Genomic DNA, 72,089 nt, shown 5'->3' with positions numbered 1-72,089 from the left:
GGATTAGTGTTAAAAGTAAATTTTATGAAGCAAACAAACTTACTTTATGCCACAAGGCAACATTAAGTGTTGGAAGAATAAACTTGACTGAAGATATAACTCCATCCACGGGTCTGAGATGAGAATCAGCAACCAGAGACCACAGTAGAGAACAGTGCTCCAAGACCAGGAAGAAGAGTAAAAACACTTTGATATAACAGTTTCAACACAACATTCGAAAACATTTCTGCAAAATACCAACTTCTTGAAAAACACAGGCAACACATTAGGTATATGCTTCTCGAAAGTCAATTTCTTACCAAAAGTAACACATAAAATCTTATGACTGTCACTGACATTTAAAACCATACTACTTAAATGTATGTCATGACGCAAAGGCAAAAGTGTTCTGGGGATCGATTAACTATCAAACTTTGAGTTTTAGAATTCTTCATGCCCTAAAGCCTACTCCATTCATGAATACATGCCAGATATCTATTCAAGGATTCTGCAACCACAGACCTAAGGTAAGGAAATGGAACAACAGCTCAAAGAGTAGCATTATTGGCATATGCAATCAGTTTGTCCTTCAGACCTAGCCATATGTTACCAGTATCGATAAAAAAAGGCAAAGGTCCAAGAACACTTTGAGGAATTCCCAATAATCTTAGCTTGTAGGTAAGTGCTTCGTGGTTCACATGGCCAAAGGCTACAAAAATCTAAACCAACCATGCATGCCTCTGTACCCTCATTGAGAGCATTCTGTACCCCACAGGTGGGTAGTGCCATCAGTACACCTCATGCAGTGCACTGTAGGCATTACTTAAGGTTCTTTGCAGTGTGCCTTCAGCCCCCAGCTGCAACCCCTTTCGTTCGTTTCACTCTACCTCCTTTCACATTCTCTTTCTTCCATCTTACTTTCCACCCTCTCCTAACAATTGTTTCATGGTACAACTGTGAGGTTTTCCTCCTGTTACACCTACCAAACCTTACTGTCAATTTCCATTTCGGTGCTGAATAACCTCATAGGTCCCAGTGCTTGGTCTTTGGCCTAAATTCTATATTCAATTCAAGAGCATTCTGCAAGACAGTAGGCAACGACAAGAGTGCATCCAAGTACCAAGGCCTTTACAAAACCCAAACTATAATACTTGTATCAGGTGACTACCTTCAACAAACCAACAAAGGCGCTTACATAGCAGCTTCCAAAAAGCCTCAGATAAAACAGGAACAAGAGAAACCAGCCTATATTCTGAGGGGTATGAAGATGGACTAGTCCCTTTATGGAATGCAGCAATGTTTCCTCCACCCTCCCCCCCCCGGAGAGAAAGAAAACTTGCAAGTACAACTAACCTTCTGAAAATTTAGGAGCAATGAAATCAGCAGTCTTTTCAAAAAAGATGGAAAGATCCTGTTAGGGTCTGTGTTGCAGTAACTGTCAAGCCCCAGAAGAAAAGTTTTGATTTCTCCAGATCTGAAATACCACTGAAAACAACTCAGGCTCTGCAAAGCATGAAGGAAGCAACACCAATGACTGAACACTCTTTGCTTATTAAGATTTGAACCAAAAGTTCTGCCTTCTGTTAATGGCAATATACAGCAGTTCCATCAGCTGCCCTAAGGGGAGGCCTGTTAGAATCAACTCCAAAGGGTGATGACTTAAGATGAAACTTGAGGATTTTAGATGGAATTCTCCTCTCAATAATAGTGCCAAGATGAGCATTTAAATACTCAAGAATGATTAAACTTTTATAAATAAAATGCTTTACCTGAGCTCACAAAGATCATGGTGAATACATCCCAACTGTCCTTGAATTTCAAGTTTACCCTTCCTGAAAAGCTAACATCAACAACTTGATCCATCTCCACATTAACCTTAATGAGATGAGTCCAAGACAAACTACTCCAAAAGATACAGTCCCTGTAACATCTGTGAATACAAGGTCAAGATGGCTGCCAGAACAATGTGTGGGATCATTTATTAACTGCTCATAACCAGAAACTGTGGAGTAATTCATTTACCCAAGATGATGATGAGCAATGATTAAACAGACACCTCTAAATTCCCTTTCAGCACTTAACCCAGAATACAATAAGGTCACTACTTGGAGACAATATGTCCCCGGTAGCCCTAAAGGTACCTCTCCTTAGCAGACATGGCACAAATACTGGAAAATTAATGAAGATTTGTCTGATGTGCCTGGACATACTCTTCTACAAGATAAATTTAGAATTCACAATACCTATGAAATCATTAACATTTTTGGAAAACATTTTAAAACTCTTTTCTGACATATTAGCTTAGCAATGAAAAACACTGAATATATCTCAGAATGATTAAAGACATAGTATCCCTAGCAATCATGAAGTTGCTTAACTCTTAGAAGTTGCCAGAGGTGATGGACTCTTTAGTTAAGCTTTGGAAAGACCCGATCACAATAAATGACTTCTTATCGAATTGCTGGTGTAGTCATGAATACTGGTCAGTGTCAGACAAATGATGTATATGTCATAACAGTTTGGGTCTCATGAGATCAATAATAAAAGTGCTGAATGTAAACAGATAAATACTTTTTTTTTTTCTATTTAAGTAATATATACATCATAATTTTGTGGAAACCTGACAATAATCATAAAAGCTTCTTAATCAATTGCACTTTCCAAGTACAGTACATTCAGTAGGACTCCAGTTTTTCTGCTGATAAAATAAAAACTATGGTCTACCTAGCGTACTTGGTCAAAAGGGGGCCCCCCCAAATCGCTTTACAGTGCTGACATATCTCCGTTTCTGAGATAAATCTGAAATAAATCTGATGCTACTTTGAATGAAAATGCTCTTGGTAGTGACACAGTCAGTAAGAAGCCATTGTAACAAACTCTGAGAATCAACAGCAATTGCAACATTTTGAAATCTGTGAAGAAAAAGTCTAGAACTATGGGCAAGAATTTTACTGCTAAATACACCCCCCACACTTCTGGCATAAGTATCATTTCAGACTTGATGGGAACAACTTGCAATTTTGCAGACATTTTGCAGAAATTATAAATGGCAAAACCATATCCTGATTTGGAAGAATCACATCTTTACTGACACATGATCAAGGCAATGGTAGGAAGATAATTGTTAGAAGTTGGAACACTGTGTAATACATTCTGTTACAATTTCATCCCAAGAGAGCTCTAAACCCGACAATTCTCTCATTAGTAGTTTCCCCTTAAAGGTAGGATCAAACTTGTCTGAAAGCACAAGTAGTTGTTTGAAACTTTCATAAATAATGTGATGAATATCAAGAAATTTATCTCTAAGCAAGGTCAGAGCTACAGCGTGGTTATCATCAGAAATGGAAAGGTGAGAAATTACCCTGAAAGCAAAACCTGATAAAAAAAGAAATAAGCATATATGTAAGTTTATTTGAATCAGAATATTTTCTTCAGGCATCAAAACAGTTGCTAAACTGCAACAAAAATTCCTGAAATCGAATCTATCAATACAGTGTATTCTCCATTAAACCCCTTACAAATCAATTTAGGCAGTCTAACAGTTATTACAGGCTCACTTCCATCATTGCTGAGTTGAGATTTGGAATCTAGCCTTTGTTCAATCTCAGCTTATTTGTCAAAAATCTAATTATTATAATCTACTTGTTGTGTAATTTCCTTTACTTTGCTTCTTCTTCATTAACATCCTTAGCTATGCATATGTCTAAAATTTCTTCATTCACAATTTGAATCTCTCGTAGATACTCTCTAACATAGCAAAAGATATGGCTGATAATTGTGAAGGCACTATATAAGCCTATTGGAAAAATGAAAAATGCAAAATTTCAGTAAAAAAAAAAAAATACAAACAGGAAAACTTCATCCTTTTGAAAATAATGATTTAACAACAGCTGCAGCAAAAATTTTCATTATTCTTAATGGCCTTGGCTACTAGGCTTATCTAACTTGATTCTTGAAGAAAAACTAGCAATTCAGTTCACAACTAACAAAGAACTTGAATTGCTCACAGTGAGGCCAGGAGGTCAATATAATTTATTTGAAAAAAAATAATTTATTTGAGAAAATCTAACATAACTAGATTGCAAGAAATAAGAGATGAAATAAAAGTGGAATGGAATATTAACGTTCCCAAAAGATCATTCATATTACAGCCTACACTACAATTTGGCAACATCTGTTGAAAAAGATCACTGAAAGCCCAGAATAACTGACCTAGCCTACGGTACATCTGAAATGATCTACTTAACAAAGAAAATAACAAGTTCACACAGAGTTCAATAAAAAAAGGGTATTTCTAAGTAAGAACTCTGCACGAACTATTACCTAGGAAATTGAATTTTCCAATAAGGCTACTTTTTTTAGAGTTGCTGATGAAAGAACTGGTATTGTTTATTGTCAGTCAATTATTATTAACCTCATATCTACCCAACATGATTGGGAACCCTTTGGAAACCCTGGGTTTTGGAACTGTTGGGAGGTATATTGGACCACCCCATTGTTGTTAAGGAAAGGTTCCGCGCATGTGCAAGTCATCAGGGAGCCATATGTTTAAGAAGGGATTGGCTAAGGAAACCTATTTTAAAAGGAACTATACTAACTTAATGTACCCTAACCTTACCTAACCTAGCAGGCTGTGTTACCTAGCCAGGGGGGCAGAGCCCCAGTGAAGTAAACTCCACTTTTTACCAAAACTCCCCTATAACACTGTGCATGCATGATAGCATTCCAGGATGGCCAGCGTACAACTTCTGAGGTTAATTACAGGTTAATTATAGTTGAATGACAAAAAATAACAGTAAATTCTTGATAAGCAACCAAAATACTATATAGGAAAAATAAATTTCTAAAGTAATACCCTATGCAAAGCTACTGCTTAGTTCTACCAAAAAAAAACCCATATTCATTCTAACAAAACAAAAAAGCACATTATCTAAAACAAATATTAGCTCAAATAAAAACAATAAGAAACTAAGACTGCATTCAATGAGGCAACGCCAATCATGGGAAAGTGTTTATATAATAGGCTAGTGTATTAACAACTTTACATTTACATGTCCTAACATTTTAAACAATAAAATGACCCCGAAAGGAAAAATATATACATTGTGACTTTTTTGACAGCTCTACGATTGTTTAAAAACTTTTAAAATGTAAGCCTGCAAGTATTCTGAAAAGGGAAAGTAATGTTACCTAAAAATTACACCTGAAGCCGACAATAAACATGCAAGGTTAGTACGCGTTCTTAATGTAGAAATGAGTCGTATCTCAACTGACCTTACAGGCACCGATCTACGTACGCAGGACCTAAATTGCTTTCGAGGTTTACTTGCGTCTCAAGGTTCATTTTATTACACTAGCCTATGATATCTGGTTGAATTGATGGGGTACCGTAAGACAAGGTTCGTGCTCTTGCTGTTTTACTGACAAACATCTTTGTTGAATAGACGATCTTGAATTTGGTGAATCTGAATATCATTCACTTCTTGAAAATGGTATATGAATTGGATCACCTGGACCTAATTATGGAAACGCTTCGGGGAGAGGTGCAGGAATGTTAACAGATCGGCGGAACGGATCCGCATTCAGCGACAGGTTTCTTCAAGTCTTTGTTTTGCGACGTTACATTATGAACTGAAGCGACTCGTGAAAAATCGTCATCTAAAAATGCAGGAATCAAAAGAATTTGCATAAGACAAACATGACATTAAAACAAAACAAATAAATAAATCATAGAAAAAACAAGAAAGAGGAAGAAATTCTAATCAGAAGCATTGTAAGAAGCACTCGATACCAAGGAATGCAATGAACGTACCCAGTGGCCTAGAACAAACTGAAGAGAAAACACAATCATTGTTATTACTATTCAGGATGAACTCTATTCATATGGAACAAGCCCACAAGGGTCATTGACTCAAGCTTTCAAAGGATATGGTGTTCATTTGAAAGAAGTAACAAAAGGCAACAGGGAATACAAAAAGAAGAGATCTGTTACTGGAAGAGAAAGAATAAATTAACAAATTAATGAATAAATAGGTAAAAATGTAAGTAAATTATTAAAATACAAACAAGAGTAACAGCAAAACATCAATATACAATGGACAGTGCTTCGCTACCAAAATAATATAGAAGAAACTAAACCATCAACAAGGCAAACATGTCAAGGAGTGTATGAACAACAACTAAAACGTGCTGAAAAAACATAAAACCAGCCTCAGATAAAATACGAATTTATCCTCAACACGGAACTGAAGAACAACCTCTTTAACACTAAAACAAATCAGCTGGCGAAGAAAGTGAAACAGGCGAACGAAAATCTAATGGTTTTCTCAACTCTCATTGCTAAATGGATGTTCCTGCATCAATGAACAATTTACAGATAATGTAATTACAAACCTGTCAGGACGAGGACATCGGAAATCAACGATAAACCAGGACTCCAAAAATCAAATTACTTATGTGCAATACATCTGAAACAAAAATATAAAGGAGTTTAGACTGCAATTATCCAAAAACAGTTAACGAATATTTGATTTCTGGGGTTTTAGTTTATCCTTTATTTGCAATGTTCTCTAATTAGATGAATACTAAGGCAAATAGTAAAAAATACACATACCTAAAAGTGAAGAACCCAAAACTTCAGTAAAAAGTATCAAGAAGATTGAAATAAATTCATGCAGAAATAATAAAAAGCTATTTCCCAGGCAGCGCCTTCTGCTGAAACTTTGCAAACAGAAGTCCCGGCTCCTATGAGTAGGGGAATCCTAAAGGATCATTTGTCTTCTAACTGCGCTCGTGTTAGGAATTTTATGTTACAGGTTGTTAGTACTGAAAAGCGAATAAACATATCGGTGCTACTATGGCATGATATCCACCGAGCTATTCGCGACCTACCAAAACTTAGGATGCTATCTACCAAACAACCCAATTAAGGCCTATGCAATTACTTCCTCAAACTATGTACAAAACTATTTGATCCCCAGTCAGTGAAACACCTATAGGAGAATTGAAAAAATCAAGTACTGATAATGCAGTAAGGCTCCAGCCACACAATTGCAAGGCTAATAATTTAACATCAGACAAGAAACTTGAGAACAGACCTTTCAAACAAAACTGCGGAGTAGAAAATGAAGATATGTTAGAATAATATAGGCGTATGCATAAAAAAGAGACATTTCTCGCCTTGAGAATCATCATGAAAATTGTAAATACCATAAATGTTTGGTCAAGATATAGCAAAATTCAAACTTTTATAGATCCACAATGAGCAATTTAACAATAAATTTTGCCCATAATTGCCACCTAAAAATTCGAGTATTCCTCATTAAGAATTTGACAGGGAAGGAAATAAATTCCGCAATTAAAAACGTAAAAATAATAAAAAAAAACCGACAATAATAGCTGCATTAAAAGTACAGAATTTTTTAAGGTAATAAACTCAGGGAATTTACAGAAAATTGACTCCTCAACCTAAAAGACTTAAAAACTAAATAAAACGTGATTTCCCCTAGGTCTAACACAACGATTTCTAAAGGACCACGATCACGATCCTCTAGCTGTGTGCTTGCAACATGGAAAATACACATATCCCATCCAACAGGAATTAAATCTTGCCTTTAATATCGACCCCTGAACTGTGAGCATTCAGGACTGACGCAAATGTGATCCTACAAAGTTCATCTGTAACACGGCATTTTTTTTTTTTTTTTTTAAAGAAGTAGCAACTTATCCTTTACAACAAATATTCAGCAAAGTCATTTATTACCTAGACAATCTCTCTGACACATCTTTCAGTGACAGAATCTCTTATGTAATTGCAATTGCACAATCCAATATGGGGGACACATTATCTGGAGAGTAATCGTTTTGAAATAGATCAAATCACGAGATATAAACCGCTTTTCAGTCGGTCCAATTCCCGTCTTGTTTTACTAATATAATCAACCGCCTCGAGTGGAACGTAGATAGATCTATGGTATAGTGGCCGCACTCCGATAACATCGTTTATAAAATAACCCCAAGCTCCCTTACCACTCTTTAACATACGTACGAACCAGATTTGCTGAACAGCAGTACCGATATGAGGTAAATGTGCCTCGCTGTCGAACTTCTCAGTTCAAGAGGTCCTTTATTCCTCACACTGTTGGACTGTGGATGTTGTGCAATTAGAACAACAAAAGTTCAAGCGAAGATGCAACGCATTACTACCCAACAACAATTATTCTCCTTTTACGAGCATTCTAGTAACTTACAGCTTTATCCATTCATTTATTAATTTGTCAATTTATTTTTGCTTTTCTAATAACTGATCTCGTCTTTCTGTACTTCCTGTTACCCTCTGTTTACTTCTTTCAAATGAACACCATATTCTTTGGAAGCTTGACTTTCAAGTCATCGGCCCTTTTGGGCTTGTTCCATATGAATAGGGTGCGTGTTTTGAATAATAATAATAATAATAATAATAATAATAATAATAATAATAATAATAATAATAATAATAATAATAATAATAGTAGTAATAAGTAACAACATAGTAGTAGTAGTAGTAGTAGTAGTAGTAGTAAAGTAAGCAAAGGTGATTGGGACAAACAGCAAATATAGAAAAGAGAAAGCTCATCACTTGAAAGATGACAAGAGCACAGTGATATTACCGATTTTGCGATTAATTCAATCACTATGGCAGCCAGAAAAACTCCTCCATTAATGAAGCCACTAAATAAAGTGATACTTTATCGGAACCCACAAAAAAATACTCGATTGGATGAGGTCTTTACGTCTTACAAAAAAGATTCCACAAGACAGTGAGTCAAAATCAGTGCGAGAAAATGGACTTTCAAAACTGAATATCTATTACAACACAGATAAACTAGAATCTTTATGCATTAACTTTTTTGAAAAATTTAAAATTAAGAACTCAGTCAAGCGTTTCAAATAGTGAGGAAATTCTAAATAAATTAAGACTGAAACTAAGCAAAATGATTTGACTTTCGCTATTTTCACCGGAAAGCCTGGATAAATGCTCATGAAAAAAAACTGAAGCAAAAACAAACAATCTAAAAAGTAAACAATGATCTTTTCGTAGATCCTTTGCGTTGCATGTCACGTACATCTTGTTCCTTTTACTTTCAAACTATTTTTATATCTCTTTCTTAACACTTGATCTACCCACCCTTTTACTCATCTAGATACGGATTGCTCCTGCCTTAGCAGTCTCTCTCTCTCTCTCTCTCTCTCTCTCTCTCTCTCTCTCTCTCTCTCTCTCTCTCTCTCTCTCTATATATATATATATATATATATGTATGAGGATTTGGTGACCCCATTAGGTTTCTGCTCTGGCTGCAACCCACCACACCACAGTTAGCCAACAACCAGGTACATAGTTCACAACTGACATCTCCAGAAGAACAAGGCATTTTGATAGGCTGTGTTTATATATTCAGCCCTCGCTTGGAATTTTAACTAAATCCCTCTTGCTAGGGAGGCAAGCGTCACAGCTACTAGATTGCAGGGGAAATTTATAAGAAAAATCAAATAGAATTTATCCGTACAATACTTATCTTTAACTTAGCACTGCGTTTTCATGCCTTGCCCCTATTGGTAAATGCTTATAGATGCACAGGCAGACAGAGACATATATATAAATATGTGTGAATATATATATATATATATATATATATATATATATATATATATATATATATATAGAGAGAGAGAGAGAGAGAGAGAGAGAGAGAGAGAGAGAGAGAGAGAGAGATGTACATATTTACACACACGATGTACACATATACAGTATATATATATACAGATATATATATATATATATATATATATATATATATATATATATATATATATATATATATATATATATATATGTATATATATACATACATACATACATACATACATACATACATACAATATAGCGAGAACCGAAGAATAAATAGCATAAAGATAGAGTCCTAAACTGTTTTGTTTTATTTACGTATGCATGTTTTTCAGCGAGTGACAAGGCATTTCGAGTGTAATGCAAATTGATTTGGGGAACATTTAAAAGCCAAGCAATACTTTTTTTACAAGCTGTGGTAACTCGCAGTTTTTATCAAGATTATATTTCTGATTCTGAAACAGAATCGTCACAAACCACAAAAACTCGTTAAGCTACAAAAAGAGAAAATATAAAAAAATGGATAAATATATAATCCAAATGAGCAACTAATCTCCTTACCTGAACTTTTTTTTTATCTTTTTTATCTCTTAAAATCTAATTCGAAGGTCGACTACTTACCGCTAAAAGAAGCAGGCTGATAATTATGCAATTATACCCCTTCACAATTACGTGTCCACTTTGCCTAAATAAAGATATCACAGTTTATTCCTTGTAAATAAACTTGATCTTTAAACACGACGTTATGCCACCTCATTTGTAAGAAAGCGGCTTTTCAAGGTGAGACAGGTAATGACTTGGCTTCAGACTCCATGGTAATTAACACCTGTTCCGCCGTGAGCTATGCGGTAAATTCAGGTCCGGTGCTCTTCTTCTTGAACCTGGATCAGGTGCTAATATATATATATATATATATATTATATATATATATATATATATATACAGTAGATATATATGTATATGTGTATACTATGTTTATATATGTATATATATATTATATATGTATATATATATATATATATATATATATATATATATATATATATATATATATATACATACAGGATACTGTATATGTCTTGGCTGCAAATGACTTCGAATACTAAACCCTCGTTAAGCACTCGCTCAATTCAAGGACTACTTTAGGACAGAAACAACTGTGCAACAAGGATTTTTATTTTAAAAATACTCTAATGGATATCGACAACAATTCCAATTAATGCGGTAGTGCATACCGGCATGTCGCAGAATAATTAAAGAGAACTTCCGTCTTGGTAATTAAATCTAGAGCTTAATTGTTGACAAAAGCCCAGTCAAAATTATCCTCAGAAGGTCAGCTAGTTCCTGTTGTCGTTTTATTTAAGTCAGTAAAATGTGTTTACGTTGGGTGGAAAATGGAATGTGGATTTTAGGCCAAAGGCCGAGCGCTGGGACCTATGAGGTCATTCGGCGCTGAAAGGGAAATTGAGAGTAGAAAGGTTTGAAAGGTGTAGTAGGAGGAAAACCTCACAGACACACTATGAAATAATTGTTAGTGGAAATTAAGATGGAAGAAAGGGAATATGAATGGAGGTACAGCAAAATAAATGAAAGGAGTTGCATCTAGGGGCCGAAGGAACGCTGCAAAGAACCTTAAGCAGTGCCTACAGTCCACCGCGTGAGGTGCACTGACGACACTATTCCCTTACCGGGGTGTTTACGTTGACTTTCAATCACGATAAGCTTAATAGTCCAGTGATTATATTGCAATTTACATATCATTCATTCTCATCATAAAAATCATGTGCACTTGGCACCTAGAAGAGAGTTTGTTACTGCGCGAAGGATTCGGAAATATCTAATTTGAAACGTACGACTTATATATATGAGTTGGAACAAAGGAATTTTGTGAAATTACCCGCATATATATTTTGATAATAAATGTTGGGCTGTACGTAGTATTCTAGGCATATAATATCCCTTAAATACACACACATATATACGTATATATATATATATATATATATATATATATATATATATATATATATATATATATATATATATATATATAGGCTTCATATCAGATGCAGCACGAAAGAACGTGCTTGAGAATATCACAAAATCCACGTAAGAAGGTGAGTGAAAACCAGGACTTTGAACAAGTACTTTCGTATTTTACAATTTCAAGTACTTGTTCAAAGTCCTGGTTTTCACTCACCTTAAGTGGGTTTCATGATATATATATATATATATATATATATATATATATATATATATATATATATATATATTTAACTTTCACAATAATGTGCTAATATATATTTTGTATATTTTTTTTACAGAGATAATTAAGTACACTGTACTTTTTATGTTCCGGAAGTTATTGAGCCCGGATACTTAAAAATCATTTACACTTGCACTATTTTGCTTAAATTCAAGGCAAGACATGGTTATACATTAGGCAGACTATTTCATTACTGGTATAATCTGTCGATCATATCAGCAAAATATTTTGAACCGTCTTCTCGTTTTGTTATTATTATTATTATTATTATTATTATTATTATTATTATTATTATTATTATTATTATTATTATTGTAAATCAATAAAAAGTAAATCGGGGTTATATGCAGGTGCAAATATAACTATAATAATAATGTAATGCTTTGTTACAATCCCCCCAATCTATTACAGTCTGTTTTTGAGCAATAAATCATCGGACGTGTTGTACTCAATATGTTCACTTGCGATGGTAGATATTACATAACGATGTGAATGAACTGAAGAACCTTGTAATGCATTAGGACAATCATGCAACCTTTAACACGAGGGACGTGGTGGTCATAATTATATATGCTTGAGTTCGACATTAATGCTGCCAAGTAACTACCCATGAAAACTTTATCACAAAATCAAGTCATAAAAATGTGATGAAATTCAGTGTTGAATGTATCGGCACGAGTGGATCAGAGAGAACTTGCGTCGTGGATAGTAAGGCGCAAGGTGGAATGAGCGAGTAGCCGCGGGATATGATGAATGGAATGGGATGTTGCGAGGATACGGCGATAGTCCTCGTAATGCGGATGGGATAGCCAGCACGGGTTATGGCATAGGTCACATTTACTAAGCTACGAGACTGTTTTCGGCAAGAAACGAATCCCATCACATACCTGCTTCCATGCAAACTTCCACCAGTTGATCGCCGTGCATGCTATTACGTGAATGAACGAAGATGGGTTAGGAAATAGGGATAAAAGGTAAAAAGAGGGCGGGGCTGGTAAGGGAAAAGGCGGGTTTGGGATCGGGGATAACGGGTGGGATGGGGGTTAGTGAGGAAGGCATGGAGGGGGGAGGGGAGGGAGGCGGTAGGAGGCAAGAGGAGGCAGCAGCAGCAGCAGCAGCAAGCTGATGTAGGTGTGTGTGAGTCGTTGGGGAACTTGTGTTTAGTGTACGACAGGGCCCAGCGTCCGCATCATCTCAATCTTCAACAACAAATTTCTACTGTATCTTCACCAACAATACCCTCCAACACACGTGAGTGTCCCTCCAACACGGTCAGGCACGTGTTTCTCCCCCCCTCCAGCCGCAACCACGCTGTTTTCCCTCGGTATCAATACGAATGTTACATATTATAGTGAAAAATAAGTGAAAAGCAAAAGGACATAGTGATCAGCCGTCCCCAGGGGAGTCCAACGGTGCTCTTTTTTATGGTTTTTTTCTTCATTTTGTGTCTCATTACATCGTCTCATCGGTCGCAGACTATCATGGCATGAATGGAGAAACCATAACAAGTGCAAAGCAACTGAAATACAAGGCAGATTCTGTGTAATTTGCGTTTTTTCAGTGTCCGACATTGTCAGTGCCTATCGTCTCAGTGTCTGTGGGCTTCATACGGGCCGAGTGGCCGATTCAATATGGCTGCCGTCCGAAGCCTTGAAAAGATGGCAGTTGTCTGGGTACTTATTCACTCCTCTCCATCGCGTTATGCTTGCCGGAACTGTGCATTTATCGTCCATGGTAGAAACTCCCGTCCGGACGTGCTTGTAGGATGAGATTTACTATTGACAGTTGTAAGGAAGTGAGGTTTATTCATGCGAGTTTTGTCCCCTTTGTTTCGATCTGTACGAAATGAACGGATTGTGAGTGTGTATCGGTGATAACTGAAAACCTTTCCATCCACTCTCGCTCAGTCTTCCCTTAGTTTTCATTCAAACACTCACGCGTCAGCAGTAAGGGAATTGTCAATGATTTTCGTCAGTTTTTAAATAAATGCGAATCGAGAAATTTTACTAAAATCGCAAAATTGGTTGCGCTCGTATTGGTGTGAAGGGGGAGGGCAGGCGAGGAGAATGGTTTTAGGGAGGGATTTTTGGGGGTGATAGGGGTGGACCTTGAGAGGGGTTTATGTGTTTGGGAGAAGGGGGAAGAGGGACACTTTGAGGGACCCTCCCCCAAATATTCGGCGCGAGCTGCAGACGGACACAGTGTTCGTATTTACGTTCTTGGCTTAAGTGTGGTAATTGAGGGTGTGAATTATCGACGGGCGGGATAGTTAATCTGTCACACCGGTGGTATTGGGATACATGAGATTAATGTTGGATTGATATGAAGCCAGTACTGTTTGCGCATTTAGACGCGATATTTACGACAGAATAGGGACTGAAAAAGAGTATTATATTGTCGATCGCAGATTTACTGAATGAGCATCTCTACTCGATGGCAATTGGAGGAGTAATTGACGTAGAGTGGGGAGCATACGTATTGTTTAACTGTATTTTTTTATATGATTGATTATATCTAAAAGGCGCTGTTCATTCAGTTGACAATTGTTGTCAAAATAAAGTTTGTTTGGAGGCAGTTTGTTTTTCGGAATCAACCATTCTCTTTTTTTTTTTCCCTCAAACAATCAGTTCGCCTTTCCTAACCTGTTGGCTTCTGTAGGACTCGTGATGCTTGTTGGGAGCTCGCTTTTGCAGTGCGTGAATGGCGGTTTTGCAACTATCCTGAACTGCTGAAATGTTTGTACTTATGTAGGAGTTGGGAAGAGAGATGGCTAGAGTAATATATTTTATACATAGCATAAACCAACACATGACTCTGTTAGGGTCGAAGGTAAGTCACGAAGTGTGAGGGGTTATCGAAAGTTTATTAACTTTTGTATCCATTTATTTTACGAGAACCTCATTTGCCATGGAAGTCTTCGCTGAGAAGAATGTATAAAACTTGCATTTTGTGATTTGTTAGGGTAATTAAATCTGTAATGGCCGGATTGGTTAACCTAGGTTATAGAAATATATATAAGGAAATCATCTTTTTCATTTGTTAAGGGGGTTCCTGCCGTAGGCTTTTTAAAATTGGTCTTTTGGACTTGTTTCAAGCTGCAAGTTTTGTAAGCAGTTTCATGTATTGTGTGTTAGATTTATGTACTCAAAAATTACCACTGGTTATACATTTCGTACATTTTGAGCGGAAGTCAAAGTCCCCGTCTCTCTCTCTCTCTCTCTCTCTCTCTCTCTCTCTCTCTCTCTCTCTCTCTCTCTCTCTCTCTATATATATATATATATATATATATATATATATATATGTGTGTGTGTGTGTGTGTGTGTGTGTGTGTGTGCGAGCGTGCACGTGTGTGTGGGGAAGGCTCAAATTTAAAATTATCAAGAAAAAAATGTTATTTTATAATGTGTTATTGGGATACTTTTGGCTTAATATTTGAAAATAAATAAAAATAGCATAAATGATGAAAATACGTGCGCACACACACACACATAAATGATGAGTATATATATATATATATATATATATATATATTTAAATTTATATACACACACGTCGGGATCGAACACACACACAGGTGGAAAGCACACACACACACACAAGTCTAAACCCTGAGAGACACGATCCCGACGTGAGTCAGAAATTTACACACACACATTGTGTGTTGATATATATAATATATATATATATATATATATATATATATATATATATATATATGATGGTGGGGGAACATAGGCAAGAACTTTAGGGAGAATAAGATATTATAGTTGTTCAATGGGAAAGTAAGTGCAGAGAGAAAGGTTAATGAGCAAATGGATCTCAGAGTGAAGGATGTCGGTTAAGAGTGATTTGAAGATTTGCAGGATGTGGAGTTGAGGAGAGAGAGAATGCAGCTGAATAATGCAAGAGTGGAAAGGGTTAGTTAAAGGTGGAGAATGCTAACAGAAGTTGAACACATCCGAGTGATTAAGAGGGTAGACATAGGAAAGACCAGAACTTGGGATTATAGGTAAGATGTTGTAGTATGTTGGTAATAGTGTGATTGAGTAGCTGGCTGTGGTTTGTAAGGTATGTATGGATAACGGAAAGGTTCCAGATGTGAGAAGTTTAAAAGTGAAGGGAAAAAGCTGTATGTGGAATACATAGGCCTAGAAAAAGCTTGTGATAGAAATGATAACAGCAATGTGCAGGATGTTGAGTTTGAAATCTTTAGAAGGTGAGTAGTTAAAAGTTGTCCAAGCATTTTTATGATGGAAGTGAAGCATGTGATGGGTGGAAAGATGCGAGATAAAAGAAAAATCAAATTTCAGTGTAAGAAACAATAAACGATTTAACACTTAGCAATGATGGTGATGATGAGTATAATTCCAGCTCTAGTAAATGTATTTGAATTCGACAGATATATGTTTTTATGGGCAGGAATGGACATACCTGTCTTCGCGGTCGAATGGTTAACGTTACCTCATCGTAATATACTGGGCGCATGTTCGAGTACTGCCATTGGCGTCAGAGTTTCTTCACTAGGTTCGTGGTTTGAATCTTAGTCTTTGTAGTGATAAGCTTATCTAAAACAGAGATGAAGAAATCGAGAAATTAATAAATTAGCGTGTTTATACATACACACACATATATATTTATATATGTATATACAGTATTTTGAGGAGAGGAAGACCTAAGAGTCAAAGATATGGGGAATGAATTGTGCACTGTGTTAGCGGTTTGACGCTCACCTAACGAGCCATTGGTGAGTGTGTATGAAGCGTCTAGTGTTGTTAAAGTTTTCTGTACAGGTTACATACATGATTCAGGAGTTTTATATATACAGTATATATAATATAGTATATAATATAGCCTATTGTTTAGTGTTCCTGTATTCGTAACGTCTATTACTTCAAGTCAACACCTCTCTAGCCATATGTCTTCCTTACCCTTAAGGATAAAACTCAGAATGAAAAGAAGAAAATGGTTGCTCAGTTGTGTTTGTATTATCTTCTATTTCCAATGAAACTTAAAAGAATATAAAATCTTTTGGAGCTTAGTAATCAGACAAATGAAAGTTAAAAATAAAAATCCAAATAAAATGTGAAAATGAACAAGGAATGTAGGCTGACTGAGCCAGACGGATTGGGGCGATCTTCCACGAAGCTCTACTAATATTCTCTCATATTCTGACGGTGTGATGTTTTCAATTCAGCCAAATTCTGCTTTTATTGCCTAGTTTGCTCGTATTGATTCTTTGCCTTATGCAGTCGTCTATCACGTGACCCCGTGTGTTCACGTATAGTACAGTTGTGAGGTATGTGTGACAGGTTTATGAATCTTATTAAAGTATTTTTTTTTTACTCTGTTCCACTTTCAGAAAAAAGTCCATGGTTCTTTGTCTATGTAGGCAAATTGTTGTAAAAAAATGTTCAAAATTCTACCTCCCGAGGATAATTCACGGAAGTAAAGGTTTACTATTAATTATAAATTGATATGAAAACGAGTATAAAGTAAAATGATTGAAATAATTAAAAGGTTTAAATAATGAAGGCCCAGCCCTCTTCTGAAAACCCAATATCTTCACACAACGCCGTAAAGGCATTTTATTGATCACCGCTTGCATACGTTCGTGTTAAGTAGGGAGTGATGACAGCGGTCGACTATCTTTTACTTTCTGGTGGTTTATTATCGTTCAGTTATTTGATTTTAATTTACTGTAGTTTTCCTTTAAATTAGCTCTAGATGCCTGTCGTCAAAACAGCGTTCAAGAATTTTGAAAGTCTAGAAAACTATTGATAAGCCTTTTTGCGTGTTACAGAATGTCCTCTTTGGCTTACTTCCATGAACGTTGGGTGTTTTGTATGCGAAGCCGTTTTGCCTGTATGGGTTGAATTAATGGTAGATATTTTATAAAGGAAGAAGATGAATAAATCAATCCGTGAGCAAGTGAACGAAAAGGGGGTTTTGGGGGTGGGGGAGTGGCGCTTCGGATCAGACTGAATTGAAAGGCGCCAACGTGCTGCTGGTAAGGCTTTGGTGTAATATTATGAAGCTAACTAAGAACGGCCTATATTTTTCGATTTTAATATTATTGTTGCTTGTTTATTTATTTTTGCTCAGAAAGGAAGCATGGTACGAATGGCTCTTTTTTTATTTGTTGATTTTTCTGAGATGGTTTGCAGCGGCAATGGTTACGTCGTGTGTGTATATATATATACATATATATATATACACTATATATATACACAATGTATGTATGTATATGTATATCCACGTTGGATGGGGAACCCAGTACTCTTATCTAATGTAGGCCTACATTTAAAAAGCAGAATATTTGAAAGGGAGAAAAATGCGTGGACCGTACCCTTTATCAAAGTGATAGTTCCTCCTGTACAAAGATGACAATGTACAAAATCAGGAAGTACCGAAGCAGCAGAAGAAAAGAAACTGTTATGAAACAGCAATCAAAGGTTACCGATTTCTTTTGATTGAATGTAAGCCACGTTGGTATGATGTTTTACAGGATCCTTTGAGGTGAAAAGGATCTACTGCGTAAATTCTCTAGAACTGTGGGCATATTGACGGTTGTAGACATGGCATGCATCTCACGACAGTTGGAAGGAGATTTTGGTGATTTCAGTAAACCTGGTTACTGATGAGGTATCCTCTAATTCATCCGCAGTGAAAGTTTACTATTATTCAGCAGATGATGTAGCAAGTTGGCGTAAGTAGTCAGTATCTCCAAGACCGGTCTGGTTATTGGTGCAATTGAGGAACTGACCTAGCGCTAACTTAGCGAGTATTGCGTTGTTTTGAAACTGCGGAATTGTTGTGGTTCCTTTTTTTAATTAGTTCCTCAGTCCCCATACTTCAGATTTTCTTTATTTCTCTCCCAAGGTTGTTCATGTGGTCCTGTCTTCAGGTGTTATTGTTGCTTTTACCTTCTTGGGTTTAGAAATAGGCTTAGTCTTAGTTATTCCCACTGATGCCTTATCATATGCCAGGTAATACCATTCAAAATTTGCTGAAATGTGGTTCAATGGCTGTTAATACCCTTTTCCTTGTAAGTTCAAGAATTTGTACCTCACTTTCCTATATACTTTCCAGATTTAAAGGTCAGGTCCTCTGTTCACTTTGGACCGAGCAGTACTCCTGTTGTCTCTTGCCTTATTGTTTGTCAAACACTACTATTTTGACTTAACTTACTTCTGGGTAGACAATATCTTATTCTGCCCTCCGTTATTGTTTACCTCTATGTTAGACAGTACTCCTATTGTCACCTGCCACATTGCTTGCTTTTGGTTTAGACAAAGTCCCTATTTGACTAACTTGTTTAGCCCTGGGTTAGACAATATTTTTATTCTGACCTTCCTTCTTGTTTACATTTAATAGACTGTATTTCTATTGTTGCCTATCCTGTTGCTTACTTTCGGTTAGACATTCTAACTTTAATTCAGGGTTAGAGAAACTCATATTCTCAGCGTGGCATTTACTTTTAATTTAGACTTTACGTAATTATTTTCTTTAAGTTTGTCAGTACAACTTTTCTGACGAACTTTATTATATACCTCTGGGTTCGACAAGATTGTATTGATCTTGTCCCGTAACATACCGTGTATTCCTGTTCTCTCCCATACTATTTTTTATTTCAAGGACAGGTAGCACTCTTAATCTTATTTTATTGTTTCATGATTGTCAGCTCTCTTATTATTCCTTGGCTCTGATGTGATTGTTTACTTGTGTGTTAAACAATACTTGTATTGTCACGTACTTTATTGTTCACTCTTCGGTTAGACAGTTCTGTTGTCTTGTCTTGTACTTAGCTCACATTGTTCCATACCTTATTGTTCACTCATGGGTTAAACAATACTCCTACTGTTCCTTACCTAACTGTTGCTGCTGTGCTTAGAATGACTTCTGGTATCCTTTACTTTAACTCAGTTTTCTGGGTTTTCATTCTTTATTCTTCTTACGTATAATGTTTCATTTTAAGTGTTACTGGCGGAGAAAGAGGAAAATTTATATAAAAAAGAATCGAAAGCCTCTCAAGTTCAGAAATATGCTCTGCTTTTGCTTGTAAGTCTGTGTGAAACAGTTCATCATTTTGATTACAAGGTCTCGAAGTGTCATGAGTTTGTTATACCTCTCCTCTCGATCTTTATTCTTCTATGTTTCATTCAAAACTTTTTTTGTTTTGTTTCAGTAAATTGCTTTGTATGATATTGTTTGGAGTACTGCTGTTGTTTTAGAGAGATCGGATAATGAAGTGTTTTCTTTGGTATTGCAGTCTTATTTTTTAGACCAACAGTCATGGCAGTCAATGTTAATGTATATCTCACGCTGACGATTGAAAATTAACTAAGTGAAATAGATAAATGCATTACCATGATTTCACTGAACCATTAACACGACTAAATGAAAAATAACCAAGTGAAATAGATAAATATAGTACCATGATTTCACTGAACCATTAACATGACTAAATGAAAAATAACCAAGTGAAATAGATAAATATAGTACCAGGATTTCACTGAACCATTAACATGACTAAGTGAAGCCCTTGGAAACAAAACTTTAATTACCAAATTATTTAAATGCTGTATACTTCCTCTACCGCCACAAGCTTACAAGTTTAGCGTGAATGCTTAACGCATTGACTAACTGTGCCAGTTCAGCGAATTATTGTAAATTAAGGAATAAAGGATCCCAGTTCCAGAGGTCCTTTGTTCTTCACACAGTTCGACTGTGGAACAGTCTCCCTGAGGATGTTGTGGAACTGGAACTTCAGAAGTTCAAGCGAATATGCAACGCATCGTTACCCTAAAATTATTCTGCTTGTATTTTAATTTACTTACATTTTTATCTATTTATCTATCCATTTGTTAATTCACTTTTTCATTTCGAATAACTGACCTCTTCTTAACGTATTTCCTATTACCCTCTGTTACTTTCAAATCAACACCATATTCGTTGGAATCTTGAATTTCAAGTCAGTGGCCGCTGTGGGCTTGATCCGTATGAATAAGGGTCATCTTCTGAATAATAATAATAATAATAATAATAATAATAATAATAATAATAACTTTTTTATTTTGATAATATTTATATGCTTTACATCGGTTGTATAGTATTGTTTCGTATGATTACACCCACAATACGAGTGTCCGGGTGTCCAACCATTCAGAGATTGGCTTAGAAATCATTTGTTATTGCTCAGTTTCAGATTGATTCGTTTCTTTTGCTGGTAGTATAGCCAAGTGGGCGAAATTTCTTACAGTCGATGTTTGTGCTTTCGTTTACTATGAGTTTTTTCTCCATACATGCCATGTTTTCCGATCTAAGTAACATGTAAAATGAAAGTCTTCAAATATGGATGATGCAATTCGTAATTGGTCGCAATTTATAGTAAGGCGACCGTTCATGACGGTTTCATGTTGCCTCGAGGACTGTCACTGAACGTCGCTAGAGTCCGGGTAACTTGAAGGAAGGAAGGGAGAAAGATTTTAACTGGAATTGTTGCAGTTAAACGTGAAAATCCTTCGACACAACGTATTACACAACTTCATTTTATATAAAAAAAATAAGAAAACGATAATAATTAGTTGTTCTGAGGACATCTTATTCTTGCTGAGAGAAGAATAGGAGAAACCCATTTTGATCTTTCTACTCCATGTGACTACAATATTTATTGTCATAAACCAGATTTTGCTAGAGTCAAAGAATGATTAACTTCAGAGGCCTTATAAAGCAGCTCTGTTTTGATCTTAGGATGTAAACATTTTCCCATCATCAACAAGAATAAGTTGGATTAAGTATGCGTATATAAATATATATATATATATATATATATATATATATATATATATATATATATATATATATACACACACACACACTGTGTCTGTGTGCGTGTGTGTGTATGTCTACCATGATTTTAGATCCAGATTAGAGATTTTAAACTTAGTCTAACGAAGGTAAGACCGAGTCTTAGTCTAACTATTATTTTAACTTATCTTGACAATTCGTTGTGCACAATGTGCTTCTTGGCGACTTTCATTAGAGTTATAGTGGTTCAAGTGTTTGAGACTCAGTCTTTGTAAATATGACGAACTTGTATCACCTTCGTGTTATGCCTATCTATGTGAATCATCAAGGAAAGGTTGATTGATAATCCCGGATTTGAAAGATTTCTGAACGAGGGGATTTTGGTGCCTCATTTGTCTGTTTGCACACACACACACACACACACACACACACACACACACACACACACACACACACACACACACACACACACACACACACTTATGGCGTGTATGTCCAAAGATTTCAAGATGTTAGGGTTTAGAATATATTTACACTGAGATTATCCAAATCTTGTTGGGTTCTGAAACATTATGGGGAAAGGTTACCATAAAGATTATTGCTATTTTGAGGTTAATAAAGAGCTTTTGTCTTTTGCAAAGCAAGTAAAAGTTAGTATTTAGATTACAAGTAAAAATGTTTGTGTGGAGCATTCCGAAGACATTCATGATGCTTATTTTAGCATAAAGTTGGTATATTCCTTTGTGACCTGGCCAATGTCTTTTTCACCGGGTGCTTAGACCAATATCAGTCTTCTTAAAAACTCCTCCCGCAGGGGGTTGCGTTGACGGCACTACCCCCCTGCGGGAGGAGTTTTTAAGAAGACATATTGGTCTGAGCACCTCGCGTGGTGCACTATAGGCATTACTAAGGGGTCTTTGCAGCACGCCTTCGGCTCCTAGCTGCAACCTCTTTCATTTCTTTTACTGTACCTCCGTTCATATTCTTTCTTCCATCAGACTATCCACCCCATCTAACAGTTGTTTCATAGTGCAACTACGAAGTTTTCCTCCTGTTACACCTTTCAAACTTTCTTACTGGCAATGTCCCTTCAGCGCTTAATGACTTCAGAGGTCCCAGCGCTTGGCCTTTGGACTGAATTTCATATCGTATTCTTTGAGAGTCGTAATCGTAAAGAAACGAAAGATGCCGGAAGTTGTTAAGAGAAACCCATTTGCTCAAAACATGAATGAAGATTGTTTACACAACCAAAACAATCGAGAGAATCCAGGTCCCCCACCAGGGGACTACCGGCAAGTAGGAACTTTCCAAAATGAAGGTTTGAGAATTTTTGCTTTGATTTCCTTTATTCCCTCCTGGAAGGAGTGAAAGGAATTAAGCAATGAGTATCCTATGGGTATGTATAGGTCTACCGTGTGACCGCGGAAAATGAGGGAGGAGACACTCCCAGTCACTATTATTATTATTATTATTATTATTATTATTATTATTATTATTATTATTATTATTATTATTATTATTATTATCCCAGTCACTATTATTATTATTATTATTATTATTATTATTATTATTATTATTATTATTTATTATTATTATTATTATTATTTATTATTATTATTATTCAGGGGCCACTGACTTGCAATTCAAACTTCCAAAGAATATTATGGTGTTCATTAGTAAATAAGAGAAGGTAAAGGGAAATACAGAAAGAAGAGATCTCCCTTATTAAAAAGAAACAATAAAAATGTATTAAAATGCAAGGAGAATATTATTAGGGTAGTAATGCATTGCATCTATGCTTGAACTTTTGAAGTTCCAATTGCACGACACCTTCTGGGAGGCTATTCCATAGTCCAACGGTGTGAGGAATAAAGGACCTCTGGAACTGAGAAGTTCGACAGCGAGGCGCATTTAGGCCTACTGCATATCGGTGCTGCTCGGCGAATCTGGTTGTTCTCGGCAGGAAAAGGGGACCAGGGATCAGTTGTGAATGTGAAAGATCTCTGTTAAAATGCAAGTTTAGTTAGGGAGATTGATTTATTGAAATATCTGTCACGGTGGCAGAGAGAACTTTCAGTCAGCCAGTTTTCTTGACTTCAGTAACAGCTGAATGAAGGCTGAATTCAGTAAACAGATGCTTGCAAGCCACTGTTGCTTGGCACGCCTGTGAAGAAACCGTCAGCTGACAACGATCCCCGAATTAGTCACCTATTGATTTTTAAACTTTTTTTTTTTTTTTTTGCGTTTTTGCTCCTAATGAGTCAGTGTTTTTTTGTTCATAGTTTAAAGGATTTGCTATTGGTTGTTACCTAAAATAACGCGCTGAAGATTGAGCTACTAGAAATCAGTTTTTGATCCCAGTTAAATGCAAGCGTTTGTGCTATCATTCGAATATCTACCTGTCGTAAACATTTCTACTCCGGTTAACAGATCGCCCGACGGTAAACGTTTTTTTCTTTTAATGACAGCACGGCCACTTGTAAACGGTAGTACTTTTTATAACAGATCTGACAACTTCCTGTAGATTTAGTCTTTTATTTTTTGTTTATATGAAGTTATCATCAACACCAGTTGTTCTCTACATAGTAACTCTTGTAATCGTGTCAGCATTTTTCAGTGTAACTGGAGATAATTTCTTTCTCTGATAATGATATGTCTTTCATATATGCTTCATATATACAGCTTCTCTCTCTCTCTCTCTCTCTCTCTCTCTCTCTCTCTCTCTCTCTCTCTCTCTCTCTCTCTGATAATGGTGTTGTCTTTCAGATATACAGATTTCTCTCTCTCTTTCTCTCTCTCTCTCTCTCTCTCTCTCTCTCTCTGATAATGTTGTTGTCTTTCAGATTTACAGATTTCTCTCTCTCTCTCTCTCTCTCTCTCTCTCTCTCTCTCTCTCTCTCTCTCTCTCTCTCTCTCTCTCTCTCTCTTCCCCACCCCCCAAGTCGGTTGTGACACTATGATGCATGCATTTCCATGTTGTTAGGTATATGAGCACGCTGGCACTCATATTCCACCGGCCATATAATATATGTGCCTGTATTAAGCAAGCTTGAATGGGCGAATTGGCTTGCAAAATAGAGCGGTTTATATGCATATTTCATACATACGCATACGTACTATGTGTATGTATGTATGTATGTATGTATATGGATATAAGGGGACAGAGGAGTTAGAATAGAGGATGAAGGCACCAAGTCGCTTTCGTGTTAATTTAGCACAATGGAAAACGGAATGTGTTCAACTAACGCGAAAGCGATCGATACCTTGTTTTTTATTTAGTTCCTCTGGCCTCAAATGTAGCCCTTTGTATATAATATTATGTGTGTGTGTATATATACATATATAATCATGAAGTCACAAATGTCGTTTAATATCCAATTCACGCTACTTCGGGAATATCTCCGATGGGGAATTTTTAAGTGATAAATGGATCGGTACCCCCCGGGTCTCGATCCGTCGACACAGTACCGTCCAACGGCTCCAGTCGACGGTCAAGCATCTTGAAGGTACCGTGTCGAGGGATCGAGACCCGGCGGTACAGGTCCATTTATCACTTAAAAATTCCCCTTCAGTGATAATTCCCCATCGGGGATATTCCCGAAGTAGCGTGAATTGGATATTAAACATTTGTAGCTTCATGACTCTATATAAATCACGGTGTGATAAAAACATTATAAACATATATATGTATGTATATATACTGTACATATATAGCCTAGATGTATATATATACACATATATGTTTATATATATGCATATATACTTATATATATACACGCACACACACATATATATATGTGTGTGTGTAAGTATATAATATAAATAGAATCTACTGGCCACTTTTTACCAGCTACGTATGTAATTGTAATAACGGCAGTCCCTTTTAACCTATCGAATTCTTCACACATTTTGGATGAGGTTGTCACTACAAAACCTTGGATCCAAACGTAAGAATATAAAGGAATTCTGATGTCCGTAGCAGGATTCGAGCCGGTTCGAATCTTACTCAGGACACCAGAATTACTTAATATCTTGCATTTGGATCCAAGGTTTTTTAGTGACAGACATATACAAAAAGTGTGAAAAATTCGATGAGTTAAGAGGGCATTGTCGTTATTACAATTATATATACGTAGCTGGTATAGCTTTTAAAGTAGATTTTATATATAGTATATACTGTATATTATTTATACTATATATGTATATATATATATATATATATATATATATATAAATATATATATATAAACTGTATTATATATATATATATATATATATATATATATATATATATATATATATATATATATATATATTTGTGTCATAGGGTTTTGAAAGTGTGTGCGTGAGAAAGCTGATTTATTTTGCACCTGTTGGAACAAATGTGAAAGGGCAGTTCATGTGCTGGTATAGGAAGGAAAAAGGTTGGTTGTCTGTGGGGTAGCTGAAAGGTATAAAACTAGGGTCAGAGTAACCCTTGTAATGCCAGAAAAATTCTAGGGATGGATGAAAGAATCCTGATTGTTAGTTGGAAGACAATGGATAAGATGGGGTACTGCAGGAGAAAAAGTTGAGATAGTGAGTGCACATATCCCAGGACTGGAATAGAACGGGAGAAGTTGAGTATATCTTAGTTTAACCAGACCACTGAGCTGATTAGTAGCTCCCCTAGGGCTGGCCCGAAGGATTAGACATATTTTACGTGGCTAAGAACCAATTGGTTACCTAGCAACGGGACCTACAGCGTATTGTGGAATCCGAACTACATTATACCGAGAAGTGAATTTCAATCACCAGAAATAAATTGGTCTAATTCTTCATTGGCCGGCCAGAGAATCGAACGCGGGCCTAGGAGAGTGCTAGGCGAGTACGATATCGACCCATCCAATGAAGAGCTATAGAACTGGAGAAAAATGCCAAGCTGGGCTGGGAGAATATGGAAGTGTGGTGGTGGTGCTAGGTTAGTGTAAATCTGTATCTAGCTGGCCTAGAATATATGAAAGGTTGGTAGTCCAAGGTGATTTAAATGCAAAAATATGTGACAGAAAGAGATGACACTGTCAGGTATAAAGGTCCTGGAGTAATTGAGATGAGCACCGTAGATGGGTTGTGCTGGCAGTGCACCTCACACATTGGGCCGTAGGCATATCTTAAGGTTCTTTGCAGGGTTCAATTGGCCCCTAGCTGCAACACCTTTAATTCCTATTACTATACCTCAGTTCATATTTTCTTTCCTCCATCTTACTTTTCATTCTCTCCTAACAATTACGACATCATTATTTTCAGCGCTGAATGACCTTATAGGCCCCAGTGCTTGGCCTTTGGCCAAAATTTTATGCTATTTTTATAAGCAATAGCTCCTGCTGGCATAAAGCCCCCTGAATCAACAATAAGAGAGGCAATGGGAAATGAGTTTGGAAGAGGGCTTGATTGTTGGAAGCACGTGATAAAGAAGAATGTTCCTAAGTATACTTTGGAAAGAGAAATGGTGATGAAATGAGTTTGCTAAATTACGTGTTAGTGGAGGTGAAAAGAGGAGTGCCTTTGGGACGACAGTTAAGATAGAAGTTAAGTTAAAGTTGGGGGTAATGGGTACCAGTGTGGCTGAAGTTAAGTTAAAGTTGGGGGTAATGGGTACCAGTGTGGCTGCATATGTAATTAAGACAAGTGAGTTTGATAAGAAGGAAGTGAGAAGATTGAGGAAGGTGAAAGTTGATAAAAATAGACTAGAGTTAAAGGCACAAAGGTGTAAATGTAGACAAAGGAGATGTAAAATATGAGGATGATGTCATAGATTCAGCATGGCGTGTTTGTAGGCATAGAAGAGTAGGAAGAGAATGAGGAAATTAGAGGTTTAGAAAAGGAAAGAAAGGTGTAATTTCATGACAAAAAAAAAAAGATCAATTACAAGCATACAGAGTGATGGATAGGGTTACGAAGAAGAAAGTCAAAAAGATAAGGAAGGTAAGTAGTAAAAATAGAAGGGAGACTATGAGCGAGAAATTTTGGGAGAATAAGTTGACCTACAGGGAAGCAAATGCAGAGAGAAGGGTTAATGAATCAAAGGATCTCAGAATAAAAGATGCAAATGGAAAGGTGCTGCCTGATGTGAATGCAATCCTTGGTTAATGGAGTGATTAGTCTGAAGATGTGTAGAATGTGGAGGATAGAAAAGAAGCAGTGTGAATGGGCTAGTGAACATTTGAGAATGGTAGCAGAAGTTTTTTTTTTTTTTTTTTTTTTTAAGATGTAAGGTGTGCAGTTGAGAGGTTGAAGAATGGGAAGATGACAGGAGTTGATGGAATTACAGAATGACTTGCTGTGGTGCAGTGGTGAAAGTGAGACATTGTGATTGACCTGTTTCTAAGGCATATCTTGGTGATGGAAGGTTCCGAAAGAATGAGGGAGGGGAGTGATTGTAATTCAGCATAAAGGCAGATGTGATAAAGGGACTGTAAGGGTTATAAGGACATAAGAGTACTAAGTATATCAGGGAAGATTTGGTAGGATTTCTGTTTAGAAAATTAGTCAAACAACAGGAGGAATGACGGGGAGAAGAGTGAAGATTTAGGTAAGGAAGACAGTAAGTGGACCAAGTGTTTGTTTTGAAACGATTATGTGAGTAAGTTTGGAAGCAAAAACATAAAGCTGCATGTGGCATTTGTGAACCAATGAAAAAGGGTATAATTTAATTGACAGAGCGCCAATGCAAAGGGTGTTGATGATAAACAATATAAAAGTTAAGTTACTGAGAGGTAAAATTTTTATATGATGTCAGCGAATGGTGTTTTAGAATTTGCAGGTGGATGAGTGACTGGTTTAACGTAACTATTGGTCTGAGACAAAGGTCTGTTGTGTTCCTGGGCTGTTTGATGGATAGTGTGATTTCAGAAGTCAGAGAATGAATCAGACAAAGCCACAAAGTCTGGGAAAAGAAAATAGATTCAGAATGGAGTGTGGAATGGTTAATGTCTGCAGATGGTACAAAACTGAATGTGGGACAGTGAAGAGAAACTGCAGAAACAATTGACAAAACCCGTAGGGGGGTAATGCACCTCACGGGGTGCACTGTAGGCATTATTTAAGGATCTTTGCAGCAACCCTTCGGCCCCTAGCTGAACCCCCTTTCATTCCTGTTACTGTACCTTCGTTCTCTTTCTTCCATCTGACTTCCCACCCTTTTCTAACAATTTATTCATAGTGCAACTGCGAGGCTCTCCTGCTGTTACACTTTTGAAATATTTTACACTCAATTTCCCTTTCAGCGCTGAATGACCTCATAGGTCCCATTGCTTGCTTCTACAACTGACATCCTCATTGGATGGGTCGATATCGTTCTCGGATAGCACTCTGCTGGCCCCGCGTTCGAGTCTCCGGCCGGCCAATGAAGAATTAGGGGAATTTATTTCTGGTGGTAGAAATTCATTTCTCGCTACAATGTGGTTCGAATTCCACAATAAGCTGTAGGTTCCGTTGCTAGGTAACCAATTGGTTCTTAGCCACGTAAAATAAGTCTAATTCTTCGGGCCAGCCCTAGGAGAGCTGTTAATCAGCTCAGTGGTCTGGTTAAACTAAGGTATACTTTAACAACTGACAGAGTTTGTTAAAAAAAGAAGAAAGTTTTGAATGTGTGAGTCACGTTATGAAGAATGTTATGAGTGCGATGAGAAAAGAAGAAAGTTTTGAGTGCGATGAGTCTGAGGAAAAGAAGAAAGTTTTGGATGAGTCATGTTATGAGGAAAAGAAGAAAGTTTTGAGTCTATGCGATGAGTCATGTTATGAGGAAAAGAAGAAAGAGAAGAAGTCATGTTTTGAGTCTTTGTGATGAGTCATGTTATGAGGAAAAAGAAGAAAGTTTTGAGTCATGTTATGAGGAAAAGAAGAAAGTCATGTTATGAGGTCAAAAGAGGAAGAAGAAAGTTTTGAGTCTGTGCGATGAGTCATGTTATGAGGAAAAGAAGAAAGTTTTGAGGAAAGTCATGTTTTGAGGAAAAGAAGAAAGTTTTGTGTGATGATGAGTCATGTTATGAGGAAAAGAAGAAAGTTTTGAGTGTGTGCGATGAGTCATGTTATGAGGAAAAGAAGAAAGTTTTGAGTCTATGCGATGAGTCATGTTATGAGGAAAAGAAGAAAGTTTTGAGTGTGTGTGATGAGTCATGTTATGAGGAAAAGAAGAAAGTTTTGAGTGTGTGCGATGAGTCATGTTATGAGGAAAAGAAGAAAGTTTTGAGTGTGTGCAATGAGTCATGTTAAGAGGAAAAGAAGAAAGTTTTGAGTCTATGCGATGAGTCATGTTATGAGAAAAGAAAGAAGAAAGTCATGTTTGAGGAAAAGAAGAAAGTTTGTGTGCGTTGAGTCATGTTATGAGGAAAAGAAGAAATTTTTGAGTCTATGCGATGAGTCATGTTATGAGGAAAAGAAGAAAGTTTTGAGTGTGTGGGATGAGTCATGTTATGAGGAAAAGAAGAAAGTTTTGAGTCTGTGCGATGAGTCATGTTATGAGGGTAAACGGACACCAGGAAGATGAAGCATTGAGCGTTTTGATATGGATGCTGGAAGGACGTCGACTTTAATAGGTATTTTTGCGTGAATGTTATGCATCATGGCGGGATGAAAGAAGCGAGGCTTAAAATGGTGAAGCAAGGAAGGTAACACTGTGTGTTTAAAAGACTGGGAAGAGACTTAATTTGAACCCAGCATTGCTAGCTGACAGGAGCCGAGAATTTACTTCAAAATGTCTTTCTTATTCTTAGGCAGTGAATCAGAATTTTATGAATCTACGTGAATGTAATTACTTGATCGCCAAGCAAAACATAACGACGTTTGAAGTGTCAGAATCAGAGAATGGTACAGTACTTATAAGAGGGTTCAAAGTTTCTCATATAGCGTTAGTACTTTTGTGGAGGTTCATGAAGCAACTTTGATGCTGCAAAATTGACTTGTACTGGGAATTCCTACTTGGTTTGGCTAATACAGGTGACAGCACCCACCCTTCTTTGTCTCTCCACCTATTTTAAGCAGAACTGAATGCTGCTCTATATATATATATATATATATATATATATATATATATATATATATATATATATATATATATATATATATATATATATATATATAGGCCTATATATTTCATTTATACATTATATACAGTATATATATACAGTATGTGTATGTATGTATGTATATTATTTTTGGCAGCCGGACATCTATTCGACAGTCTATCTGAACAAAAAATAAAAAAAAGGCAAAAACCATTAGAGTGGAATTGATCCCTGGTTCACTAGGATAAGCAGTTTTCCTCCTCCTCCTCCTCCTCCTCCTCCTCCTCCTCCTCCTCCTCCTCCTCCTTCTTCTTCTTCTTCTTCTTCTTCTTCTTCTTCTGAATGACAAGTGAGACAAGGCTAAAATACTGTACTTAGTAAGAAAGACTACATACAAGTAAAATTGTCTCCTGAGATAACTTTTCTCTTGACAACAGACCTGAATTAGCCTTCATGTCAAAAGTTCGACAACACATTAGTAGTTTGATATCTGTTATCAATTTGTGTCGCTAGACCATTTATTATAGTGCCAAGCCGTCTTTCACAAGTTAGCTCTCAATGATGTAATTGTGCATTCGCTATATTTCGCGGGATTTGCTCTTAATGAAAAAATGATTTGCGTCAGTTTCTAATGGGTTTAGAGTTGTTGCCATGATGTGTTTTTCATTTGTTTTTACATTCAGATAACGGTCAATGTTCTTGTTGACATAAGCAATTAACATTTGTTTCTTTCAGATCGTCATATCGTTGCAATAATCAAAGATTCAGCCACCAGGTCTAAAGTTTTTGGAAGTGGATGATTATAGTATGCAAATGTTCGGATAAAGCGGTTTAGGTTTAGGTTTTAGCAAATGGTATTCACACGTGTGAGGAACAGCGTTTGTCTTCAATTTTAATATTTTCTTTTTCTCCATAACCTTTTGCACGTTTAGTCCGTAATTATTTGTGCGCTCAAATGACTCGAGCAATGAGCGTAGACCTGCGTAAGCTTATAAGTTTTCGCCTTTACCAGCATATTTTTGCGTACTCAAGCGGTTATATATTTAATGATTGTGGATATTTTTATTGCTTGTGCCTATTTTTAATATATATATTTGTTATTTATAACAACTTTATTTTATTATAATTTTTAGTTAACTCAAAGTGTTCCCATATTGTCTTTCCTTGTAAATTTTTTTTCCCAAATCTTGAGTAATGTCGACGTATATCATTTATCTCGAAGTTTTATAGTTTTAAAACTTGATAATTTATTATTTGCAGTCTCAGATTTCATGATTAAATTGTTACGCTTTTAGTATTTATTTGTATCTGATAATGTTTCCCAAACTATGCCGTTGAATTGTTAAAAGTACAAGACTTCGCGATAAGTTATACGTCGACATACCCACGATTTGGGAAAAAAATATAAGGAAAGACAATATGGAACATCTTGAGTTAATTGAAAATTATACAAAAATATAAATTAAAAAGTGATAAAAATCAGGACATGCATTAAAAACATGCGCAGTCTGTAAAAGTATAATCACTTGCATGCAAAGTTATGCTGATACAAGTGAAAACGTATTTGAAAACGTATTAGACTAAGTATGCTCATTGCTCTCATCGAAGATTTTGAGCACAACGGTGATTACAGATTAAACGTACAAAAGGTTACTGAGAACTATGAATAATAAAAATAAAGACAAACTCTTCCTCACACGGGAAAATACTGTTTGTTAAAACCTAGGCCTAAACCTAAACTGTTGTGTTGTGTTCACGTGAATTTTACCTCTTGATGTGGTAACTATCATAGGTCTGTACTGTCACATTCACGAGTTAGAATAACAAACGGTTCTCATAAAATGCGCTGTGGTGATATAAAGTAACGCCACTTAACAAGACCAATGGAGTGTTCTGTAAAGCATAGCAATATATGGTCTTGCCCGAGGGCTAACCAGATCTTAAGAACAAGACGGGTGACTTTCTAAGTACAGGGAGGCAACACGTAAATTGTAAAGAGGCCTCAAGTACTTTGTCAGCACCTGGGACGTTGCTGACGTGGGAGGGCTCTGAAATGTGCTTGGAAGTATGAAGTTTAGAATCAGTCAGGATAGAAAGCCTTACAACTGTAAAATCTGCACAGTATTCAGTACAACTGTTCAAGATAAAGTCGGCAAGGTAAATAGAATTCAGCCATTAAACTGTAAGTAAACTTCGAGTTTGTTCGAAAATACAAAGACTTCATTAAGTCATTAATAAAAAAAAAGAGAGAAGGTATTTTTTGGTTTGTTAAATGGAACAGTGGCTATGTTACCGAGCAAAGTTTACGAACAAGGCCTCATAATACTGATAAAACGTAAGGCAACTGAATTTGACGTTTAAGGTGAACCAGCAATCGCAAATGACAGTATAGAGACTCTCTTTGATACCTTAAAATAAAATTGCAAAGAATCCCTAGCTACCAATTAAATTGTGCAGGATTGATTCGTTGCACTAATCAGCCTCGAAAATAATGGATGTCTTTATATTTTTTTTTTTTGACAAATTCATACTGTGTATTGATATGATTTCTATTTTGTGCCTTTGATTTTGTAGGGATTAATGACTACTCTTACAGTTGCAAACATTTTTGAAGTATAGAATGAAGATGACTCGCCTAAATTATGCATGGCAGACCTCGTAGTCTTCATTTAACTCTGTAGAACAGCAGCATAGAGGAATTTTCATCATACTGAACTTTTTTTTTTGATGAAAGTGTAGTAGTATTTAGTAACGAAACTGATCTTACGCCGAAGTCAGAGTCAGCGAACGAGTACAATGTATCAGGACACAAGTTACGCTGTAGGGTGAGAGATGACAGCGGAAGAAATTGTCCTGCGTATCCTTTTATAATTTTTACCAATGGTTTCTCTCCAGTGCCTCTCTTTCTTTATGCCAAGGGGAAAAGAAACATGGAGTGCGATTTATGGAAACTATAAATCAAAATATCGGAAGCAGAACGCTAAAAAAAATGGCGTGAAATTGAAATCCTTGTGATGTATTGCACTTGTTGAGGTCGCCTTGGGGGATCGGCTGTTGGGGGTTGATAGTGGGGGTGGGGGGAAATCGCTGGGGGCTTAGCTTGTGCCCGTCTACCGCTCACCACTACAACGAAGCAAAGCAAAACGCTTCCACTCCATATGAAATATTCCAAAATTACTCCCCGACATTCTATGATCATCGTTCCTTTTTCTTCTTAATTTGTTTCTGCAAATGAATTTTTTTCCTCTGGTCACATCGTTAATACTCGGATCCACCTGTTGCGCTAATCTTTTAAAATGTGACAGTGGCTGAACTATATTGTGTTTATATTTATTATTTCTTGACTTTAAAACTCGTACTGTACAACAGTTCTTTGAACGTTGTGGGAACATATTGGGAAAAACCGCGATTTTCTTTGCATTTACGTTCATTCATAAGTTGTAGGTGTAGAACTACCAAACTTGGGTCCGCCTCGTATTCTAGGAATGTGCTAAAACAAGTTGTCTTAAACAGTGATTTTAGAAGTCAGGGTTTAATTTTGGGCGTAAACTTTGGGGCGTTAAAGTGTATTGTCCGAGTGGGAATGAATTGTGGGTTGGTTCTCTAAAGCATTTCTCTTTCATGTAACAGTTTATGTGAAATTTGTTTACTTTTCTCAACTTATCATTTGTGTAGCTATTTTGTTTGTTAGTGAATTACATTTGCATTCGTATGTTTTTTTGGGTATATTGAATAAAATTGATTTAAAGGCCTTTATTGCAATTTCTGTTTTGAAACGAGCATGGGAACTGTGTTCTTTTAATTTAACGATTTAGATTGTGACCATTTATACTGTTAATAATTTCGAAGGTGAAATGCACATACATGTCGTTCGTTATTTCATATTTTATGAGTTTTATATTTTCTCATAACTGAAACGAGATTCTGCCTACCGTAAATACTGGATTCTTATGGTTGGGTGTTCTTTGGCGTTCAGTAGACTACATTTCCCGTCTATTGTGTACTGTTGGATTTAAGATGAAGATGATTCTCTCTCTCTCTCTCTCTCTCTCTCTCTCTCTCTCTCTCTCTCTCTCTCTCTCTCTCTCTTGTCTGAGAGAGACAAGTGAATCCTCATCCCACGGGGGTGAAACCATCCAAGAGATATGCTTTCTATATTCTTTTGCTGGTACACTCGTAGCTGGCACTGATCAGAACCGATTAGACCTATGTTCGTTTTCGGGACGAGGAAGAGATGATATAAAGGCGTTTCCTTAAGAACTCAGCATGTCTCCGTTGATATAAGCAGTGAATTATGTACTTGCTTGTTAGGCGATTGTTGTGGGTCACACCTATAGCGAAAAGAGAGGGAAAAAGCATCGTTAGCTTCTACTTTTTTCTTTAATTTGGTCTTTAATTTGAGTATAATATTCAGTGTGTAGTAAATTTGCTATTTCTTTTATTTCGCGTAAACTGACACGTTACTCTTCAACATTTGCTTATTTCATTAACAAAGTACGGCGCTTGAAAGCTAGGTCCATATAGAACATAGATTTGGATCAGCGTATGAACCATCTTTTGTGATTACGTGAAGAATATATACTCTCTCTCTCTCTCTCTCTCTCTCTCTCTCTCTCTCTCTCTCTCTCTCTCTCTCTCTCTCTCTCTCTCTCTCGTGGAATACCTTCTTTATCTGCGAATTATAACAATATGACATTTATCATCATCTTGCGATCGTATACATCAAATTCGAATTTCCCGTAGGGGGATGGTACCGTCAGTGCACCCCTGACAATTGTTTCATAATGCAACTGCGAGGTTATCCCGCTTACACCTATCAACCTTGTCTACCCTCAATTTCCCTTTCAGCACCGAATGACCTCATAGGTCCCAGCACTTGGCTTTTGGCCTAAATTCTATATTCCATTCCATTCCATCAGATTCAAAGTCTCTCATTTGACTCAAGAGTCTCTTAGAGAAACCAAAAAGCTTTTCGAAATTCAAGGTGGCTGCCAGCCGTCAAGATATGATATATTCGGATACGCATATCATCATAAATATTTAAAGGCTGTTCATTCCAATGAGTCATGTTATGCTAATATAAGTTACTGAATTCGTTTTTGCCTCCAAGATGGCTGAAATCATGCTTAATTGGGACGTACCATTTATCACTGAAAGTATTAAATGTATATGCAGAATACATATGAAGTTATTAAATGTGTATGGAATGGCTGAAATCATGCTTAATTGGGACATACCATACATCACTGAAGGTATTAAATGTATATGCAATATACATATGAAGTTATTAAAAGTATATGGAATATACATGTGATGTTATTGAATTCGTTTTTTGCCTCCAAGATGGCTGAAATCATGCTTAATTGGGACATGCTATTTATCACTGGCGGTATTAAATGCATGTGCAATATACACTGTACCCATTTGCCATCCCGTGATTGTTTTTGTTCAGTTGTAATTAACGGGGTACCTGTATCAAGTGTTTATGAAACAGGTGTCTCAGCACAGAGAGAGAGAGAGAGAGAGAGAGGGAGATGCGCTGGTTGTGCACTGACGTAGAGGTTTATGATATACGTGACTTGAAGCTTATTACTGAGAACGATTACAAGTTTTGACGATGAGGCGTGTGTAGATGGCAAGGTGACTGATTTGGTGTCAAAGTGGTTCTGCGTTATGTGCCTAGCCCATGCTTAAATCTTAATTTTTTAGGCCATGGTTTTTATAGACCAGAAAACCAACGTTGAACTTCAAAAAAAAACAAGAAAAAAATTGGTCTCCTATCTAAGAAAAAAAAACGTTCTCCGCAATAAGAAAAAAGAATGACCGTTAATCACAAGTTCATTTTGTCTTATGTCGTAAGGCTAAATGCTGTTAGACGTGGCGAATGCCATGCCATAGAATGAAAATATCAGATAAAATGTAATGAAAGACTTAATCCCAAGGTCACAGAAACAATTATTTTGAGAGTTTGATTTCTTTTGTTTTATGATTACTGATGATGCAAGCCCGTGCTTTAGAAAGGGAGATATATTCAGCAGTTAGTGAATGTTATTGTGGTTGTCTACTGCTTTCATTGACAATTTTCGAATCTTTTGGAAAAAGTGATGGGCTGAAAATCCGGTCTGCACGCCTTGCTTGGGTGTAGGATAAGTGCACTGTTACTTTAATGTTTTTCCCAGGAATAATATATGACAGCTGCTGCCCGAACCACAGTAATTGTGAACCTCAAATGATGTGTTGGTCTGCCACATCATTCAAACGCCCTCGAGAGGTCATCTTTTAGTAACCAAGGATGTTAGTCGAAATTTTTGTCACAAAATTATATATATATATATATATATATATATATATATATATATATATATATATATATATATATATATATATATATATATATATATATATATATATATATATATATATATATATATATATATATATGTATGCAAATTAGGAAAATATTTGTGTTATTTCTGTAAGCGAGGGCTTAAGACGTGACATACACATAATATATATATATATATATATATATATATATATATATATATATATATATATATATATATATATATATATATATATATATTAACTTTATCACGTACACAGTTGTTCTGTGCAATAGCAGAATTACTAAAAGGACCTCATTCAAACTGGATGGTATGAGGTCCTTTTAGTAATATATATATATATATATATATATATATATATATATATATATATATATATATATATATATATATATGTGTGTGTGTGTGTGTGTGTGTGTGTGTGTGTGTGTGTGTGTGTGTGTGTGTGTGTGTGATGCCTTATCTCCTTGGAGTAAGTAGGTGTTAAAGGTTTTATAGTCTTACAGTTTTCAAGAGGTCTTTTTTTCACTCTGATTCTCACCACAACAGTCAAATAGGCATCATTTAGGAATTTCAGTGTTCCTGTCGTTAAAGGTATATAGTGAACTTTTAACGAGACATTCCATTTGCTTCTAGTTGCGATTCACCACAGTGAACTAATTACCAGATACATAATTCACTGCCAAAGTCAGCGTGATGGCTTCTATTTCTTTCCTATGGATGATATTGATGACAATAATGTCTATCTTTTTTCTTAATTTTATTTTTTCTCTTCAGATATTGTCAAGTTATTTTTCTTTATTCCCATACGTACTTTATGTATGAGTCTATTGTATCAGCTGTTGTTTTATATTCCCTTATTTTATTTATGAATCTTATTGTATCAACAGTTCTTTTTTATTCCCTTATTTTATTTATGAATCTTATTGTATCAACAGTTGTTTTGTATTCCCTTACTTTATTTATGAATCTTATTGTATCAACAGTTGTTTTGTATTCCCTTACTTTATTTATGAATCTTATTGTATCAACAGTTCTTTTTTATCCCCTTACTTTATTTATGAATCTTAATGTATCAGCAGTTCTTTTTTATTCCCTTACTTTATTTATGAATCTTATTGTATCAACAGTTCTTTTTATTCCCTTACTTTATTTATGAATCTTATTGTATCAGCAGTTCTTTTTTATTCCCTTACTTTATTTATGAATCTTATTGTATCAACAGTTTTTTTTATTCCCTTACTTTATTTATGAATCTTATTGTATCAACAGTTTTTTTTATTCTCTTACTTTATTTATGAATCTTATTGTATCAACAGTTCTTTTTTTATTCCCTTATTTACAACAGTTCTTTTTTTATTTATGAATCTTATTGTATCAACAGTTTTTTTATCTCTTACTTTATTTATGAATCTTATTGTATCAACAGTTTTTTTATCTCTTACTTTATTTATGAATCTTATTGTATCAACAGTTCTTTTTATTCCCTTACTTTATTTATGAATCTTATTGTATCAACAGTTTTTATCTCTTACTTTATTTATGAATCTTAATGTATCAACAGTTCTTTTTTATTCCCTTACTTTATTTATGAATCTTATTGTATCAGCAGTTCTTTTCATTCCCTTACTTTATTTATGAATCTTAGTGTATCAACAGTTCTTTTTTTATTCCCTTACTTTATTTATGAATCTTATTGTATCAACACTTTTTTTTATTCCCTTTATTTATGAATCTTATTGTATCAACAGTTCTTTTTATTCCCTTATTTTATTTATGAATCTTAGTGTGTCAACGCTTCTTTTTTATTCCCTTACTTTATTTATGAATCTTATTGTGTCAACAGTTCTTTTTATTCCCTTAATTTATTTATGAATCTTATCGTATCAACAGTTCTTTTTTATTCCCTTACTTTATTTATAAATGTTATTGTATCAACAGTTCTTTTTATTCCCTTACTTTTATGAATCTTAGTGTATCAACAGTTATTTTTATTTCCTTACTATATTTATGAATCTTATTGTATCAACAGTTCTTTTTTTATTCCCTTAATTTATTTATGAATCTTAGTGTACCAACAGTTCTTTTTATTCCCTTAATTTATTTATGAATCTTATTGTATCAACAGTTCTTTTTTATTCCCTTACTTTATTTATAAATGTTATTGTATCAACGGTTATTTTTATTCCCTTACTTTATTTATGAATCTTATTGTATCAACAGTTCTTTTTATTCCCTTTTTATTAATCTTAGTGTATCAACAGTTATTTTTATTTACATATTTATGAATCTCATCGTATCAATCTCAGTTCAAGTTCTTTTTTATTCCCGTACTTTTTTTTATTGAACAGTTATTTTTATTGAATTTTATTTTATCAACAGTTATTTTTATTCCTTTACTTTATGTATGAATTTTATTTTATCAACGGTTGTTTTTTTATTCCCTTACTTTATTTATAAATCTTATTGTATCAAAGGTTGTTTTTGATTCCCTTACTTTATTTTATGAATCGTATTGTATCAACAGTTCTTTTTATTCCTTTACTTTTTATGAATCTTTTTGTATCATCAGTTATTTTTATTCCCTTAATCTATGAATCGTATTGTATCAACGGTTCTTTTTTATTCCCGTACTTTATATAAATCTTATTGTATATACAGTTATTTTATTCCCTTACTGTATTTATGAATCTTATTGTATCAACGGTTCTTTTTGATTCCCTTACTTTTTATGAATCTTATTGTATCAACATTTATTTTATTCACTTACTTTATTTATGAATCTTATTGTATCAACGGTTGTTTTTTATTCACTTTATTTATGAATCTTATTGTATGAACGGTTGTTTTTTATTCACTTACTTTATTTTATGAATCTTATCGTATCAACTGTTTTTTTTCCCTTACATTATATATGAAACTTACTGTATTTATTGACAAATTTCTAATCTTTTGCAGAAAAACCGGTATGTATTTCTTACTTGTGTATAAAAATAATGCAATATTTATTTGATTAATTATTATTATTATTATTATTATTATTATTATTATTATTATTATTATTATTATTATTATTGAGTAATAAAAATCCACAATTGTATAGTAAATATATTACTATGTAAAATAAACCAAAGACTTTCTAACACCTGAACGGTGTTCCTCATCAGTGTTAATGTTAACACTGATGAGGAACACCTTTCAGGTGTTCGAAAGTCTTTGGTTTATTTTACATAGTAATATATTTACTATGTAATTGTGGATTTTTATTACTCAGATTGTTTTTCACGAAATTGTGAATCTATTATTATTATTATTATTATTATTATTATTATTATTATTATTATTATTATTATTATTATTATTATTATTCAGAAGATGAACCCTATTTATATGGAACAAGCCCACAGGGGCCATTGACTTAAAATTTAAGCTTCCAGTTAATATGGCGTTCATTCGAAAGAAGTAACAAGGTAATGAGAAATATAGAAAGGGATCAGTCATTACAAAAACAGATAAATTACCAAATCGATAAATAAATAAAAATGTAAGTAAAATATTTAAATACAAGTTGAATCGTATTAGGGTAGTAATGCATTTCATCCTCGCTTGAACTTCTGCTGAAGTTCCAATTTAAGGCTTTAACCCAGAAATAATATTCATAATGTGACACTCTCTCCCCGACTCACAGTATTCGTGGATCTCAAATAATGTGTATGGGTTCGTCACATCGTTCACACGCCACCTCTCACCTTTCAATAGTCTGTAGTTGAGTTGGGAAATATAGCTACATTTCGTTACTGACTTTCCAATGCATTGAATGAGAATTGTATTTCTCAGCCAGCCAGTGGGCTTAATGTTTTCCTTTTTGTCTTTTTCACTTTTATTTTATGTGTCGTCGTTTGTCAACTAAATTATTGATAATCTTCACTTATACGGCCTTTTTGCATTAGCCCCTACACCGTGTAATTCTCTCTCTCTCTCTCTCTCTCTCTCTCTCTCTCTCTCTCTCTCTCTCTCTCTCTCTCTCTCTGGCGAAGTCAAGAGACATGTGAAACAAATCATCTCTCTCTCTCTCTCTCTCTCTCTCTCTCTCTCTCTCTCTCTCTCTCTCTCTCTCTCTTTTTATCTTTTATCTCATGAAGCCAGGAGACGTGAAACAAACTCTCTCTCTCTCTCTCTCTCTCTCTCTCTCTCTCTCTCTCTCTCTCTCTCTCTCTCTCTCAGCCAAGAGACTTGAAACAAATCTCTCTCTCTCTCTCTCTCTCTCTCTCTCTCTCTCTCTCTCTCGGGAAGCCAAGAGACATGTGAAACAAATCATCTCTCTCTCTCTCTCTTTTATCTCGCAAACCCAAGAGACGTGAAACAAATCTCTCTCTCTCTCTCTCTCTCTCTCTCTCTCTCTCTCTCTCTCTCTCTCTCTCTCTCTCTCTCTCTCTCTCTCTCACGCGAAGCCAAGAGACTTATGAAACAGATTAGCAACTTTCACGTACGGTGTTAACGTGATGTTTTTCTCTACCTACTTGTCTAAAATCTTTTGTCAGCAATCAGATTCAAACGTTTCCTTGGTTTTGGCTTGTACTTTCATAAGTTCTTAACTGTTAAGCCATATTGTTTTTCCACAACCTGCTGCAGTATATACTACAGCAATTAGCTGTTGATGACCATCATTGTTGTGACGCCAGGTTGCATAAGCAAACCCGGCGGGAATCTTCATGTTTAGATAGTAACTGCAACCGAAGTGGAGCCGGGTTTAACTTTTGACGCCCTGGTGAGCAAAAGCCGTTCATTTGGCTCAAAGGGAGAGGAAGAATATTAAACAAAGTAGAAGATTAATGAACGGGGCACACTCGTTTGTTATTTTGCGTCCCCTTAAAGTCAGCGTTAGGGAGATTACACGCTTGCAGGTATACATGTGAAGGTTTTTCTGAACTGGGGATACTGGCCCCCTTTTATCTGAACGCGAGGATGAAAATCCTGTCTCGTACAGGTACATTCACGCACTCGTTATCCCCATACCTATTCTTTAGCCCTTGGGTTAGTGCCGCCAGTGCATGTCATGCAGTGCACAGTAGGCATTACTTAAGGTTCTATGCAGCGTCCCCTCGGCCCCTAGCCGCAACCCCTTTCATTCCTTTCACTGTGCCTCCGCTCATATTATCTTTCTTCCACCTTAATCTCTACCCTCTTCATAGTGCAACTGCGAGGTCTTCCTCCCGTTACAGCTTTTAAAACCTTTCTACTGTCAATTTCCATTTCAGCGCTGAATGATCTCATAGGCCCCAACACTTGGCCCTCTGGCCCAAATTCTATATTCGATTCTATTCCTGTTCTTTAGACCTTGCCCTGTACAGGTATGCTTATTGTACATCAGAACACCACAAGGAAGAAATGAAACACGGCTGTAGATCCTGACCAGTGTCGGCTTTATTGCTAACTAAGCCATCTTCAGAGGTATATTTGCTTGGTGTAGAGACCGGTCATTATGCTTATGCTTGTGATTGTGCAGTGGTTATAGTTGGTTTTGGTCAGGTCAGTGGTAATGAAATTCGGCTAAAAATATTTTACCTCGTCTAAGATGGTTATTTTTTTATTTGAGGGTGTTTGTTTGTCTTTGTTCGTTACATTATGAAAAAAAAAGTGTATTTTTACGAAAATTTAAGAGAGATCGGTAATGTGATTAGCAACGAGTCGTTTGGCTTTGGGAGATTTAGCAATAACTTTGAAAGAATTTAATTATATGGGGATGGCGGTTGGGTTTATGCTTGTACTTCCCTCCTCCCCACCCCCTCATCCTTCCGTCACACCCCTTCTTTCCTCCAGATAGTTCTACTATCATCTCTTGTTTTTTTAAAGTGTATAAAAATTTTTAAGGATATTTAATTTTTTTCCTAACATATATATTACATTCTACAGAATTTTAATGACATTAAATTTTTTATTATATACAGTATATAATATTATCACATCATTCATTAAACCATATCTTTATTTTATTTATTGGTCACATCACTTCATTTTATTTATTAATCATTTCCTTCAATAATTCATAAATTCATTTACCTTAACATAATTTATTTTCTCTTTTTTACAGGCTGAATGGCCTTCTTGGCCCCAGTGCCTGGGCTTTTGCCCTAAATATCATACATCCATCCCTCCTCCCCACCCCCTCTTCCCTCCTCCCCCACCCCTCTTCCCTCCTCCCCACCCTTCTTCCCTCCTCCCCACCCCTCATCCCTCCATCCACCCCCTTTCCCTCCTCCCCACCCCCTCATCCCTCCATCCACCCCTTTTCCATCCTCCCCACCCCTTCTTCCCTCTCCCAACCCCCTCATCCCTCTGTCACACCCCCTCTTCCCTCCTCCCCCCCCCTCTTCCCTCCTCCCCACCCCCCTTCTTCCTTCTCCCCCTTCCCCCTCATCCCTCCCTCCATCCCCCTCTTCCCTCTTCCCCACCCCCTTCCCTCTCCCAACCCCCTCATCCCTCTGTCACACCCCCTCTTCCCTCTGTCACACCCCCTCTTCCCTCCTCCCACCCCTTCTTCCCTCCTCCCCACCCCTTCTTCCCTCCTCCCCATCCCTTCTTCCCTCTCCCCACCCCTCATCCCTCCTCCCCACCCCTCTTCCCTCCTCCCCACCCCTCTTCCTCCTCCCCATGCCTTCTTCCCCTCCTCCCCACCCCCTCTTCCCTCCTCCCCATGCCTTCTTCCCTCCTCCCCATCCTTCTTCCCTCCTCCCCATGCCTTCTTCCCTCTTCCCCATCCCTTCTTCTATTAAATGAATAGTGTTGGCCATTAATGATATATATTACATAATCCAATTTTCATAAAAGATTTTTTTTTCCATTTTCATTCACAGAAACAAAATGTCAGAAATCACTGTGACAGACAAACTTCCCAGTAGCTGCGCCACCCAGAGTGTCAGCAGTTCCATGATCAGGTAAGGGTTCATTGGCTTAGTTTAATTATTATTATTTTTTGTACAGAATATTCATCTTACAGGGATTTATTAGAATAATTCAGGCATTTTTTGCAGTTTTTACATTAATAGTTGCATTTGTTTGCAACTGAGGTGAAGCTTTGGTCACTGTAATTTGGTACAGGACATCTGGGCTTTATTTGCATTTTCTGTGAGGCATGTTACATTTCAGTTTATTTTTGGATGAATTTGTGGTCATTCTGGGACACTTACAGTAGTTCCTACGGTATGTGACATTTATTAGTTGATGGATTGGATTGGAATCTAAAATTTAAGCCAAAGGCCAAGCGCTGGGACCTATGAAGTCATTCAGCGCTGAAATAATGTTGGATCAGTTGCTAGGAGAGGGTGGAAAGTAAGATGGAAATCAGCAAATATGAATGGAGATACAATAAAAGGAATGAAAATGTTGCAGCTAGGGGCCAGAGGGATGCTGCAAAGTACCGTTAAGTAAGGCCAACAGTGTGCAGTGTGAGGTTCCCTGACAACGATTATCGACTGTGCATTGAAAATCTCTTTCGAATACTACAAATCTACTCTGTATAATGCACACCAGAAACATTCTTCTGACCTGGAATTGATGTTGTTTTTGTATTGACAATCTTCATGTGTAAGAGTCATTGACTTTACATGCTGGAAATATTCTACTTTGACTGGAAATATCTCATATCCTGGAAGTCTACTCTTTGTACTAGAAGCTTACTTAGTTCACTATTAAGCTGTCATATATATACGAGAAGTCTGCTTTGTGCAATGAAAGTATACAGCAATTTTTACTCATGGATTACAACATGTTGACTGTGTGCATTGGAGGTCTACTTGGAGTACCGGAAATCAACTCTGCACGTGGCTCGATTAATTTTCTATATTGATCCTAATTTTATTGTCAATAAATTGGGATGTTGTTCAGAGCTGAGAATTTTTTGTTATGCATTTATATCTCAGTGCATGTTTCTTTCTCATCTTTACTGTGGCTGGTAATTAAAGAAAAATGTAATTGTTTGAATTAGAGTATTTAATGCTTGCCATAAAGTTATCAATTGCCCGAGTGTAGTAGTGTGCTGGAAATATGGGCTAATTCCCATAGTAATGTTGTAATTATATGAATCATTAAGCTCTCTCACTTTTACCTGAAGGAGTGAAGCAGTAATTAGATGCTGTATTGTTATGACCACTTCATGGGAAGAGGAGCCCACAGTCTCACTTAAGAAAAAAGGCTTTCATTTCACATTTTTTTTTTAGTAGTTTACATATAGCTTGATTATGCACATTCTTTCAACCACTTCATTACATTGATGGCACTGTAAAGTCAACATCTGGGAATTTTGTTTTGTACTGCAGTATAGTTATTGTGATATTTCTATGGGTTGGTTATGTTTTGTGTTGTATGTCAGTGTAACTGAAGCTCCACCATACAAGCACTCTTATTTTCCTTTTCATAAGAATATAAATTCCCAACTTTGTATTGTGCTTGTTATCCTTTGCTGTATATACTAATTAATACTTTCGTTGGTGTTGTTTACGTGTCTGAGGTGAAGTAGTGGCAGTTTACCGAGTAGTAAGAATAAATGTCATTTCCTTGCATTACAAATCTGTACTTTTCTTCAGTGTCCCATTGCAGAAGTAAGGTACTGCAATGTCATTGCAGTACAGCATATTTGCCCAGTGGTGGGAGTGGCTTGATCTGCAACAGTTTTATAGATTCCACCAACAGTCTCAAATATAACTTGTTCTAATTGTATTTGTCTAGAGTGTTTAAATGGTTCAGGAGAAGTATGGATCTTGGACAAATTGATGTAGATGTATGTTAGCAGGATTTGGTTATGCCGAGTCTACTGACATTGAGATTTCTCTAGTCTCAGAGTTTGCAAAATCTGCTCTGCCATTCTCTGTAGACAGTTTTCATTGTCCAGCTTTCATGTGCTGATAGTCTAGTTACTTTGAGTTCTGAGCCAGGCAGAATATGACAGGGCCTAAAGTGTTATCAAATTGATTGAGACAGGAAGTAGGGGAGTAATCATGTACTTGATGGCAGAATTGTTGGAGTCAGTGGTGGAGGTGTCCTTTGGTCACCACAGAATGTTTAGCCAAGGCTACAGAGATGCTACTGGATGCCAATGATTCAAAATTTTGTGGCTAAAGCTTGGCCTGCAATTGAAGGTGCTGAAACTCAGTGGAAATAGACACATTACAGGAGGAGTAGAAGAAGGATAAGACTGAGATGAGAATAATCACTGTAGAGTGGAGCAGCTATCATCCAGTGTTCCTGTCTTGGCAGAACTGTGCAGTTCCTGTCAGTCAGAGAAAAGCTTTTTATGGTGGGTACATTACAGTACAGTCAATAAGAGTCCAACCAGGCTGGTCAGCTAGGACCCAGACTCCACATACCTAGTAATGGAGGATCAGAGCAGGATCAGGACAAACCCAGTAATCATTGAAATAGCCAGCTCAAACCTTAACAAGATGGAGCACATCCCATTAGTGGTCAAGTAGGGTATGGTCAGCAAGACTATACAGCTAGTAGAGTATGTGTTTCATTTGGACATGATGGAGACTGAGGAGGGATCACATGAACAAGAGATTGAAGAACAGTTAAGGTTTCTTTCTTTCTTCATCTTCATGTAGAGGACCGCTTGAATTGACAGGGAGGTGGTCCCAGTTTTTTGCCTGATAAGAAGTAGAAGCTCCTGCTTGTCTTTTGCATTTTCTCCCATATACAGAGAAAAGCCAATATAGAGATACCATGTTGTGAATGTGGACGTAATACAGTACACTGATGTTGACTGCACCCTCCCCACTGTAGGTTTGGAGAAGGCTACTCTAAGGGAACTTTTTGCCAGCTTTTGCAGGAGTTAGATGATCACATGCCAAGACAAGGGTAGGTCCTGGAAAGGAGACAGCCTCATTTGCAGAGTCAGTTACCTTCCTCTTTAGTTACTTGGGTTAGTTAAAAATGAGAAAGGTTGTAAGTTGGGCAAAGAAATTTCTCAGTGATACTTACTTGCGTGCCACCAATATCCCTTTGTTTATTCTACATGTTGAGTCTCCAAACTGAGGTGAAAACTGAAATTTTGTTTGTTTGTAAGAGGTTTCCTCAGCTGTGGTGGGTCTCACACATGGTCAGTCTACTGCTTGATTGTTTTCAGCTGCAACTGCAGCCTTATCTAGTATCAAGGCAGTAACAAAAGTGGAAGGTATGTATACTGAAGAAAACGATCTGTTAACCTTCTATTCGTATTTTCTTGTTAATGTTTGTTACAGTTTTTTAACATTTTACTTTTTCTGCTTTAGGGTCAGCATGTCATCAGCTGGTGAGCCTCCAACATCTCAGTCTTTTACATCATTCTGGATTGCTGGTCCAGGTTCTCCCTCCACTCCAGTTGTTGGTAACCCTGTGGCCAATCCTGTTCCCTCTTCAGATATGGGAAATCTTGGAGGAGCAGGTACAAACAACACAGTCCCAACAAATATGTCACAAGACATCACAACAATGGCCAACGCTGTGCCTCATGATGATTTTGCAAATGGCCTGTCAGAACCACAAGCTAATCAACAACCAAGACAGGTATGGAGTAAATATTTATGTGAATAAGATAGTATTTCTTTCTAAAGATTGTGTCTCTATTTGAATAAAGTTCTCAACATGATTGAAATACTCTGAGAAAACTATTTTTTACTTGCCAAAAATGTAAAATAGTCTGCTGTCTCCAGTACTTTTATACAATTGTATGATGTCTTTCTGATGTTTATTTGAAAATGCACAGGAACCTCAAGCTATAGTAGAAGTAACACCAGTAGATTCGGGCATTGAGGCTCGACTAGAACCTCGCTTGGAGACTCACTTAGAAACTCGCTTAGAGCCTCACCTAGAACCCCGTCTTGAGGCCCGAATAGAGTCTCACATGGAAACTCAGATTGAAGCCATTGAAACACGAATAGAAACACATTTAGAACCTGCCCAGGTGGATCACCAGAGTCAACAGAGTCAATCAGAGATCTCAGATGGAAATGCACAGGCCTGTTCCAGTGGTGCTCCAGCCAAGTATTTTGCTGCAACTGTGGAGGAACCAGATGAAACAGTTCTCGAAAAGAAAAAGATTAAAGTACAGAGAAGACGACTTTCACCTTCACACAGAGAAATGATCATTGATCTTGTCTTTAATGAAAAGAAAACGTCAAGAGAGGTAGTTAACATACAGTAACTTTTTTACTTCAATAATCTAAGTAGTACTTAAGCTTTCTGGGTTGTTAGAATTTATTTAGGTCATATTGACATAATGATACTTATTAAATGCTTGTAGTCCTGACATTAATTAGTTAATCAGTTTGCTTACATAATTATTTCATAATCATTCCAAGCTCTAGTATTGTACTGTTTTATACTTCATAATTAGGAAGATTGTGAGCCTATAAGAAAAAACATTTTCCAGTTATAATGGTAGCATGTTCCCCAGTTTGAGGTACTTTTTAAGTCCATCTAAACCTAGTAGACAGTTATTTCTATTACTGAAGGATATGCTTTACCATTATTTTAAGCCAACAGCTGTCCATGTGGAAGTGCTTAACCTTTTTCTCACTGAAAAGCTGCTTGACTTTTGCTCAGAATAACAATCAGTTTTAATTTAACATTAAAGAAATGTGTATTTCAGAAAATTTTTTCTCCAGACAGAATACAGGTTGATCAAGAAACTTGCATTTTGAAACTACAGTAATTAATTGGTATATTTGGAATATACTAATCCCATATCCAAAATTATTTTGTGAGATAAGATAAATGTAACTATTTTTGTGGCCTTTATTTTTTGGACTGGTCTACCCTTATAAATAGTTTATAGCTGGTTTCACATTATTTCAAGTGTTCTTAGAAAAAATGGTAAAGTATCTTTCATCATATTTATCAGAATTTTGTATTGTACTCTATGAAATTATGGCACATAAAGATATTTCATATTTCTTTTGTAGGTTGCGAGATATATGGGTCTGCCTCAGTCTACAGTTATGTCTGTTGTACAAGTGTTTAAGAAGGAGCACAGAATACACAAGAAGACAGCTACCGGGAGAAAACGACGTCTTACCACAGCTCAGGAGTTCCAGTTGTTTGAGATGTCACGAGAAAGAGACAATATTTCTGTTGATGAAATAAGAAATCGCTTCCTCCAACAGTATCCTGAATTTGGTCACATATCAAAAACAACTATTTATAGAACACTAGAAAGAGGGAAGGTAGGTCTCTTGAATTTGACATCTATTGTATAAGGGGACATTTTTTATGTACATGTATATTTTGATGGGATGAGTGGATGAAAAGTATGAGACTAGTAGAACATCACAGAGGCCCTTTGCATCACATAATGTTGGGGGAGGCTGTGATATATTCTGTGTAGAAGCATGTAAATAAATTTTACTTTTATTGAAATAAATTATTTTCATAAGGTTTAATGGCAAATCAGACTGTGGAAATCTTTGTATGGATTATTTCTCTCATTCACAGGTTATACACCTGAAATATCATGCATCTGTACTGTATTACAGTACTATAGTTGCTCCATATATATGAGGAATTAGTTCCATGACCCTTCATATAAATACAAATTTGCCTAAAATCTGAAACCCAAATTTTAATATAATATAGTACAATATCTGTATACTGTACAGTATATGGTTTTTGACATATGCATACAATACAGATATATGTTAATAAGTGTCTGGGATACTTTCCAGCCAGTGGAACATTACAGTACTAGTATTTTAAGCCATTATCATAAATGTGGGACCTCAAATATATCAATGATCAGACATTTGGCATAAGGATGATTAGTGGGACATAATGGTGTATCTCTTGCCCCTTGTAAATTATCACATCTTCTTTAAGGCATAGACAAGTAATGAAATACAATAGAATATGCAGTACTGCATTACAGTGCACACAAAAGCTAATATAATTTTTTTTCTGTGGAAATGGGTTCAACTATGTAAAAGCAGTTAAAGTCTGAGCGTGTTAGTTACCACTCTCTCTCTCTCTCTCTCTCTCTCTCTCTCTCTCTCTCTCTCTCTCTCTCTCTCTCTCTCTCTCTCTCTCTCTCTCTCTCTCTCTCTCTCTCTCTCTCTCTCTAATTTGGTTTGAAGTACCTTGTTATATCATAATTTGTTAAGATACTGTGTAAGTAGTGTTTTTGTTATGGAGCATTGCCTAGTACACAGATATATTAATACAACTTTAATTTAATTTTTTTTTCTAGAAAGGACTAATAGGTATGGATCCACCTCCCGAACGATATCTTGAGCCCATAGAAAGATACATATTATGGGGTTCCAAGAAAAGAGGACGGCCCAAAACAGTAGTTTCTAAGGTACTCCATTTTCAGTGAAAACATATTTGTTTAATTTGTATTTGAGATAATTTATTGTTTATGAATGAAGTTTTGGGTAAAATGCAGTTGATTACATATGTAAGACTATATCACTGATTTGAAATACTGAAAATTTTAGGTTATTTTTCATAATGTTGTTTCAGTTGTGATATTGAAAAAAATGTTTGAAGTTCTGATTAGCTTCCATGAGATAAAGTGCATACTGTATTATTCTTAAAACTAATTTTTTACATCATTATTGTGCATTTTTTTAAGTCCAGTAAACTTTTAACCTTAAGAAGATATATATTGAACTTAAAATTTCATGATTTTCATCTTAGCAGACTGGAGACTCAGAAAGTTCAAATAACCACATCTTACTAGAGCCTAGTGTAAGCATAATGGAAGAGAGTGGGCCAATTGAAACAAGTTCTGTCGACAAAGACATCAGCAGGCAGAGAAGATCACTTTCTATTGCTGAGAGAGAAATGATTATTAGGTAAGCTAGGCTCTTTTACCCTCATTCTTTATAAGAGTTTGAAATGTCTTTTATTTTTATTAGATATGAAGAATTCCTTATGCCCATTAATTATTTTACTTTTTTATCAGTTGTTTAAGAAGTAAGTTTCTGCTTGAAGATCTGGTTGAGAAACGTTATGTACATTTTGGGAAGACTCTTAAAATTAAACTGGACATGTATCATGAAGTTTGGTTGTTTTTGGTTTATCAGTATATGCACAAACTATTTCTGGCAAACAGTGCTATTTCAGATGTAAAAATTATTGTAATGTCCTTGCAAGTTACTGATGTTTGAATATTTATAAAAATGAAAGATTGTGGTGTACTTTTTCACACATTACATTGAATATATAATTAGGGCCATTAACTATTGCTTAATGTTTAGGTTTTCTTATTTTAACGTCTATATATTAAATTTTATATATATATATATATATTGACCTTTTTACAGTTTATTCTTCAATGAAAATAGAACCATCAGAGAAGTTGCTGATTTTATGCATTTAGCCAAGTCCACTGTCTCGTCAGTAGTTCAGGTTTTTAAAAAGGAACATAGAATACAAAGGAAAACGTCAACGGGACGAAAGAAAAAATTGTCAGACGACCATGAACAAATGATAATGGATATACTATCACAAAAAGAGGATATTACGATAGAAGAGACAAGAAATAGGTTCCTTTCTTTAAATCCTGAAGTTCCAAACATAAGCAAGAGTACAATATACAGAATAATGGAAAACTGTCAATCAAAATTGGTATGTAAACCTTTTGTAGAGTAAGATTTGTTGTTTAAATTAGGGTACTTGAACTGCAAATTAATATTTGCTGATATTATTTCATGTTTTATGTCACGAATGTTATTTGCCTTTAGAGTGAAAGTAATATGGTACAGAATTGGTTTCTGAAGTTAACTTATATATCAAGCAGGTCAGTAGTATAGATATAAAAAATTCTGTTCCTCCAATGTAATGAATGAATGGAAGGTTGAAAACAGTAGAATGCTGATTTTTTTTAACTGTAGATTTTAAAAATTGGTACTGTATTGCTCTTTCACACTAGTACTTTCATCTGGGGGAGAGTTAGTAGTATAAGGTGGTGAAAGTTTAATAATAAAATGATAATAATTCAGGGCTTTAAGATGATGATAGTTACTTCAGATTTTGGCGTTATAAATAATCTCTTTGTTTTTTTTCAGAGAGCCCGATCTGACATGGAAGTGTTTGTTGGTGTTTTTGTTCATTCCACAGATGAGAGTCCTATGGTTATTTTAACTGATATGGTTATGGGGGTCTTGAATACTAAGGTATGTCACTACATTATTCTTTGTCTAATTCTTTAATTGTTCTTTAACTGGAAACTGAAATATATTGGTACAGGTATTTCCAGTTGAAATGAGGCACGTTTTTGCGATACATTTCTAAGTTAAATTCTTAAGATTTTTCAGTCTCTTAGGAAGGACATTAAGCTAATCATTTTCACTTGTTTCATCATAACTCCATCATTCATAAGTATGCCCACAATTGTGGTCTTGAATGTTCCCAGACCTTGACAGTCTTTTGTCTAACAGACAGAATAATAATGGTGATCTCATTATGTAAGCAGTACATGGATCCTCAGGTACCCATCAGTCAGCTTCCTCACTATATAATTTGGAGTGCTGTTAACAGCTCTGCATAGAATATCCATTTTCCAGCATTGTTATTATTCAGCTGCTAATTCATCTTTCTTCTTAGGCTTTTGCACTTCTTCCCTTCAGTAAGTGATAAAAGCTTGATTTCTATATTTTAGTAGTAACTTTCAGTTGCCAGGTCTACCTTTATCTTGAGTAATGTATTGTGCTCCTATTCATTCGTGTGTTTGTTCAGTGTTTAGCAAGGTTTAGGGGATCACTCCAGTTCTTTATCCAGCTGTGACCACACTTGGGGTTGAGACATACCCATGGCCATGAAAATTTATTGACTGTCAGCTGGATGATGACTGCAACAGGAGCAGTGACTATGAACATGACAGTACAGTAATACCTTGACTTACGAGAGCCCCACCATACTACTTTTTTGAAAAATGAGGTGGCGCACGAGCTATTTTTTTCTTTGAGAAGCTACCCGAGATGTGAGGAACGATCTGGGAGATTCCACCATCTCCCAATGTGTCTGCCATTAAAGCTAGCGTACTGACTCACCCGCAGTCGTTCAATCCAAGTTGTTACCTTCCCATCTAAGCATCTCCACAACATCTCGCAATATTTCTCACTTTGTTTTTCATGCTTTGTCCCTTTATTTTGGAACATTTCTTAGTTTTCATCATGGATCCTAGGAGGGTGAGTGGCAAGACCAGTGCTGAGAAGAAAAAAAGGCTGATTCTTGGATATGAAGCATGAAATCATAGAAAAACACGACAAGGTGTGTGTGTTGCGGACTTGCGTAGGCGTTCGATTGGACTACTTCTACGATCTGTACTATTTTAAAGCAGAAGGAGTCGATAAAGGCTATACTGTAACACCAGCCAAGGGCGTTAAGATTATATCAAAGCTCCATACTGCTGGCCATGAAGAGATGGAGAAGTTATAGTTTGGTTTGGTTAAATAAGAAGCAGCTTGCAGGAGATACTGTGACCGAGAGCACCATCTCTTGAGAAGGCATGAAACATCTATGGGGATGTGATGCGGAAGATGCTGGGAACATCGATGGACGAGGCATTGGGAGAGTCATTCAAAGCCAGTCAGGGTTGGTTTGAAAATTTTAAAAAGAGAACTGGCATTCACTCCGTCATCAGGCATGGTGAGGCAGCAAGCTCCAATGTGAAGGCAGCTGAGGATAAGTCCCCTAGCAAGTCTTCAGTTGTGATGAGATAGGGCTCTTCTGGAAAAAGATGCCGAGGTGGATGTACATAATGGCAGAGGAGAAGAGCATGCCAGGCCACAAACCTATGAAAGATAGGTTAACCCTTGTGCTGTGCACAAATGTGAGTGGTGACTGCAAGGTTAAGCCGTTACTGATTTACCACTCGGAAAACCCCAACGCCTTTAAGACACATAAGGTAACCAAAGAAAATCTTCAGGTTATGTGGAGGGCAAACCCAAAGGCATGGGTCACCAGGGACATCTTTGCGCAGCTGGTTAATGTGGTCATTGGTCCTGCCATCAAGAAGTACCTCACCAAAAATAACTTACCTCTGGGAGCCCTTCCGGTCCTTGACAATGCTCCTGTGCACTCAAACCTTGCCGATGACATCCTGGAAGAATTCGAGTTCATCGTCATCCTCTTCCTTCCACCCAACACCACCCCTATCCTGCAGCCCATGGACCAGCAGGTGATTTCAAATTTCAAAAAGCTCTTCACTAAGTTCCTCTTCAAGTGCTGCTTTAAGGTTACGGAGAGCACAAACCTCACCCTTCGAGAGTTCTGGAAGGATCACCATGATATCATGACCTACCTCAAAATTATTGACATGGCTTGGCAGGGTGTTACAAGAAGGACCTTAAACTCTGCTTGGAAGAAACTGTGGTCTGAGGTTGTGTCCGAACAGGACTTCGAAGGGTTCAAACCTGAAGAGAAAGTTGTAGAGAATATTGTGTCCCTCAGAAAGTCCATGGGACTGGAAGTGGATGAAGATGATGTTGACGACCTCGTCAAGGAGCACAACAAGAAATTAAAGGAGCTACAGCAGCAGGAGCATACAGAGGTTTTGTGGGTTTTGGAGCAGGAGGACGAGGACCCATTGGTGGAGGAGGTTATTAGTACAGGTGGAATTAAGGAAGTGCTGGAAATGTAAGGGAAAATTACAGTGTTTATTGAAAAGAAACACTCAGAAAAAGTTGTAACTGTATGTGAGACAGGGCTGTTTAATGACGCATGCTTAACTCATTTTTGCCAAATTTTGGTACTCCACTTGCTGAGTACATGGCCTAAGATGAACTGAAGACAACCATGACCCTGCAGGATGAGACCTTCTTGGAAGGCCTTGACTGAGTGTTTGATATCTTTGGGTTCCAGAAAGCAGAACTCAAGAAGGAAGTGTTGATAAACACACACACACATCCAGTACCTGGCATTTTGGAACTGTTAGTAGAGATATTTTTATACCCTATAGTAGAATGTAGGCTTACTATAGTCATGTCTTCATCATTCTAGTTGTCCTCTCTGCATCCCTCAAGATATGGTCAATTTTAAGGTTCTTTGCCTCTTCATGGTGGAAAGTATGGCCATGTACCATGTTTTTTTACAAAATTTTTTATGGTTTTACATTTTCAGATCCCTTACTTTAATGTCTGCTGCAGGGTTTTGACATTTCCAACTCCCTGTTTACTTTAGAGCCTTGGGTTCTTAATCTCAGTGCCATGAGCTTTAACCAGGTCCTCGGTTTCAATCACTCTAGTAGTTTTCTTCATTGCGAAGAAATGTAGTGTTTAAAAATTAAAACTACAGTACCTTTTTCAATACAAACCCATCATGTAATCAAGACTACATAGAAATGAGGTTCTTGGAATCCAGGGTAGATAGGATTGCATGCAAAGTATAGGCCACCCAAGGCAGCAGGTTGTATTTGTTTAATCTGAGAATGATGTGTCTAAGATTTGTGAAGTTTATGAATATGGACAAATGTAAATGATGGCTATGCAGTGGAAAAAATTTTAAAAACTGCATTTTTGTGAATAACTATTATGATTTTTAATTACACATAATATTGGTTGAGATGAGAGAGAACAAAATTAAAAATTAATTCTGCTGAAAACCATTAGCAAGGCAATTTTTTAAAACTTAATTTGTAGTAGTGTTCCTTTGATTATAATGTCAGTGGTAAAGAAATGTAAATATGCAAGCTGAAAAAGCAGTTTGTGGTGACAGTACTAGTTTGAAAGTTTTTTCATTTACAAGCATAAATTGTGAATTCAGAGAATTTGTTCTATAAGGAATGTAGCAAAATAGTGCAACAGAGATTCTTCCAAAGCTTTGTATTATCCTGGAAACTAGTTTATGTAACCACAGTTTTAGGATGTGGAATAGTGTCTACGTAAAAATTTTGACATAATGTAATTCTTGGATCACTTGTATAACCTGGGACTGTGCAGGTTGTGACACATGAAAGATGGTTTCAGTCCTCACAGGACTAGGGAAACAGTGATTAGTGAGCTTGTACAGTATTTATATTACAGAATTGTCTTGTAACAAAGACAAAAGCTTGGCAACTAATAAAGATAAAAGCTTATCAACATATTCTCTGTTCAAGTGGGGATTGACACATATATTACCCACATGGAAAAATTGTCAAGTATATTGAGATGAGGAGGTGTGTGTAGAATAAGTAAGCAAAGTTCAGATTCTATTTATGTAGTCCTTACACCAATTTTAAATTCAAGGTGTTAAGTATAACTTGATTACTTAAAACTTAAATGAACATTTGCCGCATTAAGGTAATATTTTACTCATGTAGTTTTACTGAAATGTTGTTAGTGGTACAAAGTTTGGTTTCTAAGCCTCTTTGCCTCCACAGATTGAGTTCATGGAAAGTGTTGAGGAACTTGATCACCTAAAAGCAGAGTATGGTTTTACAGATTCTAATATCCACTATATGACTCCTAGGTAAGATATGTTGGATTTAATTTTGATTTTATAGTTTTTAAGAAATACAGTAAGAGAAAAAAACTTGGAAAAAAAGATAATTACAGGTTGCAAGAATTGATTTTTGATAAAGTGTTTTTGTTTCATTTGAACCTAATATTTTTTAGTATATTTATAGTGATGCCATTTTACTTGATTGAAGACAGTAGCTTGACTCTAAATGGCTACTGATAGTTTGCAGATGACATAAAATCCTTTGTTGGGAGTAATTCCTTGTTTTGCTTGTTGAAATCAACATTGCTTTGCTATGATCCAGAGATGTATTCATATTGGAAGGGAAGAAGATCAAGAGAGAGAGAGCACAAAATATCTTTGAAGCCATAAGAATCAATCAGGTGTTAGTGATGAAATGAATACAAACGTCAGTTTATTTTGCTAGATAGCTGCATAGCAGGGGAAAAAGTTAACAGTAACTTTGAGTTCTCCATCTACTTGGAGAACATTGTCGGAGTCCTCATTTACGTGCTCATTTAGGGTTTACTTGAAGATTGAGAGTCAAGAGGTCTTATCACAGTTCCTACCTTGTATCTTTAAAATTATCCAAGTTATTCAAGGTTAAAGAAGAAATTGAATAATATTGTGAACTATAACAAATGTAAAGATATTGTAAAAAATATACAAGGTAAGGGAAATGAGACAACCAAAGAAAAAGTAAGTATATTGAACAGATGTGAGAAAGTAAGAGAGTAAATGTTTATATATTCCACCTGTAATTTATTAAAGTAAGAAAAAGGACTTGGACACAAGATTACAAAGATAGCAAAAGGTGAAGCTTTTAAAACTTTCACCATTTCTGCAGATGGATTAAAGACCAGTTTGTGGGTTAGGTTTTTACGTACACTCACCTTCACTACCACTTGTCTGAACAATTTTGTCAGTTTCTTACAAACAGCTAAGACGGTCAGAAGACAGTAAAGGCAAGGACTTCAGTGGATTGCTACAAGTAATGGAGGCAGTGCATTTAGTTACTCTCCCAGCATAGTGTCCCTTTTTATGGTTCAGAGCCAGTAACTACAGTAAATGACAGCGAAATACAGTTGCTGTAGCCATAAACTTATCTTGCATTGCTGTGTAAGAAGCTAAACACTGTACAGCATACTCAAGAGTTCAAATATTCACGCTCCATGTGAAATTTTAGTAGCTGATAAATGTGTTTTCCTTTAATTAGCCTATTATAATTTTTAAGTGATCAAGGGAAAACTCCATTATGAAGCAGTTTGTTTTAACAGAAAGTTGACTGTTTAAAATAAAAATGCATCCTACTAATCAATAGGATGATTCCAAAAGGTTTAAGGTTAAGTATGGTTTTAATATAAAAATTATCAGAATGAGTGTTTTTGCATTCTTCATCAAGAACACGATATTATGGATTATTATGCTGACATTATGATGTTATTGTCAATGTCACTGGCATTATTGTCTTTAATATAAATGGTTGAAACTGATAATACTTTGTAAGGTTCCTCAGTTTTAGTGACCTCAAGAACTCTATGGTATGCAGAATTGACATTGTTAGACATATGTAGTAGAGACAAAAGAAGAATAAGGAAGAAAGATAAAAAAAAGTATTGGAAGAGGAGAAAATTTAATACTACATTTGTTATAGAAGTCATAAAACATCACAGTGCATATTGGACAAATGCAACTTAAGTAAAGCTATCAAAAAGTCATCCATTCCTTGAATGGATACTCATCTTCCTCACCACACGAATGCATAATAACAAGGATATTATGTCTATCCTTGTCTTTACTAGGAGAAAAGAAAATAGTTGTAAAGAGAAGACTGGTGCTTAATGGGTAAAAAATTAAAGGCACTAGGCATTGTTAAAAAACCTAGTGCCTTCACAAATTTTATTTGCATAAAATTATCAAGAAAGCTTCTCTTCTTTTCTGCCAAATGTGGAATGTCGAATTTTCTCCAGTACACAAATGGGATATGTAAAAGTAATAGATATACTTTAAGTAATTACAGGTTATCTAGAGTTAGTTAGTGCTTGGTTCATGACATCAACAAAAGTAATGGCTTTTTATTTAAATTGTTTAAAATAATAAAATATTGTACTGTATGTTCATGGAAGACAGATAATTTTAGGGTTATGTGTCAGAAAACATACAAATGAGCCCTTTATTCTTGTTAAAGTATAATTGCTTTCCTCCCAAGTAAGATGCTGAGCTGTACTGTATAAATAATTTAAGACCTCACTGTTCACTGCTTTAATAACAGTTTGATTTCTTTTCAAAATGTTTTCAATAATGTAAACTGTTTCATCACATTACTGTAGTAGTTCCTAGGTATGTGAAAATTATATTAAGATTCTCTTAAGTGTTTATCTTTCATTAATGTACATTATGTTTTTGCATAGTCAGTTTATGATGCCTGGTTTGATCGACACACACATTCACGCTTCACAATTCCCAAACAATGGTGTGGCTATGGACCTACCTCTTTTAGAGTGGCTGCAAACCTACACATTTCCTACTGAAGCAAACTTCTCTGACACGCTTTTTGCAAGAGAAGTTTACAGTAAAGTTGTGGTAAGTCCTGTTTGGTTGAGTAAGAACCAAACAGATATCATGTTAACATTTTGTTATTTAGGATATATATATATAGTGCATTGAAGCACGATTATCCCTGCCAGGACAAGAGGATGTGAGAAATTCCTTAGGAATGTGTGAGGTGATGAAAGTATCAGTTCTAAAAGAAAATGGAATGAGTGAAAAGTGAAAAAAATAGCAAATGATAGTCACAGACTGAAGCTTTATAATTGTTGTCTCTTGATACTTAAGTAATAAGGCTTAGGTAGGCAGTGGTGTATTTAGTGCAAATATCAATGGTTTTCATTAAAAAAAGGTAAATTTGAATTTTTTCATCATGTCATTTCTTGCAATTACCATACATTTTATGAAAATGGATGCTTTGTTGGTGGATTATCTGCTTTGAAACTACAGCATTTTCAGCCTCCTTGTGTGTCTTATGAACTTGTAGATAATAACTTTAGTAGGTAGAACTATAGAAATGGTGTTTTGTAAATAAGATGATCATTCATTGTGGAGGAACAAAATTTTGTCATTCTTGAGACTGAGAGGATTACTGTATATAATTTGTCCCTATTTATTTTACAGGAAAGATTGTTAAGGAATGGTACTACGACGGCTGCTTACTTTGGCACTATTCACTTGGAAGGTTCCAAAATATTGGCAGATGTTGTACATGATAAGGGTCAACGCGCTTTAATAGGGAAAGTCAATATGATGAGGAATTGTCCAGAATATTATCGTGAAATGAGTGTTCAAGAATCTATTAGAGATACTGAAGAATTTATCAGATATGTCAGAGGTATTCAGGTAAATCTTAGTTTGATTTGCTGTTGGTGAAATGGAAACAGTGATATGAAACATATTTTTTGTCAGTTATGATTATTTATGAAATATTTTTTGTAAGTTGAGTACATTTTAAAATTCTTTTCCAGTCCCCACTGGTACATCCAATTGTTACCCCAAGATTTGCACCCACCTGTCCTGAAGATCAGTTAGCCTCTTTGGGTCAACTTGCAGCCAAGTATGGTTGTCACATACAGTCTCACTTAGGTGAAACTCAACCGGAATGTAATTGGGTCAAAGAACTTTTCCCCTGGGCAAAATCTTATACTGATGTGTATGATAGTATGAGATTACTTAGTGAAAAGGTATGTTGATATTTCTGTAAATATTGAAGTGTTTAACCAAACCTTTGCCTTACAAACCATACACTAGTTCAAAGTGTGTTAATTCCGTACAATGTTTATTGCAGTTAGATTCAAGTCTGCTTCATAGTACAAGAGATCCCTTTCATAGGATTAACCTTCCTGTCCCAAATGTGTACCCATCATTGTACTGTGTTCCCCATGTTAAAGTTTGTCTGGTGTACCTCAGATGATATGAGCTCTTTTGAAGTGTCTTTTAGAGATGTAATCCAGTCCTCTTCTGTTCATATGAAGAATTTATCTTAGTTTGATAATATTATAACTGTAGCAGGTGAAATTTTAAGCCCTAACTACTTCTACCGTCTTTGATACTTATTATAGGTACTGTAGCTTTTTGTATAATGTATCATCCCCATTGGAGAGCTGATATCTGCATCATTTGCCCTCCCATCTTAAATAGTTTTCCTGTTTTATAATTAATATTTTGAAATGAATACAAAAATATTTTCCAACCCATTGCATCACATTAAGGTTACCACCCCATTGATTAATTTTAGACATCTTTCTGGGGTTAGTCTTCTTAAGGTGTGAACAGCTGAGAGTAGATCAGGAAAGATGGGTCTCACCTGCCTTGTAATGAATCAGAATAAGTTCCCTTGAATAGATGTATTCAGTCAGCATAATGAATGTGAAGCTAGTGCAATGTAACACAGTGACTTGAGATTTTCTCAAACAATTTTTAGATAATTTTAATGATTATCAGTGTTCTATATTTCTTTTATACTGTATAATACGGAGTATTTTTATTTTGAAACCGTCATTATTCATGATATTATGAACTCTTTACAGTCTGTGATGGCCCATTGCATATGGTTGACAGATGATGAAATTTACATCTTGCGAGAAAGAGGAGTTGGTGTGGCCCATTGTCCCAATTCAAATATATCTGTTCGATCTGGTTTGTGTGATATTCGCCGCCTATTGAATCATGGTCTCAAAGTGGGCTTAGGAACAGGTGAGATCATGATGAATATTGTTATGATAATTATATCATGTTTATTGAAGAGAGGCATAGTGAGAAAGTTGAACTGTGTATAAGTTATTGTGGTATGGTATAAATCAAAATAAGTAGAATTTTGTTTTAAGAAACTAAAAGCAATATTGTGGAATAGTTTTGCTTTTTCAGTGCAGTACAAGGTCCTTTGCAGGAGTAATACTACTGAGAAATGATAAACTGAAGTAATAGTTAGCATACATAGCTAATTTTATTCCAAGGAGGTTGGACTGGGAAAGGGATATGTCATTGCTTTTCATTTTAATGTGTGCTTCAAGAACACTGTTCTACTAAGTAAATAATGGAAAGAGAAGAAAATTTGAATTCCCATCTTGTTTTAAAGTGCTATAAACATATATTAGGTTATCACTGGAATTTACTGAAAAATGGTATCAAACATTTTACTTAGATTTTTTAATTTACCTCTGGAGTTCTTTTCTTTTTCAAATCTTGTGGTGGGAATGAAATTTAATCATTACTTTTGACAAGGATGCTGGCTTATTGCATATTGATATTGAAAATTATGACTAATTTTACGTAAACTTACTTTTTCACTTCAGTCATTAACTCTCAAAGGTTGAGTTGTCTATCTGCTATGCTACTTTTAATCCATTGTTCTAGAGATATGTGGCTCTAGGTGTGACAAATAGAATTTATAGGTAATTAGTACAATATGTCCTTTTGTCATAGGTTTGTCAGTTCTTTGTCTTTAATGGCTTTATTTCATTAAAATATATCTACCAATCAGCAAATTTTTTTCTTGAGCACTGTATATCTTTTAATTTAAATTGAAGTATTTTTACAAGTGTTGTTGCTAAGGGAATATGAAAAATAAGAATTTTCAGAAATCTTAAAATGAGAGAGATCTACAAATTCACTAAAAAATTCAGAGTTCTAAAAGTTCTTTAAAGGATTTTTCATCATCATTATGACCTTGTGCTGTATTAAGAAAAAAAATGCTATTCAGAGTGTGCTTGGGAGGCCTGAGAATCCCTCACCAAACTGCTATGGTTAACCTCATTGGCATTCATTGAATGAAATAACATAGTAAGAGGTCAGTGTTCACTATTTGAGAGGATTTATAGTGAGAGGATTTATGTCCTGAATATTTTTATTGTCATTTAAAAATTAAAATTCTTAATCCCAGATTGCTCAGGTGGATATAGTGCCTCAGTTTTAGATGCTCTTCGCCAAGCGTTGCAAGTTTCCAATGTCTTAGCTCTTGATAGAGACCAAGATTACCAGCGATTAACATTTAAGGAAGCATTTCGGATGGCAACCTTAGGAGGTGCAAAAGGTAAGGGAGGTACTATATAGATTCCTTAGCAGTCCTGTGTGTTCCTTTACAGTGCAGGTAATGAAGGTTGAATTTTAGGCTGCTGCATTAGGGGAAAGTATCTTATTGGTCATCAAAATCATTAAGATATATATGAAGGTAAAGAAAGGCTTTCTGCCACAATTGTAAGAGGTGCTCATAAACTCAGACATTGCCTTCATTTATGGCTGGAACAGCTGTTAGAATTAGATCCAGTATATTATGATAAATTTGTTAGGGCTTCTATATCAGATAGAGATAATTAGGAGATTTACAATTTTAAAGCTAACCTATCATGGTGATCAGTATGTTTTTATTATGAAAGAAATCTATCCAGACATCCTCTCTAATTTGCTTTTGTTTCTGGCCACTAGTTTCTGTGGCCCATAATTGCCAAGTGAATTTATTTTTTACCAGGATAAGTGTTTGAATTATGGGCAAAATACTCTATAAAGAAATTACAGGCAGTCCTCTGTTTACGATGGGGGTTCCGTTCCTATGCTGCGTTGTAAGCTGAAAATTGTCGAAAGCCGAAAAACCGTCGAAAATCCAAAGAAAACCTTATTTTTAATGCTTTGTGTGCATTGAAAACAATGTAAACTGCATTGTTATTGAGTTTTTCATCAAAAAAAATCCAAATTTTTATTATTCTGCCGTTTTGGAGCCATATTTCTTCCGTCGGACCGGCGTTGTAAGCGTCATAACCTCAGGACATGCGTCTTCAATTGGGAAATAATTTTTAATGAATATATTTGAAAAGTGTCGCAACCTCAGAACGTCGTAAGCCAGACCCATTGTAACCCAGGGATGCCTGTAATGCAGCAAAAAGGAATGAAATTTGCTTGATACATGCTGAGAGTGTGGAAGGTAGGATAAAAATCAGAAAAGAATTCAAAACAAAAACTGAAAACTATAACCTAACGAGAATATAAAAAAATAGAAATGAATAAGATTTATGATCATAAGACCTAAGTTGAACTTTCAAAATGAAAATTGTTTCATAGACCCGGCTTTTATTGGCTAAAGAAATTTAGAATTGTTATCATCATTGATGTACTTGAACAAATATCCTTCAACATTTTTGTAACCACTTGACACCATTGAAAAAGTGTTTTCATGCTTTTGCTGATTTGCTGATTACCTGTATTGCACACCAAAAAATTCTTTCCAAATTGTATATGATATAATCATATTTAATATTTAATCAAGATTTTGTACCAACCAGCTTTAAAGTATGATAAAAATAATTTCTGGCATAAATATTTCCTTCAATTACTGTATAATTGTTGGTATGTTTTCTCTATTTTCAGTGCTGAATATGGAGGATAAGATAGGAAATTTTGAAATTGATAAAGAATTTGACTGCTTGTTAATTGATGTATCTGCCCCTGGGACAGCTGTGGATGTCTTCAGTAAGGTATGAAATGTAGACTACGTAATGGGGTTCATTCTGATGCTACAATTAAAGCAGGATTATTTCAATGACTTCTGTCTTGTTTGTTTGCAAGCCACCTCCTTTGGGGAAAAAAAAAGAGTTTACGAGGAATACTTTGTAATGTATTAGTTAAAGGCTCTGACTTTCATAATAGTCTTGAAAAATACAGCATTTCCAGATAGGAATATGAAAATAATATGCTATTTGCTATTTAGTGGGATAGTTTTTAACAAAACTTATTCAATATGAAACCTTTATATTAAAGAATTGTTTTACTTGAATGCATAAATTAACATTCTAAAAATCATTGACATGTTTCATATATATCTTGGTAGATTTTAATTACATTTTCTTTTTGAACAGGATACAATAGAAGACAAAATTCAAAAGTTCCTGTATACTGGTGATGACCGTAACATTGCTCGTGTGTATGTTGCCGGCCATAGGATCCTTGATCTACACAATAAAAACCTCCACTAATAGAATTACTCAAAGCACTGAGTTTCCTGCATCTCAGTAGATTTAACTACTGACCTGCCTTGTTGACGATATTCGTCAGTTAATCCAAGAAAAATGAGAAACTGTCTTGTTTTTCTTTCACCTCATAATGCAAAAAGCAGTGGCTTTGTGCTGTTTGCATATTTCAGATGCCATATAGAAATACTATCTCAGTACATGAGAAAGAAAAATGATCTTCACACGATCAAAGTATGTGCCACATATCTGTCGTTACTCTCTGGGGTACCTGTACAGCTCTGGATTGCACAAGTTACAGGACACTTCCTGGAACCTTGTAAGTAAGTTACACATGTTCTTGGGCTTGGAAAAACTAAAAGTAAAGCAGCTGTATAAAAATATAGGTTTTCCAAACTGGAACTTTAGTGACAGGAATATTGTTGCATTCCCCTTGTTATATATAAATTTTTAATGGTACAGTATATAGTAATTTTCCTTTAAGTGCATTTCCATGAAAATTTATATCCAAGTTACAGTAAGGGTGACTACTACCAAAACTATTTTTGGAAATATTGCTTTGCCTTAATAGAATATAATAAAAATGAAATCCACCTGAAAACTAGGTTCCTGTGTCAGAGGATGAAAAGAAAGTGAGTGGTTGGTCATCTTTGTGATATTAAAGTTGTGTTTAATTTAAGGTGTAATGCATTCTGCAGGCAGCTACATTAATTTTATGCATAACAAAGTGTATTCCAATTTCTTTTGATATTTGAAATGTTATTTTATGCATTTTCTTCTACCAGTATTATAAAAATAATTTGTATGAGTTTCAGAACATGAAATTGACTAAAATCTTGCACATGAAAAGTTTTCACACAATTGTATCCGATTACTTTTTACAGTTTGTATTTATAGATTTATTTATTTTTGTATGTATGAATTTGACCTGTTTATGATATCCTAAATGCAAATAACTTTTGAGAATATTTCATACTTTGTTTGCTTTGTTGATTATATTACCTTGGGTTACTTTTGATTGATACAGTTTTGTCAAAACAAAACTCAGAATTATCCTTTTTTACTAATAAATTTTTCACCTAAAGACTACAAAACTTCTTGCATTGGAAGTAATTTTTTGACTGAAGATGGGTTTATCTCATTAGTACCGGTAATACAAATGTTCCACATAACACATCTGAATGTATCAATCAGTATCAAAAGTATTATAGTGGGTATCTAAAAGGTCAGTCACACCAGTTTCTATCATACTGTGATCCACCTTATTAACATGTCCAGGATTTTTTTTTTTTTTTTTATATTGACAGTATTTCTTTAGACTTCATATTTGCTGATGCCTTTATCTCAGGAATCTTCTTACCTCTACTATTAAATGTCTAAGGCTAGGCCATGTAAGATCCAGCTAAGCTAGGTTATGTAGCATATAACTTCTTGTCTTCCCATGTTTTTTTTTTTTTTTTTTTTTTTTTGCAGCACACTTGATATGTTTCCATTCCTTGCTTGGTATTTTTGATGTGATACTATCATGACGAAGTCTTCTCTAGATGTCAGTAAGGTGAATTGCACCCAAGACTTGTTTATGTACATGCCAATATAATGAATGTGCCCAAGACATACTTTTTAACTTTATTTCATATTGGGATTCAGAGCTTTGTCTTTCCATCTGCGTTAATAATAGCCTTTTCTGAGACAAAAGATTTTGTGTATGAAACAATTTGCTTTTCCTTATTTCCCATTACCTTCTGTTACTTCTTTTGAATGAACACCATATTATTTGGAAGCTTGAATTTCAAGTCAATAGCCCATATGGGCTTGTTCCATATGAATAGAGTTCATCTTCTGAATAATAATATAATAGTAATATTTACCCACCAGACTTTTGTTACCCATGGAAAAATATCAAGAACATGCTTTTTCCATTGAGGAGGAAAATAAGTTTTTGAGATTATAAAATGCTGGTTGTGAGTATTATGTTAACAATTCTGCATTTGTTTTATTATAAAATAAGGCCATTTTTTGCACACAAATTTAAGGATGCCAATGAAGTTTACTTTGAAAAATTGTACACATTTATTTTAGTACTTCCTAAAGTATGTCAAATTCATTGACAAACCAAACTGGTTGTGTAGTCCTGACCTCTTTCAGACAGGTATATTCTCTTGACCCAAGAGCAGTAATAGAATTCCATAGTGCCAACTGGATATGCTGTAGTTAAGAATATAATCCAGCATTTTCCTACTTTATTATGCAATTTGTAAAATGAAATGTGCTTGATATCTATTCATTAGATATAAAATTTTATCTTTTAAAATAAAAAAATTTTGTAGTTTTGTGTTTTTCATTTTCCTTAACATAAAAGTATATTCAACCAATGGGGAGTTACTTTTGCTATTTTCAAGATTAACAGCCATACCTGGGAAAATTTAATCTAAAATATCATAGTGAAAGCTAATTCAAAGTATTCTCATGCAGTCCAAAACTTTTACATTTATAAGCATTTCTTCAAGTGCATTTATCATGTATGCTTTCATTTTATTGCATTTCATATTTGCCTAAGCTGTTTATCTTAACATTTTCTTCCAAGTTTGTCATTCCTTTTTTTTACTTGTTTTGCATTACTTGACTCTTCTTGAGGATGCTCCCCACTTGTTCTTTCTTTGTACTTGAAATTTAGTTTTGTTTATTTCATGGGCCGATTGCTGGCAGCCCAGCTCTCTTTTAGTGTACTTTACATGAACTCCTATAATTGGAAGCATCCTGTGATCAAGTAGGTTTTGGCTGGAGAGCAAGGGGTGAAAGAGAATTTGCAGAAATATAATATCATGCTACATATTTATTTACTATTGCTACCTATTTTTTTTCTTGATCAGGCTATGCTGTTTCTGAGCTATGGAATATTCTTCCTTCGAAATTTCTTCCAAAACCATATCATCATTACCTTAGAACAGCTTCATGATCTGTACTGTAAAGGAACGTATCCTTTTACGAGTTTCATCTTATCTGTTTGTGTGTGTATGTGTATGTGTTTGGTTATGATGATATTCATATAGTTATATCCTGTTTGTTTTCTTTAGTGTTTTTACAAAAAAAAAGATTAATTTTATTTTCCCGAAATCAAATTATTTTTAGAAAAAAAATGAAAGTTATCTTTACTTGAATTTCGTTGTCAGAGAACATTTTGTCCCTTTAAACGTGGGTGGAGTCCTGAGTGGTAGTACTAGTAGTAAAAAACAGAAAATTCAATAAAGGAATTAGGAGTTTCAGTCAAAACTTTTATTTCTTAATCCCAAAATCCCTCATTGACGTTGTCATGTTGTTGTAACTCTTTGTTTCTATTTATAAAAGAGGAAATTGGATAAGAAAGAAGCAGGGAATGGTTCTTTTATCTTTGTAAATATTTGTATTCACTTTTACACGAATGCCTATGATCCTGTGTATATACAGAGGGGTTGTTGTATATAAACATTAGTACATTTGGGTATGTGGTACTCGGATGTACGGTACGAGTTCATATAGTTTACTGTTTATTTAACTGTTACTCTTTGGAAATGTGATTATTTTTATCTAAGTGACTCATCCGTCTGACGGGTTTACCTAACACGCCACATCCGGTCTTAGCACCGCGAAACGAGTTTCTTTCTTTGACAACCTCATGAGCCTGACTGCAGCTAAAATTACGTACCTGTACTATTTAACCAATTTCCTGTTATGGTTGACGGAGAGAAAACATTTTTTTTTTTTTTTAATTTTACGACTTCAAGGTCTCGACGGAAATGGAATCTCAAGTTTTCTACGACTGTAATCGGACGAAAATTTATGCTCTGGTGGCGGCGATTAAACTTACGACACTGTCATTATCATTTTGAAAGCAGATGGTGTGACTCATGTTGCTTGTCTCACCACACCCAAGGAATTCTTATTTCTCAATTAAAAATCTTTTAGAACGCCTTGTTTGTCGGCCTTACGGACGCAGGAACATGGTGATTTCTTTCACAACAGGAATGACAAGGGCGGAAACCGTTTGTTGAAAGCGGAAACTAATATAAAAAATGGGGCTAGTGACCTTAATTAGGCATTGTTAGCATTTGTCCTTTTATGGAAATGAGTAAAACCGAAGTTTTTACTTCCGTTTTTACAGAAGATCAAGCTTTTAATTAACTATGGGGCGGTTACAGAGGGATTTACATTTATGTCGGTTGCCAATAAATATCATGTTTAAGATCAAGCCATCATTTATCTAAAAAAAAAATCTTTAGGTCTACATAAAGGTTTAAAGTCCGACGCTAACTCATGACCGCAGACTTGAGAAATACGGATAATCTAATTTTCCGCTTCATGTGCAAACTTGCCATTTAAATTTCAGTCTCATTAACTTTCTGCAATATCAAAATATACATATTTATTGAATATACATATTTATTGTGCACACAAAACCTAATATAATTTATTTCTGTAGAAATGGGTTCAACTACGTAAAAGCAGTTAAAGTCTGAGCGTGTTAGTTACCGCTCTCTCTCTCTCTCTCTCTCTCTCTCTCTCTCTCTCTCGGGCCACCCATGTTAGGAGGAACACTTTAATGAGGGTATCCCGTGGCTAAAACATCTGGTAAATGGCGAGCACGACCTAGCTAAGGTGTCGACACTTGAAATGTAAAATACCAGAGGGATGAAAAACTTCATAACGAATGCTCATGACAAATGCTCATCACAGCGATGAAACAGGCAGTACATGATGATAAACTATATTTGGCCGGTAAGTGTTTTCTTTTACATCTATGTCAGAAATGCAAAACAAAGCTTAAAATGCCAGAAATTTGGGCATGGGCAAGACTGCGTATTTGGGACATAGCATGCCCAGGAGTGGGAAATACTGCAGGTTAAATGACTGTACTTTTAATAAAGGAATCGCATACGTTTTCAAAGTCCTCACATAACAGGACTCGGATCATGTCCGAATTACAAATAAGCAATTACAGAAAATGGATCTGTTCATGGAGAACTACCATAAATTTGAATATCAAGCAGTAAGAAACAAAACTATTGGAATACAAAAACACATGACAAAATCAGATAGAAATTCAGGAATAAACTACACTGCATAATATTTAAAAACAGCGAGAAGTGTAAAATTGATGGGAATAAAGTGCAAATAAGAAACTAATAAAGATAAATAAAAAAAACTAATGATATACATATTAAGGAATAGACACATGACACGCAAGAACAAGTTATTAAAGAAGACTGTAAACTGTAACTGGACTTATGATAATTAGCCTATAATGATGAAGAGAGAGAGAGAGAGAGAGAGAGAGAGAGAGAGAGAGAGAGAGAGAAAGTAATAAACGAATGGGGAGGGGGTGAGGGATAGGAGAGACAGAAAATAACAAACAAATGGGGAGAGAGAGAGAGAGAGAGAGAGAGAGAGAGAGAGAGAGAGAGAGAGAGAGAGAGAGAGAGAGAGAGAATAACTTATTCATGATTTTTCTGCGTGCTTTTCCATGCGCAAATAAATGCTATGATCCCTCATTATTTTCTTGGTGGTTTGAAGTTCGGGATACGAACAAATAAGAAAAAAGTTAATTTCTTTTACCAAGAACTCCCTGGTCGAGTTCGTGGAACTGATACACCTCAGGGGAGAAAAACGTTTCAACGCGATCTGCGTTAAATAGGAACAATTTTTGTTAAACCAAGGTACAATTCTTATGCTGTTAGTTCTCCCTTTTATAGATATTTTTCTCCTGATAAGTAAGTAAGTAAATAAATAGATAAATCAAATAAAAAAGTAAAAAAGAAATAATAAAATAAATAAACATAAAAAAACAAGTAATAGAAGATGTATAAGTAAAACAGGAACGTACGATGAACTAATTTATGTGCAGACGAGGAGAGTTCTCGCTAAAACTCACGCAAGTACCGAATGCATCAAATTGCCCGGAGAAGCAATTCTCTAAATCACTTCAGTATTTTGCGGGTTTTTATGAATGACAGCGAAAATTAAATAAACGATCTGACCTTGATTTAAAAATGTACACACCCACCCAAAAGGACAGCTGAATGAATAGATACGTTAAATGTTCAAGGTGACAAGCGTTGACAAGTCCTAATTTCGTGCTTTTATATATATATATATATATATATATATATATATATATATATATATATATATATATATATATATATATATATATATATATATATATTTCATATATGTGTGTATAGATAGATAGAAATACTGTATATATATATATATATATATATATATATATATATATATATATATATATATATATATATATATATATATATTTATATATATAAACAACTGAATGAATAGATACGTTGAATATTCAAGGAGACTAAAATTACGTATTTTTTTACAAGTCTTAATTTTCGTGCTTTGATATCAAAGGCTGCTTTAGTAATTAAATATTTTCACATTTATCTTACCTTATATTTTTTGTTCGTCCCGCCGACTCTTGGATAATACGATACATTTACTTGATCACGACATAAACAGTTGTGTCTAATTTCATTTCTGAGACGAAATGCCCTTTTGAAGACATTTCTTTCACCACTTCCAAAACAAAACAATTTCAGTCGTGAGAGATTAACTGCTTCTCTGCTTATCATCCTCCATACCGGTGGGAGCACAAATTTACTATTCATATTTTCTAGGAAACAGACTGCAAAACACCGGAGATATACTTTATCTATGCCCAACGAAATACGAAGAATTAGCGAGGATTCAGAGAGAGAATATCAATGGACGCACAAATTTGTAACTGAAAGAACTTACTTGATGACAAACTACAGCAGCCTGAAACTAATCTCCGGCAAAGCTTTCACAATGACATCGATAACTACGCTGGCTCACCTGCTGGTTTTAACACGCGGACCTTGGCTTAGATAGGCCAATGTCCATAATTACTGGATAAGGGCGTCTCGATAACAAACGGGAACCTACTTCAATCACTTCTCTCTGATAAGACACAAGGAAGATTTTTTTGAGGGCTGTATAAAATTAAGTTTCTTCGATCTTGAAAATGGCAATACCCTTTCATTGCTATAGCATCGACTTCTGTAGCAGGGATTACTAGATAGTCAAACAAGTGGTAGTTGGCAGTTATACCGTTACGGGAGCCTCTGGAAAAATAGGTTTAAAATCTTGAAGAACGTAAAAAAAATAAAATGATTGATCTGTCTAACCTACGGAAAGGTTCAAGAAATCAGGTAGGTACCGAAAAAATGCTTGATAAACATCAACAATAGAGAAGGAATTTATATTATGATTCATTATAATCTGAGCAAATTTCATACAAAAATCATGTATGACAAATGGAGTACTTCAGCGAAGCGCATATGACTTGTGATGCTTATTTGTTTATACCTTTTCCTTAATTTGTATATCATCGTCTTTTAAAAGATCACAGGATCTTTCAAATACAGTATAGGGTTAATTTTATCTTGAAATTGCTAGTTACTACTGATACGTTAGTAATACCTTAGCAATAAGTTTAACAGAAATACATATTTTTTTTATTAGAATCTGTCAAAGAAATAG

General features: G+C 35.5%; 1 protein-coding gene across 2 annotated transcripts; it reads left to right on the top strand.

Annotated features, from left to right (window-relative positions):
* Nucleotides 1-12,993: 12,993 nt before the first annotated feature.
* Nucleotides 12,994-66,857, top strand: LOC136829372 (uncharacterized). 2 transcript variants are annotated; one of them, XM_067087819.1, is made up of 17 exons: nucleotides 12,994-13,160; nucleotides 43,962-44,042; nucleotides 47,373-47,646; nucleotides 47,846-48,265; nucleotides 49,044-49,304; nucleotides 50,321-50,431; nucleotides 50,773-50,930; nucleotides 51,402-51,705; nucleotides 52,146-52,253; nucleotides 56,441-56,529; nucleotides 58,932-59,103; nucleotides 59,692-59,913; nucleotides 60,039-60,254; nucleotides 61,101-61,266; nucleotides 62,453-62,602; nucleotides 63,931-64,037; nucleotides 64,419-66,857. In XM_067087819.1, the coding sequence occupies exons 2-17, from the start codon at nucleotides 43,969-43,971 to the stop codon at nucleotides 64,533-64,535; spliced, it is 2,949 nt and encodes a 982-aa protein (XP_066943920.1). In that variant the 5' UTR covers nucleotides 12,994-13,160; nucleotides 43,962-43,968; the 3' UTR covers nucleotides 64,536-66,857. The 2 variants fall into 2 exon arrangements, with proteins under 2 accessions (XP_066943920.1, XP_066943921.1); XM_067087820.1 differs by having other exon boundaries at nucleotides 13,025-13,160; nucleotides 50,776-50,930.
* Nucleotides 66,858-72,089: the final 5,232 nt, after the last annotated feature.

This window comes from Macrobrachium rosenbergii, chromosome 44 (assembly GCF_040412425.1).
Source record: "Macrobrachium rosenbergii isolate ZJJX-2024 chromosome 44, ASM4041242v1, whole genome shotgun sequence".
In the NCBI taxonomy this organism is placed as follows: Eukaryota; Metazoa; Arthropoda; class Malacostraca; order Decapoda; family Palaemonidae; genus Macrobrachium; species Macrobrachium rosenbergii.
The sequence above is the reverse complement of the archived record's forward strand: the minus strand, read 5'-3'. Positions and strand labels throughout refer to the sequence as shown.

Bases quoted from the DNA above. Each gene is read 5' to 3' on its own strand.
- LOC136829372 (XM_067087819.1), top strand. From the start codon at position 43,969: ATGTCAGAAATCACTGTGACAGACAAACTTCCCAGTAGCTGCGCCACC. The intron at 49,305-50,320 runs GTAGGTCTCTTG...TTTTTTTTCTAG, and splicing joins GAACACTAGAAAGAGGGAAG to AAAGGACTAATAGGTATGGA. The intron at 59,914-60,038 runs GTAAATCTTAGT...ATTCTTTTCCAG, and splicing joins GATATGTCAGAGGTATTCAG to TCCCCACTGGTACATCCAAT.